The sequence below is a fragment of the Oncorhynchus kisutch genome, linkage group LG14, assembly GCF_002021735.2.
Source record: "Oncorhynchus kisutch isolate 150728-3 linkage group LG14, Okis_V2, whole genome shotgun sequence".
Taxonomy (NCBI): Eukaryota; Metazoa; Chordata; class Actinopteri; order Salmoniformes; family Salmonidae; genus Oncorhynchus; species Oncorhynchus kisutch.
In genome coordinates this window covers 33,865,252-33,926,199 of record NC_034187.2, presented here as the reverse complement: position 1 = coordinate 33,926,199, position 60,948 = coordinate 33,865,252, and the positions used below count along the sequence as shown (strand labels likewise).

At 41.9% G+C, this 60,948-nt stretch overlaps 2 long non-coding RNA genes across 4 annotated transcripts; both read right to left on the bottom strand.

Moving 5' to 3' along the window:
* Nucleotides 1-5,260: 5,260 nt before the first annotated feature.
* Nucleotides 5,261-12,197, bottom strand: LOC116353363 (uncharacterized). The gene is made up of 2 exons (XR_004202769.1): nucleotides 11,938-12,197; nucleotides 5,261-9,208 (listed from the first exon to the last, which is right to left on the bottom strand). It is a non-coding gene; the product is annotated as an uncharacterized LOC116353363 (long non-coding RNA).
* Nucleotides 12,198-19,157: 6,960 nt separating this feature from the next.
* On the bottom strand, nucleotides 19,158-34,989 carry LOC109903931 (uncharacterized). Of its 3 annotated transcripts, XR_004202767.1 has the most exons (6): nucleotides 34,884-34,979; nucleotides 33,933-34,059; nucleotides 33,809-33,865; nucleotides 28,993-29,103; nucleotides 22,262-23,366; nucleotides 19,158-19,814 (listed from the first exon to the last, which is right to left on the bottom strand). It is a non-coding gene; the product is annotated as an uncharacterized LOC109903931 (long non-coding RNA). The 3 variants fall into 3 exon arrangements; XR_004202766.1 differs by having other exon boundaries at nucleotides 33,933-34,989; XR_004202768.1 differs by lacking the exons at nucleotides 33,809-33,865; nucleotides 34,884-34,979 and having other exon boundaries at nucleotides 33,933-34,372.
* Between the last annotated feature and the right edge of the window lie 25,959 nt (nucleotides 34,990-60,948).

Genomic DNA, 60,948 nt, shown 5'->3' with positions numbered 1-60,948 from the left:
ATGTTGAAATAGTGAAACAGGTGGAATACTGAATCAAACGTGCCAAATTAAAGACTTTTTTGGGATATAAAGAAGATTTTATGGGATTGGGACCCTTGGGATTGCAAACAGAGGAAGATCTTCAAAGGTAAGGGATTTATTTTATCGCTATTTCTGATTTTTGTGACGCCTCTGCTGGTTTGGAAAAGGTTAATGCTGGTGTATGCGGGGCGCTGTCCTCAGAAAATCGCAAGGCATGCTTTCACCGTGAAGCCTTTTTTGAAATCTGACAACGCGGTTGGATTAAAAAGAAGTTAAGCTTTTAAATGATGTAAGACACTTGTATGTTCATGAATGTTTAATATTACAATTTTGTCATTTGAATTTGGCGTGCTCCAGCTTCACAGGATGTTGTCGATTTTGATGCCGGTAACGGGATCCGTGCGCTAAGAGGTTTAAGCACACAGCCAAGACAATGCAGGTGTGGCTTCGGGACAAGTCTATGAATGTCCTTGAGTAGCCCAGTCAAAGCCTGGACTTGAACCCTACAGAGCTTGAGAGGATCTGCAGAGAAGAATAGGAGAAACTTTCCAATACAGGTGTGCCAAGCTTGTAGCGCTATACCCAAGAATACTCAAGGCTGTAATTGCTGACAAAGGTGATTCAACAAAGTACTGAGGAAAGGACAAATACTTATTTGGATGTGATATCAGTTTTATTTTTATACATTTGCTGAAAATGTCTAAAAATTAGTTTTTGCTTTGTCATTCTGGAGGATTGTGTGTGGATTGATGAGGAAAAAGAATAAGGCTGTAACATCACAAAATGTGGAAAAAGTCAAGGGGTCTAAATACTTTCTAAATGCATTGTATAAGGTCCTTGGACGTTAAAGGAGTAGGCTTGCTTGCCTACGTTCCTTAATTGTACATTCCTGAAAGACATGAAAGAATGATTGATGTGTGTAGGTGATATGTAGGTGTCTCAGTGCTTCATAGCCCCGTGACAATGCCTTACATCTTAGGGACACATCAAGATTTCTGTTTGCTTATTTTTCAGCACAATAAACTGATTTATTGATTTTTATAATGAACAACCAAATATCGCTATATATCTTTATGAAGAACATGAATGAAAACAACCCAGCTCTATGAATACACTCCTTGGTTGAAGAACTCACGCTTTATCATAGAGATCCTATTAAATTACTAGAGGGGCTATGTCATAAACCCTCAAAGTTCCTTAATTCCATAATGGGAGAAAAAAATTGCAGCCATATTGGTCAGGGAGAAATCCAAAATCAATCTAATTGGAATGAAGGGAATGCAGAGCAAATAAATTGCCCACGCTTGAAGACGTCTACAGTATATGGGTCTGCTAATACAGGACTAGTAAAGGCCCAGTGCACTACTTTTGTGAAAATTGTATTTGAGTGTTTACCAACATTTGTAACTTAAGTCTGATAATTATCTGTACAAAGCAGTTAGTCTGATAATACAAAACAGTTAATCTGATAACACTTGTGGAATATAAAAATACTATATATGTTTTCCAGTTTCTTGAAATACTTTGCAAATGCAACTTATTTCTATGTGAAAACTGAAATGGTCTATTCATTCCTTTTCCATTTTAGTAGATGCTCTTGTCATTTTTTTTGTATCTGTGGGAATCAAAACCACAACCCTAGCATTGCCATACCAACTGAGCCACATCATCACAAACCACTTGATGTCTCAATGTACTCAATTACTGCATTGTGCATTGTTTTTCTTCACGGTGATGGAAAGTCTACAGGTACAAACCACAGCCTATGTACAATACAGCAACGTATATTTACATTATGTGGTTTGTACGGATGGTAAATTAATACTTCACAAAAGTGGTTGATTTCAATCTTATTTGATAAAACAATATATTTCATTTGATGGGGATGTTTTGTGTCTTTGCCCATAACTTTGCACCTTTTGGTGTAAATGTTTGAGGACAGGGTTTTGTTCTTTCTGGATCCCATTAGAATGGTGATCACAGAGAAAGGGACAGGGTTTTGTTCTTTCTGGATCCCATTAGAATGGTGATCACAGAGAAAGGGGCAGGGTTTTGTTCTTTCTGGATCCCATTAGAATGGTGATCACAGAGAAAGGGACAGGGTTTTGTTCTTTCTGGATTCCATTAGAATGGTGATCACAGAGAAAGGGACAGGGTTTTGTTCTTTCTGGATTCCCTTAGAATGGTGATCACAGAGAAAGGGACAGGGTTTTGTTCTTTCTGGATTCCATTAGAATGGTGATCACAGAGAAAGGGACAGGGTTTTGTTCTTTCTGGATCCCATTAGAATGGTGATCACAGAGAAAGGGACAGGGTTTTGTTCTTTCTGGATCCCATTAGAATAGTGATCACAGAGAAAGGGACAGGGTTTTGTTCTTTCTGGATTCCATTAGAATGGTGATCACAGAGAAAGGGACAGAGTTTTGTTCTTTCTGGATTCCATTAGAATGGTGATCACAGAGAAAGGGACAGGGTTTTGTTCTTTCTGGATCCCATTAGAATGGTGATCACAGAGAAAGGGACAGGGTTTTGTTCTTTCTGGATTCCCTTAGAATGGTGATCACAGAGAAAGGGACAGGGTTTTGTTCTTTCTGGATTCCATTAGAATGGTGATCACAGAGAAAGGGACAGGGTTTTGTTCTTTCTGGATCCCATTAGAATGGTGATCACAGAGAAAGGGACAGGGTTTTGTTCTTTCTGGATCCCATTAGAATAGTGATCACAGAGAAAGGGACAGGGTTTTGTTCTTTCTGGATTCCATTAGAATGGTGATCACAGAGAAAGGGACAGAGTTTTGTTCTTTCTGGATTCCATTAGAATGGTGATCACAGAGAAAGGGACAGGGTTTTGTTCTTTCTGGATCCCATTAGAATGGTGATCACAGAGAAAGGGACAGGGCAACAACTCTTACAATTCCAACTATTGAATCCTGCAAGATCCTGTTCTTAATTATACAAATACCTTTTTTTTGCCAAAGCACATTTTTGCCCGCGCTATAGGCGTTTCTATTGGTCTGCTAATACTAGTAAAGGCCCAGTGCACTACTGTTGCACTGGGGTTGCTGCACCCCATACTTCCCGCAGCTATGGGGTTGACTGCATTGTTTGAATGGAATGTTAGTAGATTGGCAGTTAATTAGGAAAATGTATGGGATCATTCCTCTAAAATGAGTGAATTCTTCACATTCATTATTTTAACACAATATCTTATCACAGCACTAGCAAACCATAGATGACCAACCTTTGTACCAGCAACAGACAGCCTGGTCTCATAGACTAGACATAACATAGTAAATGTAAATCCGGCACACTCAAATTAGTACGATGTGTTACGTTTTAATTGATTATTTTAAGGTTATTTTAAGATGTATTACATTACTTTTAAGAGTGATTATTTTATTGTGACTCTGGGCGTGAACCCAGAGTCTCTGGTGGCACAGCTGGCGCTGCAGTACAGCGCTCTTAACCACTGCGCCACCCGGGAGGCCAATGCTCTGGTCTTTAGAATGCACATGTTCACAAATTCACAAGAAAAGACAAGCAAAAGTTATATCATCACTGATTTAGTGTTGCATTACTGTTTATAGCAATATATGTTCATGTGAATGGGGATAATGTTTGAGTACAACTTTGCAAGGCTAGCCCAACTACCATTAGCTTTGTTGTGGGAGAGGGTCTCTATCAGGTGCAGACATTGAGTTTTTATTTTCTCATGGGTTTTCTGCACTGTCTTTTATCAGGCAAATGTACTTGTGTGTAGTCCAGACGGCAGCATGAACTTTTGTATTTGTATCCATTCCATGCAGGTATGTTGTGAAATGTGACGATTTTGTATTTCATGTTTAATGTGCCATTCATTAGCTGCCATTCATTTTGTTACTTGCCCGGGCATGTCAAAAATGGCGTTGTTGCTTCATTAGTATGCCTCAGGTATAATGGTACAATAGTACACTCTCTTCGAAATATTTAGCACTTATTAACAAATTATTGGTGTACAACATTTATAAAATGTCATGAGTCTTTTGAAAATATGAACATATACATTTTGTACAATGCATTTTTGTTGTTGATGCTTTTACTACGGAGGTCAGAGTGTGATGAGGAGAGGCAAATATAGTTGTATGGGAGTCCAGACTGCAGCATTAACTTTTGCCTTGTATTTGTATCCATTCCATGCAGTCATTAAAAGAGAGACAACCGGCAGAATTGTGTCTAGAGCCTTATCTTCCACCTACACCTTACCAGAAGCCAAAGCAGAAAGGTCACAGTTACTTATTAAGGCAAAAACCAAAGTAGGGTGGTTGGCCAATCGTATATGTTACGAATACTCAGGAAGCAGGTGCAGAAAGAGAGTTTATTAATGATGATGCAAGGCAGATGAACATAACAAGGATAGCGTACTGAACACGTTGAAATCTCATTATGGACAGCTTTCGCATTTGATCTAATTAGCAACTTTTCAACTACTTACTATTTTTTAGCTACATATACTTTGCAACTACTTAGCATGTTAGCTAATCTTTCCCCTAACCCCTTTAGATAACCCTTCCCATAACCTTGACCCTTCAACCTAACTCCAAAATGTACATATTGTGCAAATTCGTAACATATAATACGAATTATAATTCGTAACATATATCTTACGAAATGGGGTGATGGACATCCACAAATTAATACATACGAAACGTAACATAATCTACTAAATTGACCATCTGGGATTTGCGTACAGAATAATACTAAATGCTAAGAGACCAGGCTGCATAAGACGGTTCATGTCCATTCTAGTATTCTAATTCCTAATTGCACTTTATACACTCACACAAAGGGCACTTTTCCTCGCTAAATAGAATGAATGACGCAATATCTGACTGGTAAAACAGAGTTGAATCCATTTGGAATTTACTACAGTGTAAAAGCGAGAAGTGATGGTGTCTAGTTGGATGATGATAGTGAGTCGGATGGGGGATACATCAGCAATATGTGCTCTATGAACCACAGCTAACAGAGCTGATCTAGAGCTAATGCCTCTGGATGGTGTTTCATGCTTCAAGTCATTATGATACAGCCAAACAGCCTGAAGCCTCCACAGGAAACAAGTCTGGAATTGGGAATAGAAAGACCAATATCAATCGTTCTAACTATGCCTCTTGGGGTTCTGGGTACAGTATATGCTATTCTACACGCCGTTTCAATTACCATTATTATGTCTAAGTGATCAGACAAAACAATATAATACATTGGTCAATCATTTTGAAAAACGTTTTATTGACTTTCTACTGTACAGGTAGATATAACAGACAGATAACAGGTGTAGTGAAGGTCAACAATAGTCAACAGTAATAACTTAAAATAGTAGTGACACATTTGTAGAAACAAGATAAATTACAGAAGGAAAAAGTGCCCAAAGTGCAAAATTGCCAAATTTCTTTGTCCCAGAAATACCTTACAAGGTATAGGTATCGAATACATCATGTTCTATTTAGAGGGCAATAGGGGGTGACCTAACAGGAGGCATTAGAGTTTTGTGCTGTTTCGACATGTCATGTTTCTGTGTAAGATCATTAGCCAGTCCATTGACAAGTTGTTTATGAGTGTCGGTCTCAGCCGAGTTGAGGGGACTGCCGGTCGCTCTCTGACGCCAGCTTGGCCAATTAGAACATCTGCTGAGTGGATTAGGGCCATTTGTAGTGACCTACAATGCAGTGGCAGGGCTAGCACAGCTAATCTGGTCCTGCTAAAAACGTATATCTTGGCAGACTCCGGAAACTGGCTCGGCTGCTGTGGAAAAAGATTATGGGATCAGATTCTGCTGACCTCTACTGTACCTGCTCTCCTTAAAAATCACTCCTCTTTGTTTAAGGTCAAGAGTATTGATTTGACGTTTAGTGGCTTTACAATAGCTGGTGATTTTGAATGTATCATCTCCCATAATATGACCGCTTTGGTACCCAGCCTCTGTTCACAGTGGGAACCAGTCTCCTGTCTTCATTGGTCATCATCCCTAATACCAGATTAGAGCGATGTGCCAACTCCACCTGGTTAAATCCTACAGGAGGAAATTGGCTTAGTGATTAGGAGCTTCGTCATCCTGCTCTCTCTCTCTCTCTCTCTCTCTCTCTGTCTGTCTGTCTCTGCCAGCATCATTTTAACCATTAGACTATACGAACGTGACTATATGAACGTACCCAAACCAAAAACCGTGGATTACAGGCAATATCCTCACTGGGCTAAAGACTAGAGCTACCGCTGACAAGGAACAGGACACGGAAATGGACACATGACTTCCGACAAGACATCAAACGTACAAAAGGACAATATAGGAGGAAGGTAGAATCCTATTACACCGGCTCCGACACTCGTCGTATGTCGCAGGGCTTGTAGACGATAACGGATTACAAAGGAAAACCCAGCCGTTTCGAGGACTGTGTGATCTCGCTCTCTGAGGCCGATGTGAGGACAAACGTTTAAACAGGTTAAAAATCACAATCCCAACCAGTTTCAAGCTGACCACCCAGTCCTGTTACCAAGAGCTCCTAGGTAAACTGCCTAAATGACTATCGCCCTGTAGCACTCACATCTGTAATCATGAAGTGCTTTGAAAGGCTGGTCATGACACACATCAACACCATCATCCCAGACACTCTGGACCCACTCCAATTTGCATACCGCCCCAGCAGATCTACAGGTGATGCCATCTCAATTGCACTTCACAATGCCTTCTCACACCTGGACAAGAGCGGAAATAATTATGTGAAAATGCTGTTCATAGACTACAGTGTTCAGTACTATAGTCCCCTCCAAGCTCATTATCAAGCTAGGGACCCTGGAACTGAACCTCTCCATCGGCAACTGGATCCTGGACTTCCCAATGGGCCGGGCCCAGGTGGTGAGGCATAGTCCCGTACTCCCCACAACTGTGTGGCCACGCACGACTCCAACACCATCAAGTTTGCTAACGACACAACGGTGGTAAGACTGATCACCGATGGCGATGAGACAGCCTATAGGGAGTAGGTCAGAGACTTAGCAGTGTGGTGCCAGGACAACAACCTCTCCCTCAACGTCAGTAAGACCAAGGAGCTGATTGTGGACTATAGGAGAAAGAGGGGAGAGCATGCCCCCATCCACATCGACATGGCTGTAGTGGAGCGGGTCGCGAGTTTCAAGTTTCTTGGTCCACATCACTAAGGACTTAACATGGTCCACACACACCCACACAGTCGTGAAGAGGGCATTCCCACTCAGGAAGAGGAACAACAACAATCAGGACTGGCCTAATTACCGCTTGGTATGGCAAATACACCGCCTTCCACCGCAAAGCGGTACAGAGGGTGATGAGAACAGCTCAGTACATCACTGGGGCCGAGCTCCCTGCCATCCAGGACCTCTATATCAAGCAGTGTCAGAGGGAAGGTCTGAAAAATTGCCAAAGACTCCAGCCATACAAGCCATAAACTGTTCACTCTGCTACCATCCGGAAAACGGTACCAGAGCATTGGCTCAGACCAACAGGCTCCGGCTTCTACTCCAAAGCAATAAGACTGCTAAATAGTCAATTCATGGTCCTCAAACTTTCTGCACTGACTCTCTTGCACTGACCCTACGCACACCTAGACTATAGAAACAAGATACACACTGACTCACAACCACTACATTGAGATTCCCACAGAAAACACACACATTCACATACACTACATACACACACACACACATTACACACCCACGAACACACACACTTTAAACTCGTAATTTGCTGCTGCTACTCTGTTATTTATTTTGCTCTTATTATTATCTATTCTGTTGCCTGGTTACTTTACCCTGCCTTCATGTACATATCTACCTCAAATACCTCATGCCTCTGCACACTGATCTGGTACTTCCTGGATATACCGTAGTTCCATTCTTGTGTATTTTATTATATTCTTCTTCTGTTACTATTTTATCCTTATTTTTCTTTTGTATTATTATTTTTTAGACTCTGCATCGTTGGGAAGGGGTCATAAAGCAAGCCTTTCACGGTAAAGTCTACACCAATTGTATTCGGCGCATGTGACAAATAACATGTGATTCGATTTGAAAATAGGAACAGTAATCTAATGAGCAGTATTAATAAAGTGGCATTATTTACATGGCATTGCAGTCTGGATGTAGTCCTCAAGTGAGAAATCATATTGAGAGTATGGTCCATCCTATACAACCGGAAGAATCACTAGCTTGCTTCAGTGACTGTCTCTGAAAAATCGCCCAAAACACCCTTGGACATCCCTCATCACAGTGTACAATGTACCTCATTACATACAGTATCAATATGTAAGAGAATTGACACCCTCAGAGAGGACGACTGTAGTGCTATCGTTTGACAATGCAGTGAAATAATAACCGGTCTTTCACTCTGGTCCAGACCGGATCTGACAGTGCATGCCAAGCTATAGTGACGGATGGCACCTCCTGTTTCTTATTCATTGAAATCAATGAAAGTAGTTGGACGTGGATGAGCTTCCCCAGCCCTTATGGTTGGCAATCTGCCCGAGGGAGCGGGGGTTGCCAACCATCTGTACCAGGGGGCTGAGCCAAACATGGTGACAATTTACCAGCCTTCACAGGCACACAATATGTAGCTATTCAGATGGACGGCCACAGCTAAATCTTCCAAGCTACTATAGCAACAGGTTGAACTACTCATCGAATCAGTAATCTCAAATTCATAACCTGGTATAGCAGCTCATATACTGTATGCCAATGAAGAATTTTACACAGGTGAGGCTAGTAATCATTGGTTATCAGATTATTGATCACTAGGTTAGGGTTCAACTTCTGTTAACACTAAAGTGCTTGCACAGTGGAGCTAAAGCTCCACCATACCTGGGTAGAAAGATACTACATGCTGAGGGATTCATATTGATTGATTGTTGTTTTTAAGGCACTTTCTGCCCAGCAAATGACGGAGGCGGGATGTTCTGACAGACAGTGTGGCGTTGAGACAGGTCCATGAAGGATGGGGCTCTCCCCTTCACCGGGGTGCTCCCGACGTCCATCCAGGTCAGCACGCGAGCGGAGGGCCGGTGGTACAGTGCCAACTGCCTGGAGCTGTAGCCACACACCCCAATCCCCAAGGCCCCCAGGAACATGGCCAGACGGGGCATGGCCAGGTCCCCAGCCCTCTGGGTCTCACTTGCCACAGCCTGGGTCTGAGTGGGAGACAAAGCAACATGATGTGGTTACAGGGGAAAGCTTTCTTATTCATTAACAATTGACTTGGGAGATGGCATGGCATTGGCATCTATAGGATAACCAGAACAGGTTTTCAATACTGGCTCAATGCCAGTCCATTGAGACCACGACCAATATACTGAATGTACTGTGCATTGTGGCCATATAAGCCAGCTAAATGAAAATCACATATATATATAATGCAATTATTTTCTATACTGATAGATGGGGGAGATGTTGTGGGCTGCATTCGCTTCAACAGAACAAACATAATATAACCTCCCAGTCTCTTGCGACAGAAGTCTCAACTTTCCTCTGCGCCAATCGAGTCAGCCACAATTATGCCCCCATCACCCCCACCCAAGAAATTAAAAACCCACTTTCTCCCATTTTGACAAATTAACTCTGACAAAGGCTCTCTTGTGATACGGGCACATTTCCACGCAGGCCCCTAGACAACAATAAAGAGAAGAAGAAATAACAGGAACCTGAGCTCTGAGTCCCAGCCCCATTCCTGATGCTCTCTCACTGAGTTATTTGTAATCAGAATTCAACCAAACATGTCATGGATTTATCCTCACTAGATTGCGGTAAACAGCAGTAAATACGTCAAATAAAGCTTTGTGAGCTAAAACAAAAGACTTCCTCAAGTCTATAGCTGATAAGTAAAACAGAGAATATAGTTTTTTTTGATGGAAGTAGAAACGTAAACTGCACTGTGGTCTATTACACATTGCAAATTCACTGTGTTTTTTCCTCTGTCATTGCCTGCAGTCACTCTCAAATTTGAATGATTGCAAAGCCGCTGAACTTTCGAAGAAGGATCTAAACATAAAACTATTTGAGACAAACTGCCCTAATATAAGATGCAATGGATTAGTAATATATGATAACGTTAGGCTCAGTAAAGCAATCTATGGATAAGATGTAAACCTAGAGGCAGAGCCGAACCTGTCCACCCATCCACAACAACTACAGGCAATACAGCATACGTCAATACACCATCTCAAGTTCAATCCATTTCTTTACATCCCATGTACTCCCTAGAGACTCCGAAAGCCTCAGAATTCCAAGGACCAAGTCATCTATACTACAACATCAGCAGATATTGCCAGGCATTATGTTTGAAAGGTCCTCAATCAAAACAAGCCAGGCAAAGTCATGCCAAAAAAAGCAGAGCCCACTGCCTCATGCTATCCAGTGTCGAGGGCAGTTTCCACTGCCTCATGCTATCCAGTGTCGAGGGCAGTTTCCACTGCCTCATGCTATCCAATGTCGAGGGCAGTTTCCACTGCCTCATGCTATCCAGTGTCGAGGGCAGTTTCCACTGCCTCATGCTATCCAGTGTCGAGGGCAGTTTCCACTGCCTCATGCTATCCAGTGTCGATGGCAGTTTCCACTGCCTCATGCTGTCCAGTGTTGAGGGAAGTTTCCACTGCCTCATGCTATCCAATGTCGAGGGCAGTTTCCACTGCCTCATGCTATCCAGTGTTGAGGGCAGTTTCCACTGCCTCATGCTATCCAGTGTCGAGGGCAGTTTCCACTGCCTCATGCTATCCAGTGTCGAGGGCAGTTTCCACTGCCTCATGCTATCCAGTGTCGAGGGCAGTTTCCACTGCCTCATGCTATCCAGTGTCGAGGGCAGTTTCCACTGCCTCATGTTATCCAATGTTCGAGGGCAGTTTCCACTGCCTCATGCTATCCAATGTTCAAGGGCAATTTCCACTGCCTCATGCTATCCAATGTTCGAGGGCAGTTTCCACTGCCTCATGCTATCCAATGTTCGAGGGCAGTTTCCACTGCCTCATGCTACCCAATGTTCGAGGGCAGTTTCCACTGACTCATGCTATCCAATGTCGAGGGCAGTTTCCACTGACTCATGCTATCCAATGTCGAGGGCAGTTTCCACTGACTCAACCAAAGAGATAATCTGGACCTGAGGTTACAGGTTTTTTTTAAAATGAAACAAAAATCTAAGAAATGCATATAAAAAGATAACCCCAACCCATTCCCCCCACAGTCCCCATCCACCTGCCCGCCCGCATCCTCCCTCCCCACCCGGAAACATGCCTCCCACCCCACCTAGCCTCATTGTTTTTCGCAGCAGTGGTGCATGCCAGCATTCACTTTCTCTGATTGATATAGAGATTCAAGAGGCTATCGTTAAGTAACATGATAGTTGCAAAGCATTGAATATTTAAATTCATGCACTTCTAAATTGTGTAACTTTGCCCCAGTAGCATTTAACTGCAGGGCACACCCACATCATATGAAATAATGTGACTACCTGATTTAGGGGACACAGTGAACAGTTGGGAGTGGGGGCCAATTTCATCCTAAAAAGTTTCATTGGTGTTAAATACAGTCTGTGAACAAAATTAAAATGTATAAATTGATGGTTCGGATTACGGGATGTCAAGGTCATATTTTTTCCATATTCTGTTCCAGTTAAAGGGTTGTCAACCATACTTTTTTAATGGCTAGCTCAGAATATTAGCTTTCCAAAAGTCGTTTATATATTATAGAGATCAGCCCTTTCAGGAGCCCAGATCATTTATTTATAAATACCATCATTTGATGGTTCGGTAGCAGACAGTTTTAACAACACTTATTGCCTTAAAGTAAGGAATGCTACAGCAAAACATGCTGTCCTTTTGTATCATTTTATAAGATTTATCTAAAAAAGTACATTTCACTGGCAACTCACCTGTAGATATCGTATGTACCCAGGAGTTAATCTTGGGAGTCTAAAAAACATCTTGCTGCTGGTCTCCAGGGTTTCAACTGGTTGCTTAGAGACTGATAGTGAAAATACAGCTCTGCTGGGCAACTCCTCTCAAACGGTTTCCTCTCGGTCTTCCTAGACTCCCTCTCTTTCTCTCCGATGGGGAACCCTCTGTAAGAGAGAGGACTGGATCTGGATGAGTGGACCTGCTGTTGTCTACCTGGTGTGGGTCAGTGTCTGAAGCTTTTATATAGCCTCTTTATATAACCACTCAAACACAGTACAGTATAAGACACAGGTGGTGCATCTGACTGGATTATGGGAGTTGCTGGCACAAAGACAATGGCCTAGGAGTAAACACGTGGGGGAGACCATCAATGAGGAGACACAAGTCAATCGTTAGAGAGCCAGGTGAGATATGGGTCAAATTCCTTCGAGATCAAGCATGTAAACACAGCATACAGTTTCAAGTTTTACTAGTCGTATGTATGGGATACACCGTCCAACTAAATGCTGACTTGCAGGTTCCTTCTCGATGATGCAACAACAGTAAGAAATAAGAAAATATAAAAATAGGATCATAAAGTAAATGGCTCAGTAGAATAGAATAAACATTTTAGCATAAGTTTAATACAGGATAGTCCAATATTTACATGTGTTTTGGGATAGGGGGGATTGGGGAGCACGTGTTTAAACTGTGCAGTATTTAGCAATAATAATAAGAGTCTGGTAGCAGCAGTTGTGATGTTTGTGTAGCATGAATGTACTGTATATACTGTATGTGTATGTGTAGATGTGTGTATGTGTGTCACAGGATGCTGCTGTGGGGAGGACGGCAAATAATAATGGCAGGAACGGAGCAAAAGGAATAGCATCAAACACATGGAAACCGTTTGATGTATTTGATACCATTCCCCTGATTCTGCTCCAGCCGTTAAAACGAGCCAGTCCTCCCCAATTTAGGTCCCACCAACCTCCTGTGGTCTGTGAGGGTGTATGCATGAGTGCATGTGTTCTAAGGTGCGGAGAATCAGAGCAGATGGTCAGTCCAGTTCAAGTGTTCAGCAGTCTGATGTCTTGTACAGTACATACAAACTGTCTCTGAGCCTGTTGGTATCAGACCTCATGCTCCGATACCGTCTGCGTGACGGTCAGGGAGTAAACAGCTCATGGCGGGGGTGTGTGGAGTCCTTGATTATATTGCCTTCCTCATCCAGCATTTAAGTAGGTGTCCTGGATGGGTGGGAGCATACAGTATATACACTGAGTGTACAAAACATTAAGAACACATTCCCAATATTGAGTTCACCTGGTCAGTCTGTCATGGAAAGAGTAGGTGTTCTTAATGTGTAGCATACAGTATACTGTACAGCAGTAGTAATTTAAAAAATGACCCCAGTAAAAGTGAAAGTCACCCAGTAAAATACTACTCGTGTAAAAGTATTTGGTTTTAAATATACTTCAGTACCAAAAGTTAATGTAATTGCTAAAATATACTTAAGTATCATAATTTCAAATTCCTTATATTAAGCAAACCAGAAGTCATAATTGTATTTATGGATAGCCAGGGGCACACTCCAACACGCAGACATAATTTACAAACAAAGCATGTGTTTAGTGAGTCCACCAGATCAGATGCAGTAGGGTTGATATCTTGATAATTGTGTGAATTGTAAAAATGTTGTCCTGCTAATCATTCAAAATGTGACGTGTACTTTTGGGTGTCACGGAAAATGTATGGAATAAAAAGTATATTATTTTCTTTAGGAATGTAGTGAAGTACAGATACCCCCAGAAAACGTTTTACTGAGGAAGTTTAACCACTGAGTAATGATTTATGATCAAGCATACTAAATGGATGGACATTAGGACCCCAGTTGGTTAGCTACTCTCCCCTTCCCAATCTTAGAGTGATTGATAGGTGTGAGTTGAACCCTGCTTGTAACTTACAAAAAGTATTTAAGAGGGGGTACGATACCTATCCATGTCACATCACCCCGAAAGATGACAAGCTAACACTAACTGTTATCACAGCATAATGGCAATGTTGTGTTTGCCTCACCGTCCCCTCTGGCTAATGGCTCGAGAATGGGACTATAAGCATGAACCAGACACCACAAACCTGGTGGATCCTCCTATGAATAGGGGCCAGAAATGGTGGCCCTTGTGTTAATCGTTCACTACTGCTGTGGCAGGTAGATACTGATCCAGTCTGAGCTATTCCTGATCTCATAATGCCACTCAGTTCTAAATCAGCATCTGAGCACCGGAATGAAATCAATTCCTCTTAATCTAGTGTAAATTTACTATTGAATGCTGGGCAACCACAACCCAAACTAATTCCCTTCACCCGCTCTTCTCCGTCACACACGCTACTGCCAATTCTATTAGATTAGAATGCTCAGTGCTAAAGTCAGATGCTGTGATGTTAGTGGATAAGCTGTTGGCTCTGTGACAATAGGTGATTATCAACTCAATTTCACTCACCAACAGAATGTCTGTATCATTGTGTGTGTTTGTCCCTAAGGCCAGAGTTTTTCCATAGCATGAGATCTGATCAGCAACAATAGCCTGATGCTAGGGCTCAGAGTTCTCCTGTTCAGAAAAAACGTCACGTGCACCTTGACTTGATTAGTGAAGTAAATTGTCGCCAAGTTAGCTTGTTCAAGAGGTGTAGGTTCTGACCTTGTTTAAAGTGGATTGTGAATACTACACTGTACAGTAATTGGTAAGCTATCAAGTTGGTCCAAATGTCATATCAACAAACAAACAAACAACTAGGCCAATAATTGGGCCAGACTTGGCATTTCTGTCTCTGGTAATTTGGAAGGACGCTGTGTGATGCTACTCCCATTAGGTATCCATGCTATCATATGAAACAACTTTAACAGTAACTCAATAGTGGCATTATCATGCTTACTCATGGAAGGAATAATGATCCAACAGCCTGTCAATTTGAGGAAGTAATTAGGGTGCAATGTCATACTGTATATCATGTGGACAATACAAATAAATACAAAATATAAATCAAAACAAACATTTTAATACGCATACAGACATTCCCATGTACAGTGCCAGTAAAAAGTTTGGACACACGTACTCATTCAAGGGTTTTTCTTTATTTGTGCTATTTTCTACATTGTAGAATAATAGTGTAGACATGAACACTATGAAATAACACATGAACTTTGCGACCTTTTGCCACATTTCAGGCTTCAAACATAAAGATATAAAACTGTATTTTTTTGTGAAGAATCAACAACAAGTGGGACACAATCATGAAGTGGAACGACATTTATTGGATATTTCAAACTTTTTTAACAAATCAAAAACAGAAAAATTGGGCATGCAAAATGATTCAGCCCCCTTAAGTTAATACTTTGTAGCGCCACCTTTTGCTGCGATTACAGCTGTAAGTCGCTTGGGGTATGTCTCTATCCGTTTTGCACATCGAGAGACTGACATTTTTTCCCATTCCTCCTTGCAAAACAGCTCGAGCTCAGTGAGGTTGGATGGAGAGCATTTGTGAACAGCAGTTTTCAGTTCTTTCCACAGATTCTCGATTGGATTCAGGTCTGGACTTTGACTTGGCCATTCTAACACGTGGATATGTTTATTATTGAACCATTCCATTGTAGATTTTGCTTTATGTTTTGGATCATTGTCTTGTTGGAAGACAAATCTCCGTCCCAGTCTCAGGTCTTTTGCAGACTCCATCAGGTTCTCTTCCAGAATGGTCCTGTATTTGGCTCCATCCATCTTCCCATCAATTTTAACCATCTTCCCTGTCCCTGCTGAAGAAAAGCAGGCCCAAACCATGATGCTGCCACCACCATGTTTGACAGTGGGGATGGTATGTTCAGGGTGATGAGCTGTATTGCTTTTACGCCAAACATGACGTTTTGCATTGTTGCAAAAAGTTCAATTTTGGTTTCATCTGACCAGAGCACCTTCTTCCACATGTTTGGTGTGTCTCCCAGGTGGCTTGTGGCAAACTTTAAACAACACTTTTTATGGATATCTTTAAGAAATGGCTTTCTTCTTGCCACTCTTCCATAAAGGCCAGATTTGTGCAATATACGACTGATTGTTGTCCTATGGACAGAGTCTCCCACCTCAGCTGTAGATCTCTGCAGTTCATCCAGAGTGATCATGGGCCTCTTGGCTGCATCTCTGATCAGTCTTCTCCTTGTATGAGCTGAAAGTTTAGAGGGACGGCCAGATCTTGGTAGATTTGCAGTGGTCTGATACTCCTTCCATTTCAATATTATCGCTTGCACAGTGCTCCTTGGGATGTTTAAAGCTTGGGAAATCTTTTAGTATCCAAATCCGGCTTTAAACTTCTTCACAACAGTATCTCGGACCTGCCTGGTGTGTTCCTTGTTCTTCATGATGCTCTCTGCGCTTTTCACGGACCTCTGAGACTATCACAGTGCAGGTGCATTTATACGGAGACTTGATTACACACAGGTGGATTGTATTTATCATCATTAGTCATTTAGGTGAACATTGGATCATTCAGAGATCCTCACTGAACTTCTGGAGAGAGTTTGCTGCACTGAAAGTAAAGGGGCTGAATAATTTTGCACGCCCAATTTTTCAGTTTTTGATTTGTTAAAAAAGTTTGAGATATCCAATAAATGTCGTTCCACTTCATGATTGTGTCCCACTTGTTGTTGATTCTTCACAAAAAAATACATTTTTTATTCTTTATGTTTGAAGCCTGAAATGTGGCAAAAGGTCGCAAAAAGTTCAAGGGGGCCGAATACTTTCGCAAGGCACTGTATATTTTATATTTGATATTCTACAAAGTAGCCACCCTTTGCCTTGATGACAGCTTTGCACACTCTTGGCATTCTCTCAAACAACTTCAATAGGAATGCTTTTCTAACAGTCATGAAGGAGATCCCACATATGCTGAGCACTTGTTGGCTGTTTTTTCCTCACTCTGCGCTCCAACTCATCCCAAACCATCACAATTGGGTTGAGATCGGGTGATTGTGGAGGCCAGGTCATCTGATGCAGCACTCCATCACTCTCCTTCTTGGTCAAATAGTCCTTACACAGCCTGGAGATGTTTTGGGTCATTGTCTTGTTGAAAAACAAATAGTCCCATGAAGCGCAAACCAGATGGGATGGCGTATCGCTGTAGAATGTGGTGGCAGCCATGCTGGTTAAGTGTGCCTTGAATTGTAAATAAATCACGACAGTGTCATCAGCAAAGCATGCCCACACCATCACACCTCCTCCTCCATGCTTCACAGTGGGAACTACACACGCTGTCACGACTTCCGCCAAAGTCGGCTCCTCTCCTTGTTCGGGCGGCGTTCGGCGGTCGACGTCACCGGCTTTCTAGCCATCGCCGCTCCATTTTTCATGTATCCATTTGTTTTGTCTTGTTCCCTGCACACCTGGTTTTCATTCCCCAATCAATCCATATTCTTTGTGTAAGATTGTTTGTTTGTGTTACGTGTATTTGGCATTGTGGATATTGTTACGCGCATCACTTTTTGTCTATGTTCTGTGTTTGGGCACATTTTATGTTACTTTGTGCTGTCATTTTGGACCGGAATAACTACACTCTGCTCTACTGCACCTGACTTCGCCTCCAATACACACTCCTAACACATGCAGAGATCATCCGTTCACCTACTCTGCGTCTCACAAAGACACGGCGGTTGGAACCAAAAATCTCAAATTTGGAGTCAACAGACCAAAGGACAGATTTCCACTGGTCTAATGTCCATTGCTCATGTTTCTTGACCCAAGCAAGTCTCTTCTTATTATTGGTGTCCTTTAGTGGTGCTTTCTTTGTAGCAATTCAACCATAAAGGCCTGATTCGATAAGTGCGGTCTCCTCTGAATAGTTGATGTTGAGATGTGTCTGTTACTCTGTGAGGCATTAATTTGGGCTGCAATCTCAGGTGCAGTTAACTCTAATGAATGTATCCTCTGCAGCAGAGGTAACTCTGGGTCTTCATTTCCTGTGGTGGTCCTCATGAGAGCCATTTTCATCATAGCGCTTGATGGTTTTTGCGACTGCACTTATCACGTTCAGGTAAGACCCAAATGCAGACTGTGTTGAAGTATCAATGTTTATTACAGCAACAGGGGCAGGCAAACGACAGATTAAGGCAGGCAGGGGTCGATAATCCAGAGAAGTGGGGCAAAGTACAGGACGGCAGGCAAGCTCAGGGTCAGGTCAGGCAGAGGTCGGTAATCCTGAGTAGGGGCAAAGGTACGGGACAGCAGGCAGGCTCAGAATCAAGCAGAGTGGTCAGGCAGGCGGGTAGGTGGAGACAAGCACAAGGACAGGTGAAAAACAGATCAGGGCATGACAGCACATGAAGAAACTTTAAGTTCTTGACTGACCTTCATGTCTTAAAGTAATGATGGACTGTCGTTTCTCTTTGCTTATTTGAGCCGTTCTTGCCATAATATGGACTCGGTCTTTTACCAAATATATTCTGTATACCACCCCTACCTTGTCACAACCCAAATGATTGGCTCAAACACATTAAGGAAAGAAATTCTACAAATGATGAATGAAGCTCATATGAAGCTGGTTGATAGAATGCTAAGTGTGCAAAGCTGTCATCAAGGCAAAGGGTGGCTACTTTAAATCATCTGAAATATTTTGGACAACCAAATTGAAGCAAAAATGATTGATGAAATCAAAGTGTTTCAGCTGTATGGCGATTTGCGATTCATAACTTACATTTTACCGGTGTTACCAGTAATAGCAGTAGTAGCATGTTCAAGCATGCCACACACTCAAACCCACAAAGGCTGATGCTCCAGATACTCAACTAGTCTTAAGGCCAGTTTTATTGCTTCTTTAATCAGGACAACAGTTTTCAGCTGTGCTAACATAATTGCAAAAGGGTTTTCTAATGATCAATTAGCCTTTTCAAATGATAAACTTAGATTAGCTAACACAACATGCCATTGGAACACAGGAGTGATGGTTGCTGATAATGGGCCTCTGTACGGCTATGTAGATATTCCATTAAAAACTAAATCTGCCATTTCCAGCGACAATAGTCATTTATAACATTAACAATGTCTACACTGTATTTCTGATCAATTTGATGTTATTTTAATGGACAAAAAAAATGAATTTCTAAGTGACCCCAAACTTTTGAACGGTTGTATATATCAGAAATAATTATTTTGATCAGGAATAATGAAACTGTCACAAGTTATACTTTAGTGTGTTTCATTTCTCATGGTTATAACAACATTGTAACATCTGCATTCTTTTTAAGAAAAATAGTGTATGTTTTCACATGGAATAATATAACTCTAGAGCCCACACAGGTGCATAGGACAATGTGGTCAAGTAATGTTATTCCTTATCCACTTAATGTTTTCATTTATAATTATTAATTTTTTTTAAACACTTGCTCGCCTCACTTTTCTGTGTGGAAAATCCATTAAACGGTTAATTAATTTTGTCTGGTATCACTTCCTCGATTCGGCTCGTACCTGGCTCGAACTCGAGACCTCTGCTTTGCTAACACACATGGCCTCCCTCCTTGACAACATTCCAACGGTTTGAGCCACCCAAAAGGTACCGATTGGATGGCTCCATCCACGACATTTAAAGCTAGCTGTGGAGTGAGCTTACGGTATGTACTTAACTCCGTTTCATGGGCTCACAATTAATTAAGTCAGACATGTTTTCCGTCAGCAGTATTGTTAAAAACCCTGAACATCTAGGAAAGTCTAAGGTTGTGTTGTTGGTTGGCTCGACTAGGAAGGTTATGTTGTAGGTTGGCCTGTTTTCCATTCTCTCTGCATGGGCGGGATGTCTGTGATCCAGTACTGAAACAGGGACACAACTGCAGTGGCATCACCTGGAAAGAGAAGAGACAAACGTTACATTACAGTTGATTGCAATCAGGAATAGTGAGTGGTTAAACGTTAGTTAATGAGGTCATTACTGCTGTTCCATAGTGGTGAGGACAAGTAAACCTAACCTAGTTATCCTAGGCTAAATCCAGTATTGTACTGCCAGTGTACTCCTATCACCTACAGTACCTCACTGTTTCCTAACAGCTTCCCTTTCCCCCTGGGCTATGGCTTTTATCTGACTGTTCCGTTCAAGCAAAAATTAAAAGGAGATTCCATTCAACAGGTGCATGAAAGTCATTAAATAAAACTGTCAGCAGACGTCATCCCTGAACGAGAGGTGTTGGGTGAAACAGTGAAATATAAGCTGTGGGATATTCCTTAGCGCTGCCCCTTGGGTGAATTGATTCCTCCTCTCTCTCAGTTCTGAAAGGAAGCTCCAGTGAACTGTAAAAAGATGTGAAGGACTTTAAAACAGGCTAAACCAACAGCACACCGCAGGCTTACTGGGCTAAAGCATTGGTGGCCAGAAGCGGCTGGTTTTATTCCACTGGTGGCCAATTCCATTTGTGTTTAGCTCGATGAATACCCCACTTTGCATTTGCCACCTAAAACATTTATAGTACCCCATTGACATTCTGTTAAATGGAAATGTGCTTTTAGCAAAAAATAACAAGGGGGAATATTTTGCCGCTCCGACAGAATATGCAGGTGGGAATAGATTTGTTTTAACAGACTAAATGGTTATTAGACTTCTTTATTTCCCCTTCAAATGACTAATTAAGTTTCAGGGAAATACACAAAGCTTGCCCACATCTGGAGAGCAGGTGGAGGGACCAGCAAGAATACACTGTGTGGTTTGAGTCTATAGTGAGTCTATTGTTGGAACTGATCACTGGTTTGGACTGGAGCCTGTTTTCCTCCTCAGCGTTGCCTTAGCGACGAGAGTGGAAAGAGGAGCGTCACTATTGCCACCTGCTCAACTGTGCCCTGAATCCCCTGGACAGGACAGTCATATAACACTCCAGAATAGTACACTCTTCCCCAGGGACAGCCAAGTATCCACTGATCCTATTAGTCAATTAGGGCTGGGAATTGCCAGGGACCTCACGATACAATATTCTATATGTATTGCGATTCAATATGGCGATTTATTGCGATTTCATGTTCCAAACATATTGGTCTGCTGCAGAGAGAAGAGAGACCATGATCAGTCATGGAAATAAAAGTGTTGTAAACATGTTGGCTCAGGTACAGCCGACTAGCTCTAAGTAACGCAAAAAATCTATATAATATCATCCAAAAATAATATCGCAATATGTAACTATCGATTTTCCCTCCCATCACTATTAGTAGGGTGTCTAATCAAAAACGCATCTTTTGACCAATGGATAAAATAATATGTTAATTGTGTTGATGCCCCTCTATGAAAACACATGGTCCAAACCGCATGTCTCTATCATAATCTGTTCAAAAGTTATTGGCGTTGCTACCCTTGTAGGATGGCCAAAATTAGGGTGAATAATTCAATGGAGGCCAGAGGGAAAAAGTTGTCAAATATTTGGAAAATAGCATCGTGTCAGCTAGGCTGAATGCTGTGCGATAATTGAGGCAAACTGACAGGCTCACTGTTGAACTCGTCCCCTTTCTTCTCGAATCCAGAGGACATCAAAAATATTGAGGTAAGCTATATATCGATTTTGAGACATGACATGATATTTTAGTATACGCTTTTCATATTAAATTCGAAATTCCTGTTATTTTTCAAAGATTTCACAAAAACAAGCAGATCTCTGAAATGTCAATGGAGCACTGAGCGTACAGCAAGCTTTAAAAAAACACGTTATGTTAATTTAGCTTTTTGCGACTCGCGGAAACATCTTTGCAGACTACCACCACATGGAAAATCCTCAAAAGTCACTGCGAGAAAGCGTCGCCACTACTGTATGTAAACAGAGCTCGGTGCTTATTATCGGACGCATTCGGTTACGAAATCCGACTTTTTGAATATAATTTTCCACTGAACAATTCAGAACATGAAAAATCATATTTGTCTTGGTAAAATGTACTTTATAACACAAGTGAAATTTCATCACAAAAAGTGTGGGCAGAGTGGGTGGACAACATACTATTAGACAGATTTGACCCAAATACACACCTGAGGTCATCTCATTCACAATTTCTAGATCTGTACAAAGTGTGGTCTCCTGGCAGCTCCTGAGTGAAACTCCAGGTGAATGAATGGCAGGAGACGCTGATGATTTTCAAACGGGTTAGTGTTTGGATAGGTGAGAGCATGCATGTATAGGTAAGTGATAGTATGGACAGGTGTGGTCTGGTATTTACAGACAGGTGAGGGCTGATACTGACCGCTGAATGTATTCACGTGAATGGCGTGCTCAGACAAACACCGTTTAATCCAGGTGAGGTAAAACCAGATAAGACTACTCACCAGTAGACATGGTAGAGCTGTTCTGGAGCTCCTGCAGATCCTTTGGCATCCTTGCTGTGTCCTGTTGCTGCACCAGCGACTAGAGGCTGTGGAGCTGGGCCAAAACAGCAGGGGGGAATGTTCCATTGTACAGGCTGGTCAGAAGGCCCTCCACTACCAGATTAACCTGCTTGGTAGTGGAGTGAGTATACTATTACTCCACCAACCATTATAAACTCCGTTGCTGAATGGGCCTGTGTCTAATCACCTGGTCTTTCTCTAGACTGAGGTGCCTTTTAAGGAACAGGAGCATCTGGCCCCTTTAACTGAACTACTGTGGACATTTCCAGAGGTCTTCCTTCTTAGCCTTCCACAGTAATTCACCAACAGAGAAACCTTAATCCCTGGAACCAATGGGATTCTTTGGACTGACTGACTGTCGGTCTGTCTAGCCCTCCAGAGGCAAGTCATGGAGGGATTATGACAGACCAGATGACTGAGCCTGTCCATTACATTTGAGAATGATGAAGTAAACCCAAACACCTCAATGCACCTCTACACCTCGATTCTTAAATCTCTCAAGGTCCTCAAGTTGTTATAGGCTAGTTATTAATGAGCTGTGCTTTCACTTTCAATGTGCGTGTGCTCTGCACAGTGCTGTTCAAATTATTTATTTTCTGCCAATCCCGAAAGTGATAAAATGAACTATGCTTCAGCACTTTTGGCCAGCTCTTAGGAAGACTGAAGCACAGCCTAGGCTATATGTGACCGTATCTGGGTTGATTAGCAGCCCTGGTATGTCACACTCACAATCAGACACATAGATCTTGTGTGGTCCTGAGGAAGATTATCACTTCAGCTGCTCTTCTCTTCCTCCCCCCCTCGAGCCGCAGCACGCGGCACCAGACCCAGAGACAAGAGCTTCTGTTTATGACGTTGCTTCCTCCTCTTCTTGATGAGCCACACTCCTTCCTCCATGGAGGTCCCCAGGGTTGGATCCTGTAACCTGGCCCGCTCCGTCCACCACTGTCCCACCTCCTGGAGCTATAGTTCCCATTTCTCCTTCTTCTTCCTCCATCGTCTTCTTCTACCTCTTCATCTTTGTTGGACTCATGAGTGTTCTCAACTGAAGGGAACAATAAAAAAGTGAGAGCTTTTTAACGTTCATGACTTTCACAAACTAGTGTCTAATCCCTTAAAGCTGGAATCCGCAATTGTAAAACTGCCACGTCCTTTTGTGAAATTAGAACAACAAAGTCACTGCAAACAACGAACACAGTTTTTTCCCCTCGGACATCATTGCATGCAGCTGCAGTGCAATTTGTTTCACTACCATGCAATACGCTCCCCAGCGCTGCTTCGCCAAAAAAAACAACGGCTATGGCACTGTTTCCCCATATTGCGGAATCCAATGCAGAATTTTTAGATCAATACCTATCTTACTGTAATAGTTTTCCATTTAAATTGACAAAAAAATAATAATCTAGCAAAAAACGATTTCTCAAGCAGAATTTAACTAGGACTGTCTGGGAGTGGTCTGAGTTGGGAGGGGAAAACTGAAAACTAGCAGTCTGGAACTCTTTGTTATTGGTCTATTAACAAATGTACCGCATGGTGAGGTCAGCAGGCAAGCAGAAACTCACGTCCATGCAAACCTGCTGATTAGAAGGTCCTGTGTAGATTGCATTTTAAACCAGCAACTATCAGAAAACAACATTGATTTGGCGGCAGGTAGCCTAGAGGTTAGAGCGTTGGACTAGTAACCGAAAGGTTTCAAGATCGAATCCCCAGGCCGACAAGGTAAAAATCTGTTGTTCTGCCACTGAATAAGGCAGTTAACCCACTGTTCCTAGCCTGTAATTGAAAATAAGAATTTGTTCTTAAGTGACCTGCCTAGTTAAATGAAGGTAAATAAAATGTCACATTGTTACCATGTTAGTTTCATCAGCTGTTGTACAATATGATACAAGAAAAACATTTTGACTGCCCTGGGCCTTTAAGGCAAGAATCCCATTTGGCTGTAGTAGTGATCCCTGTGATCCAAATTCATCAAAAGTACCCATTTCATCGCACTTGGAATGAGCCACCTTCTACACCATGTCTACCCGGCCTTTAACACAAGACTTTGTTTATTTTGTAACAGATCAAGCTAATTCAGCAAGCATATTCAGCCAAGCTGCACCCCTTGGATGACCCTGCCTATAGACCTCTCTGTAGCCGTGGGGCTGGATTGATGCTCCAGGATGGGTGGATATCCACTGTCCAGGATCACAGAGCACAAATCTGACCGAATCGCCTGTGGTAAAGATGGGGCCTTCCCACACACAGCAGAGAGTGGAGGTTTTTCCCTAGGGTAACTGGTGGGTAGAGAGGCTGTCTGGAAAACGGCAACTCAACCACAGTCTACAGACTCCAGCACCACTACTACAGAGCGTAAATGCACACACTGTTAGGTGGGCGGCACACACACACACTCTTTCTCTAGGCTTTCAGCAGAATGTTGATAGCTTAGCGGTCCGAAGGGGAAGCAGCTACCATATGGGCAGCTGTGCAGAGACAGAGAAAGTGGCATTTTAACCATCTTAAAAAACATTTGATTTATTTATCCATTTTCAGCTGTGAAAGAAACTGCGCAAATAGCAAGCTGGTAAACTATTATTCACGGCATTTACATAAAACTATTCATAAAAACCATGTACAGTGCATTCGGAAAGTATTCAAACCCCTTGGCTTTTTCCACATTTTGTTACGTTACAGCCTTTCTAAAATTGACAAAAAAATGTTTTCCATCAATCTACACACTATACCCCATAATGACAAAGTTAAAACAGGTTTTTAGAAATGTTGACTAATTTATAAAAATAAAAAAAATACAGAAATAGCTTATTTACATAAGTATTTAGACCCTTTGCGATGAGACTTGAAATTGATCTCAGGTGCATCCTGTTTTCATTGATCATCGTTGAGCTGTTTCTACAACTTTATTGTAGTCCACCTGTGGTAAATTAAATTGCGTGGACATGATTTGGAAAGGTACACACCTGTCTATATAAGCTCCCACAGTTGACCGTCCATGTTAGAGAAAAAAAACAAGCCATGAGGTCGAAGGAATTGTCCGTAGAGCTCCGAGACAGGATTGTGTCGAGACACAGATCTGTGTAAGGGTACCAAAACATTTCTGAACCATTGAAGGTCCCCAAGAACACAGTGACCTCCATCATTCTTAAATGGAAGACGTTTGTAACCCCCAAGACTCTTCCTAGAGCTGGCCGCCCAGCCAAACTGAGCAATCGGGGGAGAAGGGCCTTGGTCAGGGAGGTGACCAAGAGTTCCTCTGTGAAGATTTGAGAACCTTCCAGAAGGACAACCATCTCTGCATCACTTCGCCAATCAGGCCATTACGGTAGAGTGGCGGGACAGAAGCCATTCCTCATTAAAAAGCACGACAGCCCGCTTGGAGTTTGTCAAAAGACATAAAAAGACTCTCAGATCATGAGAAACAAGATTCTCTGGTCTAATGAAACCAAGATTGAACTCTGGCCTGAATGCCAAACGTCATGTCTGGGAGAAACCTGGCACCATCCCTACGGTGAAGCATGGTGGTGGCAGCAAACTGGGAGTTTAGTCAAGATTGTGGGAAAGGTGAACGGAGCAATGTACAGAGAGATCCTTGATGAAAACTTGCTCCAGAGCACTCAGGACCTCAGACTGGGGCAAAGATTCACCTTCCAACAGGACAACGACCCTAAGCACACAGCCAAGACAACACATCTTGGAGTGGCTTCGGGACAAGTCTCTGAATGTCCTTGAGTGGCCTAGCCAGAGCCCGGACTTGATCCCGATCGAACATCTCTGGAAAGACTTGAAAATAGCTGTGTAGTGAATCTGACAGAGCTTGAGAGGATCTGCAGAGAAGTATGGGAGAAACTCCCAAAATACAGGTGTGCCAAGCTTGTAGCGTCATACCCAAGAAGACTCAAGGCTGTAATCGCTGCCAAAGGTGCTTCAACAAAGTACTGAGTAAAGGGTCTGAATACCTACCTGTTTTTGCTTTGTCACTTTGTCATTATGGGGTATTGTGTTTTAAATACATTTTTGAATAAGGCTGTAATGTAACAAAATGTGGAAAAAGTCAAGGGGTCTGAATACTTTCTGAATGCACTGTAGGAAGCGATTTGCTGTTGGAGGTAATATGTAAATTATGCGGCAGATATGGGGCTAAGATAACATGGGCTCGATAATAGACGCTTAATGCAGCAAGGTCCAGGTCAATCAATCGTGGTTCAAAGACACAGGCTGTCCTGTAGAATGAAGACGGACGTGTGGTACATTCACACGCACGCATAGTATTAGTCATGAAAAAAAATTGTCTGTTTTAAAAGGGAAACAGGTGAACTGCAGTCATCTAAGGAATGTGAGTCACACTGCTCCCTCTAGTGGTCAGGTAGGCTAAGTCTATTAGTGATCCAGAAACAACATTGTAATGTTGACAGGAGGGATGAATAGTAAGGTCATCCAAGGCCTCTCTGATGAGTACATCTAAACCACTGATAAGATATCCTTCTTGGCTGAGTTGGTCCCTCACTTTACACATTTTGACAGTCTACGAACTCCAAGGCCTTGTGGGAGTTTGAAGGAATTAGGCTTTTGGAAACAAATTCCCTGTGACATGCATAGACACACAGGCCTAAAAGTACTCACCAACTAGCGGGCTCTGGGCAGCCCAAATACAATGCAGTAGAGTTGCTATTAACTAGGCAAATAGCAGTAGACATTGCTCTTAGTGTCAGATTATTCAGTCACTTGAGTATTGCTGAGCTTCTCCCCATGCCTCTTTACTTGTTTTTGGTGTGTATACTGTTCATTGAGATTTTCCCATAAGTGGGCCTTTTCAAATATGCAATATACATGATGATTTCATTCCTTGCTTAGATGTTAATTTAAAAAATGGAGAAGAACTGCATCATGCATATACGCCCAGCTGCTCTACATGGAAGTACTTTAAGCCATTATTCAAAATAGACATCTGCCACGGTAAATGTTAAGACTTTGAAGAAAAAAATAAAATAAATACAGATATTCATGACTGAGTTTGTCATGCTCTTTGCTTTCTCCATGGTAACAACAAATATTTAAAGCGGTAGGCATACCGTACCTGCAAGCGTAATGTAGCACAGAGCCACAGACACAAACATCCACTCAAAACCACTCTACTACTCCATGTGTACTGCTACAAGATTAGGCCTATCCTGTGCTAACCTCTACTACTTCTAAAATAGTGCTGCTTGTCAGAAAAATGGAATGGCCAAGCATTAAAGGTGCAATACGAAGAAATCGCTCCGCCATTTTCTGGTTACAAAAGTGTGAATAGTTCGCCAAATTTCAGTTGGTGACAAAACAAGCAATAGTGTAGAGAATCATTGTACCATCTAAACTGCTGTGAAATATATTTTCAATAAACAACAATATTGTGTTTTCAGCTTGTGTACAAAACCGAAAGACGCAAGAACAAAACTTAACGGGAAGCATAGAAATAGCGCACATAGAACCGATCTACCGGTTCTTAGACTTGCTTTTAATGAGAATGATAGATCTATAACTCACATTTCTATGTGAATTTGGACAGGCTTTAAGAGAAAGTATTAATAGGCCTAAATTGCTGACTCGGCCTAAACCATTGTAACGGGCAAATATAGCTCAATTGAGTATGCCTTGATGTCATAAATTCTTGAGCTGCTAGAAAAACATGTCTTCCACTTAATTAACACAATTGCTGCAGAGAGCTGGTAAAGTGTAAATACTAGTACAACCCATTCAGTGTACAAATTAAGCTGTTGCCTTAGGCTATTCTCTAATGGCAATACTCATCTCATCAGTTTCAGCCAGGTAGCCCAAACCCCCTACCCCTCCAGCAGGCAGACGGTGAGTGAAATGGACTTGGGGGTAGGACGGCTTAAAGCAGCTTGTTCATTCAGCTGTTTCGTGATGCCAGGGAAACCTCCACTAAACACATCTACTGTACTTGGTTACATCTCAGTCTACTGACCACATATCAAAAAATATATACGTTCTTTGGTAAATCAATGTCAACTGTTGAGCCAAAATGGTTTAATTGAGTGCCCACATAAGCCATTTACACTGAGATAATCAACCCATATCTGTAATGACAACCATAACATTTGACCTTGAGAACACACTGAGCAACAGCATCAACCATTTGATTTAACTAGGCAAGTCATTTAAGAACAAATTCTTATTTACAATGACGGCTTAGCCCAGCCAAACCCTAACCCGGACGATGCTGGGCCAATTTTGCGCTGCCCTATGGGACTCCCAATCACAGCCGGTTGCGATACAGCCTGGAATCGAACCAGGATCTGTAGTGAGGCCTCTACCAGGATCTGTAGTGAGGCCTCTAGCACTGAGATGCAGTGCCTTAGACCACTGCGCCACTCGGGAGCCCCAAACTGGCTGGTCTAATCCATGTGGCACAGAGATTGAAAAGATCCCATCTCAATGCATGGGGTACACTCTGCATAACCATCTAACAACTAAGATCATGGTTAAAACTATTTGTTCCTGCTTTTTCCCCACAACTGGACAGGAAAAGACAATCAAGGAGAGTGATAGTAACACTGAGCACTGAGCCGAACCGGGGAACCAGGGAGAGGCCTCGATGGTAAATCCCTTGCTTTACGGCGCATCTCTTTCCCCACAGACAGTCCATAAATGTAAGATTATAGCCCTCTTACCAAATCCACAGTATTTATGCATGCTGGCTGAAGGCGTGACAGATCCCTCTGCACTCGTCTTGTAATGTGCACTCGTCTGCCTGGCTGGGGATAGTGTTATCCCTCTATCTCCTGCGACACAGAGCAAATGAGAAAGAAAGAACATTAGCTATACTGTAAGTACTGGCAGTTGGTTTGGAGGTGTTTGTAGCTATATCATTTCCAGAGTGTGAAACCAACTTAGTTGGGAGTAATAAAAAGCAGGTGATGTCTCACTTTGCTCAACTCCGGAAACAATATTTATTTCAAATCAAATTTTATTAGTTACATGTGCCGAATATTTGTTACATGTGCCGAATACAACAGGTGTAGACCTTACAGCGCAAGGCCTACTTACAAGCCCTTTAACCAACAATGCATTTTTAACAAAAGTACGTGTTAAGTAAAAAAATAAGTAAAAAACAAGAAACCAACAGTTACAAATAATTAAAGAGCAGTAAAATAACAATAGCGAGGCTATAAACTTGGGGTACCGGTACAGAGTCAATGTACAGAGGCACTGGTTAGTCGAGGTGATTGAGGTAATATGTACATACATGTAGGTAGAGTTAAAGTGACTATACATACGTAATACACAGAGAAAAGCAGCAGCATAAAAGAGTGTGGGGGGGGGGCGATGCATATAGTCTGGGTAGCCATTTGATTAGCTGTTCAGGAGTCTTATGGCTTGGGCGTCGAAGCTGTTGAGAAGCCTTTTGGACCTAGACCTGGCGCTCCGGTACTGCTTGATGTGCGGTTGCAGAGAGAACAGTCTACAGTTGAAAGTGTAGTTTACATACACTTAGGTTGGAGTCATTAAAACTCGTTTTTCAACCACTCCACAAATTTCTTGTTAACAAACTATAGTTTTGGCAAGTTGGTTAGGACATCTACAATGTGCATGACACAAGTAAGTTTTGTTTACAAAAAGATTATTTCACTTATAATTCCTGTATCATAATTCCAGTGGGTCAGAAGTTTACATACACTAAGTTGACTGTGCCTTTAAACAGCTTGGAAAATTCCAGAAAATGATGTCATGGCTCTTGTAATGATCTTTGTCTTCATCGGATAAGGAGTAGGAAGGATCGGACCAAAATGCAGCGTGTTAAGTGTCCATGATTATTTATTATAACAGAACACGAAAATACAAAATAACAAAGTGAATGTAAGAAATGAAAATCAAACAGTCCTGAAAGGTGAAAACACAAAACAGGAAACAACTACCCACAAACACCAGGTGGGAAAAGCCTACCTAAGTATGGTTCTCAATCAGAGACAACGATAGACAGCTGCCTCTGATTGGAAACCATACCAGGCCAAACACATAGAAAAGAAAACATAGAAAAACAACAGAATGCCCACCCCAACTCACGCCCCGACCAAACCAAAATAGAGACATAAAAAAGGAACCAAGGTCAGGGCGTGACAGCTCTAGAAGCTTCTGACAGGCTAATTGACATAATTTGAGTCAATTGGAGGTGTACCTTTGGATGTATGTCAAGACCGACCTTCAAACTCATTGCCTCTTTGCTTGACATCATGGGAAAATCAAAAGAAATCAGCCAAGACCTCAGAAAAACAATTGTAGACCTCCACAAGTCTGGTTCATCCTTAGGAGCAATTTCCAAACGCCTGAAGGTACCATGTTTATCTGTACAAACAATAGTATGCAAGTATAAACACCATGGGACAACGCAGCCGTCATACCACTCAGGAAGGAGACGCGCTCTGTCTCCTAAAGATGAACGTACTTCGGTGCGAAAAGTGCAAATCAATCCCAGAACAACAGCAAAGGACCTTGTGAAGATGCTGGAGGAAACAGATACAAAAGTATCTATATCCACAGTAAAAACAAGTCCTACATCGTCATAACCTGAAAGGCCGCTCAGCAAGGAAGAAGCCACTGCTCCAAAACCGCCATAAAAAAGCCATACTACGGTTTGAAACTGCACATTTTTTATATTTTTTATTTTACCTTTATTTAACTAGGCAAGTCAGTTAAGAACAAATTCTTATTTTCAATGACGGCCTAGGAACAGTGGGTTAACCTGTTAACCTTGCCTGTTCTGGGGCAGAACGACAGATTTGTAACTTATCAGCTCGGGGGGTTTGAACTGGCAACCTTCCAGTTACTAGTCCAACGCTCTAACCACTAGGCTACCCTGCCACCACATGGGGACAAAGATCATACTTTTTGGAGAAATGTCCACTGGTCTGAAACAGAACTGTTTGGCCATAATGACCATCGTTATATTTGGAGGAAAAAGGGGGAGGCTTGCACGCCGAAGAACACCATCCCAACCGTGAAGCACGGGGGTGGCAGCATCATGTTGTGGGAGTGCTTTGCTGCAGGAGGGACTGGTGCACTTCACAAAATAGATGGCACCATGAGAAAGGAAAATTATGTGGATATATTGAAGCAACATCTCAAGACATCAGTCAGGAAGTTATAGCTTGGTAGCAAATGGATCTTCCAAATGGACAATGACCCCAAGCATACTTGCAAAATGGAATAAGGACAACAAAGTCAAGGTATTGGAGTGGCCATTGCAAAGCCCTGATCTCAATCCTATAGAAAATTTGTGGGCAGAACTGAACAAGTGTGTGCGAGCAAGGAGGCCTACAAACCTGATTCAGTTACACCAGCTCTGTCAGGAGGAATGGGCCAAAATTCACACAACTTATTGTGGGAAGCTTGTGGAAGGCTACCCGAAACATTTGACCCAAGTTAAACAATTTAAAGGCAATGCTACCAAATACTAATTGAGTGTATGTAAACTTCTGACCCACTGGGAATGTTATGAAAGAACTAGGAGAGCCACCTCTGGATGAGCGTTTTCCTGTTTGCTTATGGCCGTATACAGCTCATTGAGTGCGGTCTTAGTGCCAGCATCGGTTTGTGGTGGTAAATAGACAGCTACGAAGAATATAGATGAAAACTCTTGGTATAGATGAAAACCCTTTAGCTCAGTGCGGATGTTGCCTGTAATCCATTAATGCACTTATTGATGAAGCCAGTGACTGTTGTGGTGTACTTCTCAATGCCATCGGAAGAATCCCGGAACATATTCCATTCTGTGCTAGCAACACAGTCCTGTAGCTTAGCATCTGCTTCATCTGACCACTTTTTTATTGACCAAGTCATTGGTGCTTCCTGCTTTAGTTTTTGCTGGTAAGCAGGAATCAGGAGGATAGAATTATGGTCAGATTTGCCAAATGGAGGGCGAGGGAGAGCTTTGTATGCATCTCTGTGTGTGGAATAATGGTGGTCTAGAGTGTTTTCCCCTCTGTTTGCACATTTAACATGATGGCAGAAATGAGGTAAAACTGGTTTAAGTTTCCCCGGCCACTAGGGACACCACCTCTGGATGAGCGTTTTCCTGTTTGCTTATGGCCGTATACAGCTCATTGAGTGCGGTCTTAGTGCCAGCATCAGTTTGTGGTGGTAAATAGACAGCTACGAAGAATATAGATGAAAACTATCTTGGTAAATAGTGTGGTCTACAGCTTATCTTGAGATACTCTATCACAGGCGAGCAAAACCTTGAGACATCCTTAGATATTATGCACCAGCTGTTGTTTACAAATATACATAGACCGCCACCCCTTGTCTTACCAGAGGCTACTGTTCTATCCTGCCGATATGGTGTATAACCCGCCAGCTGTATGTTATTCATGTCGTCATTCAGCCACAACTCGGTGAAACATAACATTTTACAGTTTTTAACCTTTTTGGGATAGGGGGCAGCATTTTCACTTTTGGATGAATAGCGTGCCCAGAGTGAACTGCCTCCTACTCTATCCCAGATGCTAATATATGCATATAATTATTAGTATTGGATAGAAAACACTCTGAAGTTTCTAAAACTGTTTGAATGATGTCTGTGTGTATAACAGAACTCATATGGCAGGCGAAAACCTAAGGAAAATCCAACCAGGAAGTGGGACATCTGAGGTTTGTAGTTTTGACCTACCGAATACACAATTGATATGGATAAAGTTGCACTTCCTACGGCTTCCACTAGATATCAACCGTCTTTAGAAACTTGAATGAGGATTCTACTATAAAGGAGGGGCTCATGAGACCTGTTTGAGTCAGTGGTCTGGCAGAGTGCCTTGGTCTCATGACGCGCGAGTGCCTTGGTCTCATGACGCGCGCTCCCGACAGAATTCCCGAAGGAATTCTCCGGTTGGAACATAATTGATGTTTTATGTTAAAAACATCCTAAAGATTGATTCCATATATCGTTTGAATTGTTTCTAAAGGACTGGAACGGAACTTTTTGAGTTTTTGTCTGGACGAAGTGCCTGCGCCTCATGAAGATGGATTACTGTGCTGAACACGCTAAGAACAAGTGGCTATTTGGACATAAATGATGGACTTTATGGAACAAATCAGTCATTTATTGTCGAACTGTGATTCCTGCGAGTGCCTTCTGATGAAGATAAAGGTTAGTGATTAATTTATCTATATTTCTGCGTTTTGTGGCTCCTATCTTCGTCTGGAAAAATGGCTGTTTTTTTTACTTGGCTATGCCCTAACATAATCATATGTTGTGCTTTCGCTGTAAAGCATTTTGGAAATCGGACACGATGGGTAGATTAACAACAGATTTATCTTTCATTTGCTGTATTGGACTAAAAGACGTGCTGCCTTTTCGCCAGCGGAACCCCTGCCCTAGAAAGGTTAATGTCCCGTTGGTAGGATATACGTGCTTGTAGTTCGTCTATTTTATTTTCCAACGATTGTACGTTGGCTAACAGGACCGATGGTAAAGGCAAATTACCCACTCACCGCCAGATTCTTACAAGGCACCCCGACCACCGCACTCGATATCGCCTTCTCTTTCTCCTGCGAATGACAGAGATAAGAATAATTTGAGAATAACTTGTATATTGTAATATGAAACTCTACTTACCAGTGATAGTGCCGTCCTCCTCTAGGCCTACTTTTGTTTCACAGAGGTCTCAAGGGGTGGAGAGCTGGATTCTTTCACAGGCCTGGTAGGTAAGGTACAGCATCTTGAAGAACCTTAGACTGGAATACTGAAACAAAGTTAACTAACATTCTTAAAGGTGCTTCACATATTTTTTTGCATAGTAATGTCTAAATATGTCAAATATACCTGGCGCTAATAGTGGAATGATAGTGTTTCACAACATTACTTAACTGCCACTGTTGTGATTGGCTAAGATATTTGCCTATTGATTTCTCCCTTCAGGGGCGGCTTCTGTTGTAAAAAGTATATATATAATCTTATGTGTAGCATCTTTTAACTTTTATTTTACTTTGCTGTCCATGTCAAGTACAAGCCATAGGCTTCAAATAAAAATGTAGTTAATGGACAAATGGGGGGGGGGGGGGGGAATCATCACAACAGCAGCTAATAGATGTATACATCTATGAATGTATTGCAAAAACACCGGTCACACAATTGACAGGGCAGGATGCCACTTGCGTTTGACACAGTGAGATGCGCGAAGTGAGTAGCAGCCTTGCTAGCAGGATAGCTAGCTAGTACAAACTTGTAAAACCAGCTAATGTTAGCTAACGTTACGTCTGGCGTTAGAAGCGAAATGGACTTACCTTGTTTCCTATGTGCCATATCACTAGAATTAACTCGAATGCACCATTAAACAAACCTGTGATGAACGCTAAAGCTATCAGCTAGATAGCTCGTTAGCATAGCCATCTACCCTGCTAGTGAGTGTTTTGCAGCTTTTAAGAACTTCTGGAATGACACTCCATCATTGCATTGACGAAGCATGCCCCGTTACCACTGAAATCATTTAGCCAAATATCATTTTGTGTGTGTGTGTGAGTGTGCACAGCGGTGAAAGAAAAAAAACAAGCAAGCTGGAGCACAGACCTCACATCCATACGAGAATGGAACCAAAGACTGTATGGTTTAGAAACTGATAGAAGTTCAACTGCCTGCATCAGTCCCCCTGCCAGACAGTGGCTCCCTATATCCTGATCAACAGCTCCCCCTCTGGTCGCATCCAGTAAAACTCCATTGACATGCGCAAACTAAGCCAGATGTGAAGAACGGTTTGAAAGCAGCGCATGGAAACCGCGATGTGAATATCAAATAGGTAGGTACCAATGGCTCAGCATCAGGACCAGAGTGAGCCTAGTTTGGAATGGGCGCACCCTCTAAACTTCGCTGGAAACCTCAGCATGTGAACGGGATTTGAGGAGGAATTACCTACTGTAGAATGTCAGCCCTGAAGAAGGTAACACCATTTTTGATAATCTACCCCTCATGTCATAGTTATACCCTATTCGAAAAGTCTAAAGGGGTCGGATTAGCAACGTTGGCAGCACATGGATTTCAGTGTGTTTGAATAGTCAGTGATTTTAGCATAGTGATAGATTAAGTGTTCAGTTTGGAAATGGGTGCGTCTCAGCATCTTACTTCCAAATACATTTTTTTCTGTATGGCTGATCAGTCTTATGTAATATCCACTGTTTAAGAATTTTGATAGATGATTTTGGTAGGAAAGCTCATTCATTACTTTTTAGTTACCTGCAATTATTAATTCCCCCCCTGCATCTTTCCTAGAAAGATTATCATTGGAATGATTTTGCACTGTGGTGCACCTGACATGCTTTTGTACACAAACACACCACTGTTCTCTCTGGCTGCTACTGCATACATGCACAACTTTGCCCCGGAGGAGAAGAGTGAGAGATGGGAACTTTCTAGGCAAAAAAAAATATTTTTTTTGTGAGATGTAAACCTCTGAAATGGAAGAAATGTATCTTTCACAGAGCATCTCATCTCACACACTTCTGTGTGTAGCCGGCAGACATGCAATGTGCTGCTGCTATCTGTCTGTGTGGACTATGTTCAGTGGAAGCAGTGGTGGTGGTTAGTAGTGGGTACCGCTTGCCTTTTGCATGCTTTGAAGGGAGAGCTCGGTTCAGCTAGGGAAGGGAGGCAGGCAGCCGTGTTTGAATAGTCACTTTCTCTGTCTGTGAGGAGCTGGGAGGAAACCTGGGTAAACATGTTATGTAATGATCGGGTGTTGAGGACACTGTGAGAGAAGCCAAGTATTCAACAAGACTATCTGGGACAATAATAATCAACTAGTACACTGTGCATTTATTTATTTGTGGCCAAAGAGCAATAGCAGCAAGACTAGATGTATTCCCATGAAGGATGCATAGAATCTGTGAATTAGGTTACATCACTTGGGCTGCGGCTGGCATACTGGAAATGCATACAGTATGATGTGCTATTGTCAGGTATGATGATGAGTCAAAGGCCACAGTAGTTAGGATTCACAATTTGCAGATGCAATGATTGATGCCAAACAAAAATGCTGTTATTGTGTGCAAAATTGGGTTTTTGAACACCACGGGAAGAAATGCTGTAAAATTCCTGGGACACATTGGCACAGTACAATCAATTATCTGGTTGCACAGAGACCACATATAGGCTAGTGGTTGACTGAGTTCCCACTGGGCTCAGATGGCAGTTCAACGTCTAGTTTTGATTTACATTGGTTGAGTTGTCAACTTATGTGAATTCAATGTGAAAGGAACAAAACATGTCTGGATCATTCGATTTAGTTTAAAATTTGGATGAAAAAAACATGTAATTCCCTTATGTTGATGACCTTTTGCATATCAGTTTACCACATTGATTCAACAACATCATATTGAATTATTTTTGTTGAACTGATGTGGAAACAACATTGATTCAACCAGTTTTTTCCCGGTAGGTTGTAAATATTCCACAAACATCATAGGTGTTTTTATTTAACTAGGCAAGTCAGTTATGAACTGCCTTGTTCAGGGGTAGACCAACAGATTTTGGATTAAATCTAGCAACCTTTAGGTTACTGGCCCAACACTCTAACCACTAGGCTACCTGCCACCCCCTAAAAAGGTGAACATTGTCATTTGCATGTAATCTCTCCTAAAAGCTGAATGGCTGGCACATTGCGATCCCTCAAACCTCATATTTCCTAAACAGTTCAAATACGCTAAACCTTGCCTCTTCAATAATACAAAGAGATTGTCCGTATTTTTAGCCCATAGTTCCCAACGCATCTTTCTTCAATGACAACCAGCTGCACGGCAGAAACTTTGTGGTAGATTCCTGTGTGTTTCTCTCTGGACGAGGAAGAGAGAGGATCGCTACAGTTGCAACATGGAAACTGCATGTCTTACCATGTGGAAGCAAGCTGAGGGCATGTCAATTGCAAGGTGTTCTGTGTTCATTTATTATGCATGCATGTGTGAGAGATAGTGTTTTGGCAAAGCCCTGTCGTGACAGCCAGGAGGAAAGCAGTGTGTAATGAAATGAAGTGAATGGAAGAAGGGGGCAGACCTGGCGTCAAATGAGCAGGGAGTTATCAAGATTGGCAACTATAAATGATTAGTATGTGTTTGTGTGGTATTGTACGTGTGTGTGTGCGTTCGTGTGTGTGTCAGGGCTGGGCTCAATTCAGAATTGAATTGAGAATTCCTCATGAATTCCAATGAAATGATTGCATTTTAATTGAATTTTAATATAAGTAGTTAACAGGATACAGAATTGCAATTCGAATTTGCATGAAAGGAAATAGAATTGATATCAGTGAAATTCAATGAAATGTAAATGTCTCTTCTAATCTATATTAGGTGTAGTCTATACAAAGATTCATCTTGTACATTAAACATAATGTCATTATATACAGAAAGTATTCAGACTCCTTGACCTTTCCAACATTTTGTTGAATTACAACCTTATTCTAAAATGTATAACTTTTTTTAACTCCTCAATCTACACACAATACCCCATTATGAAAAAGCGAAAACAGGTTTTTAGAAATGTTTGCAAATTTATAAAATATTACAAACAGAAATACATATTTACATAAGTATTCAGACCCTTTGCTATGAGACTCGAAATGGAGTTCAGGTGCATCCTGCGTCCACTGATCATTCTTGAGATTGGACATGATTTGGAAAGGCACACATGTCTATATAAGGTCCCACAGTTGACAGTGCATGTTAGAGCAAAAACCAAGTCATGAGGTCGAAGGAATTGTGCGTAGAGCTCCGACACAGAATTGTTTCGAGGCACAGATCTGAGGAAGTGTACCAAAAAAATGTCTGTAACATTGAAGGTTCCTAAGAACACAGTGACCTCCATCATTTTTAAATGGAAGAAGTTTAGAACCACCGTGACTCTTCATAGAGCTGGCCGCCCGGCCAAACTGATAGCCACTCTGACCTTCCAGAAGGACAATCATCTCTCCAGCACTCCACCAATCAGGCCTTTATGGTAGAGTGGCCAGACGGAAGCCACTCCTCAGTAAAAGGCAGTAAGCTTGGAGTTTGTCAAAAGGCACCTAAAGGACTCTCAGACCACGAGAAACATTATTTAACACTTTGGCCTGAAGGCGTCACGTCTGGAGGAAACCTGGCACCATCCCTACGGTGAAGCATGGTGGTGGCAGCATCATGTTGTGGGGATGTTTTCAGTGGCAGGGACTGGGAGACTAGTCAGGATCGAGTGAAAGATAAACAGAGCAAAGTACAGAGAGATCCTTGAAAAAATTAAAACCTGACCCAGAGCACTAAGGTCCTCAAACTGGGACGAAGGTTCACCTTCCAACAGGACAACGACCCAACGACCCAGCCAAGACAACGCAGGGGTGGCTTCGGGACAAGTCTCTGAATGTCCTTGAATGGCCCAGCCAGATCCCTGACTTGAAAATAGCTGTGCAGTGACGGTCCGCATCCAACATGACAGAGCTTGAGAGGATCTGCAGAAAACAATGGGAGAAACTCCCCAAATCAGGTGTAACAAGCTTGTAGTGTCATACCCAAGAAGACTCAAGGTAGTAAGCGCTGCCAAATGTGCTTCAACAAAGTACCGAGTAAAGGGTCTGGATACTTATGTAATATTTGGGTTTTCTTTGTTACAAATTCTAAAAACCTGTTTTTGTGTGTAGATTGATGAAAGAAAAAACGATTTAATCAATTTTAGAACAATGCTGTAATGTAACAAAAATTGAGAAAATGTCAAGGGGTCTGAACATTTTCCAGTTGCACTGTATAACAATTTGTATCCAGGACAAAACGGGATTCTGTACAGGCTAACTTCTTTTCAGTTCTTTTTGTCAATTAGGTTAGTATTGTGGTGTAACTACAATGTGGTTGATCCATCCTCAGTTTGCTCCTATCACAGCCATTAAGCTCTGTAACTGTTTTAAAGTCACCATTGGCCTTATGGTGAAATTCCTTCCTCTCTTCCAACTGAGTTAGGATGGACCCCTGTATCTTTCTAGCGACTGGGTGTATTGATACACCATCCAAAGTATAATTAATTTCACCATGCTCAACGGGATATTCAATGTCTGCTTTTTTTATTTTTTTACCCATCTCCCAATAGTTTCCCTTTTTCACGAGGCATTTGCAAACCACCCTGCTTTGTGGTTGAATCGGTGTTTGAAATTCACTGCTCAACTGAATTACGTACAATTGTATGTGTAGTGTACAGACATGAAGTAGTCATTAAAAAAATCATGTTATACACTATTACTGCACACAGAGTGAGTCCATGCAACTTATTATGTGTCTTGTTAAGCAAATGTTTACTCCTGAACTTGTTTTAGGCTTGCCATAACAAAGGGGTTTAAAACTTATCGACTCGAGACATTTCAGCTTATTCATTTTTAATTCATTTGTAAACATTTCAAAAAACATAATTCCACTTTGACATAATGGGGTATTGTGTGTAGGCCAGTGACACAAAAATATACATTTGAATCATTTTTAAATTCAGGTTTTAACACAACAAAATGTGAAAAAAAGTAAAGAAGTGTGAATTCTTTCTGAAGGCACTGTATATCAAAATGAACCCAGTTGAATGAAGACACATTTATAGGATTTTGTTGTATTACAACTGCAAATGAGACCATATGCACGTGCCTATACTGCTTGAACTCCAATATACCTTAAGTATAATTATGAATGTGGTTTTATTTGGAAATGACTCATTTTGTTTGGACATGCTCAGGTTGACTTTTTCATGGAATCGCCCAGGCACAGACTTAATGGGCCCAGTCAGTGTGAGTTAAATTTTATTAAGTTACTGTAAAAACACAGAGTTCTGGCTTCTTTAGTCAACAAACAGTAGGCTAATTGTTTAAATGGGTCTTAATTGGTAATTATTCTCCCTTTGGTATCACTTCTCCTGCTCGGGTTTGCTCTGATTTCAGCAGTTGAAGAACTTAACCACTATTTTGTACAGTACTGTATAGGGCTGCACAATTAATTGAATTGACATCGAAATATTAACATGTGCAATATCCATATCGCAAGAGATTCATAGCGCATGCAATATTTTGAAACGCATCTCCTCACTGTTAGATTCACCAGAAGGGTAAAATAAAGTCAACTGATTGTTCCAAACAAGAACAATGCTTCTTTTCACTTAGCTTCTTACCATAAGTCGTTACATTTCTATGATTCCAACAGTTCGCCCAAGTGTTTTGATCTAGGCAATATCTTATGTCAAATCGCAATAGCAAAATTTGGTAGTATGGTTAATGTTTGGCCATATCATGCAGCCCTAGTACAGTACAGTTGTTCAGCTATAGGTCTAGTAGTCTATCTTGTCTGTGGGTGTAGTTTGCTGGTGCAAATCGTGAATGTGAAAGTGCAGTTTTCTTGAACAAACTGTCACCTCCTGTGCTCTGCAGTGCACTTCTCTGCTTTGAAAGTTAAGCAGAGGGAGAGATTATCAGTCATACAGACGTGAGAAAAACACTCTACTGTGTGAACTTAATGGAGGGGTGATGATATTAGAGGCTGAGATGTTCTCATTTACAGCAAGCACCTGGGGAATAGTTACAGGGGAGAGGAGATGAATGACCCATTGGAAGCTGAAGATGATTAGGTGGCCATGATGGTGTGAGGGCCAGATTGGGTATTTAGCCAGGAAACCAGGGTTAACACGCCTACTCTTACGATAAGTGCCATGGGATCTTTAGTGACCACAGGGAGTCACGACACCCGTTTAACATCCCATCCGAAAGACACCACCCTCCACAGGGCAATGTCCCCAATCACTGCCTTGAGATATTTTATCTAGGACCGGAAGAAAGAGTGCCTCCTACTAGCCCTCCAACACCACTTCCAGAAGCATTTGGTCTTCCTTCCAGGAACTGACCAGGACCAACCCTACTTAGCTTCAGAGGCAAGCTGGCAGTGGGATGCAGGATGGTATACTGCTGGCAAATTTTTATGAATGCCATAGGTAGTGGATTTGGAAACAAAAAACATAACATGTCATTCTGGAAAGTGGCTGCTTTACCTGATTTATTGTCATATTGTGTAGCGATAATGTGTTAATCTTTACAAACTGTCTTTCTACAGTTTGTTTTATGAGAGAGCCTACCATGTTCAAATCCTCTTCCTGAAGTATAACCTAGACTTCATCTCATTTTAACCTTCATTCAGAAATTCTCTCTCTCTCGCTCTCTTTTCTTCCCTGATATGAACTGTTGGCACTGCCTCGGTCTGTCCCCCCTTCTATCTAACATGAGTGTGAGACACTGTAGCCAAACTCTTCATCCTGCTGTGCACCACAAGTACTGTATAACTGGTCACCTGTACCATGCTATGTCTATGGGATGTATCGACCTCTCCTCAACCCCACCGCTCACTCCACTGATATGGAGGGCTGCCTGCAGATGGACATCCTGTAGTGATTTCACCTCCAGAAGTTAAAAACATATTTTATATCTCCATGTGCAGATATATGCAGTGAAGTATGCAGTGAAGTGCAGTGCTCTCAAACTCTAAATGAACATGGTTCTACGTGAAAGAATGCACGGTATACTGCCAGCGAGCGATGCACTGTAAATCTTTACGAAGCGGTTTTGGTGGGTATTTTGGTGTGAACCTTTATGGGTGATGCAAACACGGCGGCATAGGTGTTGTAAAATACAGTATCTTCGCTTTAGAGTGCATGAGTACACTTGTTCTGAAACTGAAAGCATCTACATGTGAAGTGGAGGCAGTCTACTTGGTGTAGTACAGAACTTTCCTGCCATGCAGGACATTTTAAACCTGGAGTACATTTGAGGTTTAAAAAGGCTCCTGAAGTTTGTAATTTACACTTTGAAATCTCTGACTTGATTTTCCCTTACAAATGTTTTTTACCAACCCCTACACAAATGTCCGTTAATTATAATCCATAATTCACATTTCCTGTTGCTGCAGGATTATTATCGCGCTGTAGCAAACTAGCTCAAATTAAGATCCTACCTACATCAATAGGTGGCTTATAGTGCTTTCCCCTTTTAGGTACCTTTCAGCCAGTTCACTGCTTGTAATACGATCATTACGCGGTAAGCTGTTCCTCAGCAGACTAAGCTGACGTTTATTAAGTCTCTAACTTCCTCAGGGGATTCTGATTAAACATAGCACTTATCTAACATTTCATCTACACACAAGTGATCTTGATAGCTTGACTGAGCATAGGGGACCAAATAGGGGAGAGTAGCAAACACTTTGAAATGCATGGAATCTACTCCACTTCTCAGCTGCAGGAAGAGTTGCACCCCAGCCACCCACCCGTAGTTTGTGCCAAGATATCCCATTATACACTGTTTTTTCCCATAATTAACTGTGTGTGTGTGTGTGTGTTATGTGTGAATGCATGCATGCGTGAGTGAGGCTGGATTTGACACTGTCAGTGGATCTGAGTCTCTGCTGGGACAAGAGGCATTTCTGTTGACTACACTCCTCTTGATAAACTGTGTTGCATCTCCCCAGCCCTGCATGCAGTGCAGAGGCGTTAAATGAAACTGGGACAGTGTGTGCATCCAACCCTGTCTTGTATTCAGGGGAGTTTTCAACTTTCTTCAGCTTACTAGAGTCAATGTCCGTGCCGCACGGAATTCTAATTACCACACACCAAAGAAATCCCCATCAAAACCTGTTTTTTTTTAAGCGACACTAAGAAAAAAGGGTTCCAAAAGGGCTCTTTAGCTGTCTTTAGCTGTTTAACCTTTTTGGTTCCAGGTAGAACCATTTTTCGTTCTAGGTAGAACACTTTTTGGTTTCAGGTAGAACTATTTGGGATTCTATGTAGAACCCTCTGTGGAAAGGGTGTTACATGGAACCCAAGAGAGTTCCACCTGGAATCAAAGGGGTCTGCCTGGAACCAAAAAAGGTTATTCAAGGGGTTTTCCTTCTTGATAGTATCTTGTGTGGAGATGTCTATTTTTTTGCATGGGCTGCTGAGATGCAGTGGAGATGTATTCCTGTTAGTGGTCTTGGGTGGAAAACAACCCAAGACTTTTATAACATTTACATGTATGCTCCTCTGTTATCTATGACTGGGAGAGTTCATGCTGAAGCTGCTGTATCCGTTTCCTACTGAGGGACAATCAGTGTTCTGCTGATTTCTATTCAGCAGTCATATCCACTGGCATGGTCAAACGGTACTTTTGCTTTCTGCTCCCCAAATAGCCATTCAGAGAGTAGGCAATCAGTTCCTTTTATATGAGATGCCATCAGTAAAAAAAAAAAAAATCGAAACGATAGTGTATGACTTTTCTGGTCTGTATTGGCTTTTTTTCCCCTTTCGTTTTGCATCTCTCGCCTTCTCACTTGTACTTTCCTGAGTGTGTGATTGTTATTGTGTGAAATTACCACTGGCCAATCTCTCTTTTCATTGGCAGTCTACATTTGATGCTTGTATTTCTATTGAGAGCAATCGTATTCAGTTAAGACATGATTGTGAAATTAACAGTCAGTGGTCGAAAGAAGTACTTATTAGTCATACGCGAGTAAAATAAAAAATACCTTCATCGAAAATGACTCACGGAAAAGTTAAGGTTACGCAGCAAATACTATTACTGAACAAAAATATAAATGCAACATGTAAAGTGTTGGTCTCATGTTTCATGAGCTGAAATAAAAGATCCCAGAAATTCTCCACACGCACAACAAGCTTATTTCTCTCAAATTATGTGTACAAATGTGTTTACATCCCTGTTAGTGAGCATTTCTCATTTGCCAAGATAATCCATCCACCTGAAAGATGTGGCATATAAAGAAGCTGATTAAACAGACTGATCATTACACAGGTGCAACTTGTGCTGGGGACAATAAAAGGCCACTCTAACATGTGCAGTTTTGTTACACAACACAATGTCACAGGTGTCTCAAGTTTTGAGGGAGTGTGCAATTGGCATGCTGACTGCAGGAATGTCCATCAGAGCTGTTGCCAGAAAATGTAATGTTAAGTTCCCTACTATAAGCCACCTCAAACAGTGTTTTAGAGAATTTGGCAGTATGTCCAACTGGCCTCACAACTGCAGACCACGTGTAACCACGCCAGCCCAGGACGGTTACGGTGGACGTATTACCGCCACACCGGCAGTCACAAGTCATGCCGGCAGTCAAATTCCACGTGCCCGTTTAGTCACGGTAATTAGGCTTCTCCAAGCCATGATGATACTAATTGTCATTAGTAGCCTATCAAACTTGCTAACTGCCTGGTACTCAGCACTCTATTGTCTCTCTAATCACTCTGACATCAATGCAAATGTCATCAAAAATCTAAACTAACACTTCATGAGAGCCCATGACCTCATGTTGAGCAACATTTCTATAGGCAATGAAATTGCGTGAGAAAACAGAGTGATGGTCTCTTTTAAAAATAGGAGGATCCCATCAGCTTGCTATAGGCTATTTCTACTATATTTATTTCTCAACACTACTAACATTACTTTACAACAGGAGTATAGCCTACCTGGCTGGCATGAAAATGAACCAATGGAAAAGCGTCCTCCATTCTCTATTTAAGATGACATGTATATTTTTTCCCCTTCCCCTGTTTCGATACAGGTACTTGATAATGGTCCATTCTAAATCAAAACAAATTTCACACATATATGATTCAGTATATGTAAAGACTAGATTAAATCAAGAATAGTCAGATGGGTGTCGATATTAGCCTATCAACTTGTGAATTATATATTATCAATTGTGAATGATGTCCCGCTTGTGTTCAGTAAGGCAAGGTACAGTGCATTCGGAAAGTATTCAGAACCCTTGACTTTGTTACACTACAGCCTTATTCTAAAATGTATTAAATAGTTTTTCTCCCTTATCAAACTACACACAATACCCCATAATGACAAACTGAAAACTGGTGTAAAATTTGGGGGGCAAATGTAAAAATATATTTTTTTGCATAAGTATTCAAGCCCTTCACTCAGTACATTCTTGAAGCACCTTTGGCAGCGATTACAGCCTCGAGTCTTCTTGGGTATGACTCTACAAGATTGGCACACCTGTATTTGGGGAGTTTCTGCCATTCTTCTCTGCAGATCCTCTCAAGGTCTGTCAGGTTGGATGCGGACCGTCACTGCCTGGCTATTTTCAGGTCTTTCCAGAGATGTTGGATCGGGTTCAAGTCTGGGCTCTGGCTGGGCCATTTAAGGACATTCAGAGACTTTGGCTTGTCACCAAAAACACTCAAACTTTTACAGATGCACAATCAAGAGCATCCTGTCGGGCTGTATCACCGCCTGGTACGGCAACTGCTCTGCCCACAACCGTAAGGCTCTCCAGAGGGTAGGGAGGCCTGCAATACGCATCACCGGGGGCAAACTACCTGCCCCCCAGGACACCTACACCACCCAATGTCACAGGAAGGCCAAAAAGATCATCAAGGACAACAACCACCCGAGCCACTGCCTGTTCACCCCGCTATCATCCAGAAGGCGAGGTCAGTACAGGTGCATCAAAGCTGGGACTGAGAGACTGAAAAACAGCTTACTGCATACTCCTGGACGCGCTCCTCCACCTCAATCGCCGGGGTATCCTCTCCTGCTGACTCCATAGTGTGGTCAGAGGTTCTGTAATGGGGTGCGTGCTGGTGGCAGGGAAGTCAGGCGCAGGAGAATGAACTTGGTCAAAATGGAGCTGTTTAATAAACATTCAAAAAACCTCCTAAAACCAAAGTATACAAATATAACATAATAGGGTGCAAAAACCCGTCGCACACCAGAACAAATAACACACCTACATACAACAAACAATCTCTGACAAGGACATGAGGGACAACAGAGGGTTAAATACACAACATGTAATGAATGGGATTGGAAGCAGGTGTGTAGGAAGACAAGACAAAAACAATGGATCAATGAAAAATGGATCAATGATGGCAAGAAGGTCGGTGACGTCGACCGCCGAACACCTCCCAAACAAGGAGAGGGACCGACTTCGGCGGAAGTCGTGACAGTCGGAACTAGAAGCACAAGCATTTCGCTACACTCGCATTAACATCTGCTAACCATGTGTATGTGACAAATACAATTTGATTTGATCTATTTGATTTGAACAGTAGTTCAGGTGCTACAAAACTAGGGCCTGTAGGACCTGCCTTGTTGGTAGTGTTGTTAAAAAGGCAGATCATGGCTTTATTATGGACAGACTTCTCCCCATTTTAGCTACTGTTGTATTAACATGTTTTGACAATGACAGTTTACAATCCAGGGTTACTCCAAGCAGTTTAGTCACCTCTACTTGCTCCATTTCCACATGATTTATTACAATATTTAAGTTGAGGTTTAGGGTTTAGTGAATGATTTGTCCCACGTACAATGCTTTTAGTTTTTTAAATATTTTATTTATTCCTTCCCACCTATTCTGAAACTAACTGCAGCTCTTTCTTAAGTGTTGCAGTGATAAGGGTTTGCAGTGATTTCCCTCGCTGTAGTAGCTGACGTGTAGTGTTTTGTCATCCACATACATTGTGAGGACAAACGATGGGCGACGAGGAGCAAGTACAGGGAGTGAATATTTAATAAATAAACGTAATGAAAGAAAACAAGGACAGCGTCAGGACAAGGGGAACAAAACAACATTAATACAGACACAGGGAAGAGACTGAGGAAGCCCCATGTGCACACTCCCTTAAATCATATCCTTTCTATTGTATTCAGCTATGTTCAATTGTATTATTCATACTATAAAATAATATAAAATAATGCCATGGAATTCTAAATACATCTTGTCTGGTAAATGAACTAGTGTAGTCCACAACCATGTGGCATAGCCAGATCATGGCCTAACATAAGGAGAACTCAGAGTATGGTGGCGCCACCCCATGGTGGCGGTGGGGTTATGGTATGGGCAGGCATAAGTTATGGACAACAAACACAATTGCATTTTATCGATGGCAATTTGAATGCACAGAGGTTCCATGACGAGATCCTGAAGCCCACTGTCGTGCCATTCTTCCACCGACATGACCTCATGTTTCTGCATGATAATGCACAGCCCCATTTTGCAAGGGTCTGTAAACAATTCCTGGAAGCTGAATTTGTCCCAGTTCTTCCATGGCCTGCATGCTCACCTGACATGTCACCCATTGAGCATGTTTGAGATGCTGTCCTATATGTCGATACAGAGCGTGTTCCAGTTCACGCACAGCCACTGAAGAGGAGTGGGACAACATTCCACAGGCCACAATCAACAGCCTGATCAACTATGCAAAGGAGATCGAGCTGCATGAGGCAAATGGTGGTCAAACCAGATACTGACCGGTTTTCTGATCCACGTCCCTACTTTTTTTTTAAAGATAGCTGTGACTAACAGATGTATATCTGTATTCCCAGTCATGTGAAATCCATAGATTAGAGCCTAATGGATTTATTTCAATGAACTGATGTTCTTATATGAACTGTAACTCAGTCAAATCTTTGAAATTGTTGCATGTTGCGTTTCTATTTTTGTTCAGTGTACTACAGTAAAAGTCTAAAAGTATCTGGTTTAAAATGTTCTTAAGTACAGTGGTGGAAAAATGACTCAATTGTCATACTTGAGTAAAAGTAAATGCTGTACATCAAATTCCTTCATTTATCAAACCAGATGGCACAATTTTCTTGTCTTTTATTTTATTATAAGGACAGCCAGTGGCACACTCAGACATCATTTACAAACGCAGTATTTGTGTTTGGGGAGTCCACCAGATCAGAGGCAGTAGAGATGACAATGCCATATATTGATAGGTGCTTGAATCGGACCATATTCTGCCTGTCCTGCCTGAGCATTCGAGATGTAAAGAGTGCTTTTGGGTGTCAGGGAAAATGAATGGAAGTTTAAAAAATGACATATTTTCTTTAGGAATGTAGTGGAGTAAAAGTAAAAGTTGCACATTCATCATCATGATATTTTTCTCTCTCTTCTGAGAAAAGCCCCCCTCCTGTGATCTGCTGGCTTTGCATGGAAACACAGGACATGGCTGTGTTGTGCATTCTCTTTGGCTGCAGAGACAGATAAGGGAAGAAGGACAGGAGGCATCCAGAATGCAAATAATGAGATACACTCTAATTCTTTTGTATTTCATCTGCAGCCCCGAATAGTAATTAAGCAAAAAATATAACATTGAATAATATTGGCAGTAGCACAGAGGATTTGAAAGCACTTATGCTAAATGGTACCTTTTAATAGCACATTGGCACAGTGGATTAAGACTGTTCATTCACAAGATCTGTCCTTTAGTCCAGATGGTAATGTGGTAAACTCTCATTTACAATCTTGTTTCATGCATGCCTATTCATTTGTTTTATAGAAACTGTGGACCTCCACAAAACAACATGTAATTATTTGCTAACCAGAGCCATAGTCTGTGCCAATAAGCTCCTTGTTCCCTGTTAAAATTGGACCTGAAGCTAAAAATAAATTTGCACATACAGAACTAAAATAACAGATCAGCTGTGACTGTGCTTTTTCATTAGTTTCACCTTCTATTCATCCCCCAACTGGAATGTTCCACTATCACATCCATTTGAATGAGTCGACATCAAACACATCCTAAAGCTGATTCTTGACATGTTATTCCCAGTTGTCCCATTTATAGTATTGTACTATTTGTGTTTCTTGTAAATCTGCCTTGTTAAAGCAGAACAACATAAATCCTCTCTCTGGTACGCAGCCCAAGATGAGCTTAAAGACAAATGGATGCCTAACATGTTTATATGAAATTAGACAATATGCTTTCAGGCCCAACAATCCCTTTAAAGTGAAAATGAGAAAGAAAGACTCCTCTTTCTGGGTGTGACTCCTCTTTTCGTGGTATCCAATTGTTAGTAGTTACTATCTTGTCTCATCGCTACAACTCCCGTACGGGCTCGGGAGAGACGAAGGTCATGCGCCCTCCGAAACACAACCCAACCAAGCTGCACTGCTTCTTAACACAGCGCGCATCCAACCCGGAAGCCAGCAGCACCAATGTGTTGGAGGAAACACCGTGCGCCTGGTGACCTGGTTAGCGTGCACTGTGCCCCGCCCGCCACAGGAGTCGCTAGTGTGCGATGAGACAAGTATATCCCTACCGGCCAAACCCACCCTAACCCGGACGACGCTAGGCCAATTGTGCATCGCCCCATGGACCTCCCGGTCGCAGCCGGCTGCGACAGAGCCTGGGCTCGAATCCAAAGTCTCTGGTGGCACAGCTAGCACTGCGATGCGCCACCCGGGAGGCCTGGTGTGAAACATTTATGATCATCCTGACAGTTTGTCTCTCCCCCTCCTAATGCAATGTCTGCCAGCCCAGCCAGCCAGCACCATGCACCGTCCCCTTAACTTAGCCCATTATGCTGAGTTTGATCCATGCAGGCCAAACTGTTTATCATTCACTTTTGTGGAGCCTCTCATTCGGTTTCAATGCTCCTCTCTTGCTCCTTATCCACCTAACCACTCCACGGCAAGGCTTAGGTCATCCTTTAAATGCCTGGCGGAGAAACAGCCAATAACATGAGCTGCTAATTGATGAATGGAGCCGACAGGCTGAGAGGAGGAGGTGAGGATGATTTGTGGCGTTTATGAAGCAGAGGTGACAGGATAAAGACTACCTGTTCAGTGTTTCCCCAATATGCATTTAGCAGCGGCGCAATGCCGTTGCTAGATTGTGGCCGCCACTGAAAACAAAACAAAACAAACAAGATATACAGTACCAGTCAAAAGTTTTGATGAAGACATCAAAACTATGACATAACACATATGGAATCATGTAGTAACCAAAAAAGTGTTAAAAATCTAATTATATTTTATATTTGAGATTCTTCAAAGTAGCCACCCTTTGCCTTGATGACAGCTTTGCACACTCTTGGCATTGTCTCAATCAGCTTAATGAGGAATGCTTTTCCAACAGTCTTGAAGGAGTTCCCATATATGCTGAGCACTTGTTGGCTGCTTTTCCTTCACTCTGTGGTCCAACTCATCTCAAACCATCTCAATTGGGTTAAGGTCGGGTGATTGTGGAGGCCGTGTCATCTGATGCAGCACTCCATCACCCTCCTTCTTGGTTAAATAGCCCTTACACAGCCTGGAGGTGTGTTTTGGGTCATTGTCCTGTTGAAAAACAAATGATAGTCCCACTAAGCTCAAACCAGATGGGACGGCATATTGCTGCAGAATGCTGTGGTAGCTGTGCTAGTTAAGTGTGCCTTGAATTCTAAATTAATCACTGACAATGTCACCAGCAAAGCACCATCTCACCCCCTCCTCTATGTTTCGCGGTGGGAGGTTTGAACCAAAAATCGCACATTTGGACTCATCAGACCAATGGACAGATTTCCACCGGTCTAATGTCCATTGCTTGTGTTTCTTGGCCCAAGTAAGTCCCTTTTTCTTAATTGTGTCCTTTAGTAGTTTGTTTGCAGCAATTCAACCATGAAGGCCTGATTCACGCAGTCTCAAGGCAAAGGGTGGCTACTTTGAAGAATCTCAAATATAAAATATATTTTGATTTGTTTAACACATTTTTGGTTAATACGTGATTCCATATCTGTTATTTTATAACAGTTTTGACATGTTCACTATTATCTCTACAATGTAGAGAATCGTAAAATATAAAGACAAACCTTGGACTGAGTAGGCGTGTCCAAACTTTTGACTGGTACTGTACAGTGAGGGAAAAAAGTATTTGATCCCCTGCTGATTTTGTACGTTTGCCCACTGACAAAGAAATGATTATAATGGTAGGTTTATTTGAACAGTGAGAGGCAGAATAACAACAACAAAAAATCCAGAAAAACGCATGTCAAAAATGTTATAAATAGATTTTAATTTTAATGAGGGAAATAATTATTTGACCCCCTCTTAATCAAAGATTTCTGGCTCCCAGGTGTCTTTTATACAGGTAACGAGCTGAGATTATACTTTTTTCCCTCACTGTATATATTTAGTCTATAATGTAGAAGTATAGATGTATGCCCCAGGAAGACCCCATCCACCGCCGCCCCCATCTCCCTCTAGACTCCTCTCATTAGAGAGGATAGGAACTTGATATGTTTCAGTTTTAATTAAGATATGCTTATCCAATACCTAGTAGCAGGACTTGATATAACTCTGGTAGATTGAGGTGTTTGAAGTTACAAAGAAGAGCAAATATAGGGAATATTATTGCCTCCCTTCCCACTGTTCTTCCCATGGGTGAATGGGAGAGCGCCGAGAGGTCGTTATTATGAAAGTAATTTTGATGACAATAAACCTGTCAATCAGTAGTCATAAACAGACACCTGCTGTTTGCTGTGACACCTGCTCTACCCTAATCGCTCATGGACAGACTAGGTCAACCAAATGAGCAAGATTTTAGTTCTGAGACTAGCTCTACCCAATTCCTGCCTCTAGTTTTGTGTTCTTTTCAGTGAAAATGCTACATAAGAAGATTTAGCTTTAGACTATGAAAATAGTTTACATTTGCTGGTGCTGAGGGAAATCATTTCACTATGCTGTGTTTAGATCATATATTTCATTTTAATATATGAGATAGAGGTGAAATCGATTAGCAGGCATTGAATAGGCTACAGTGTGTTATTGTTCATTATATCATACGAATAATGTAAGTAGTACAGTAAGTGCTTGTTCTATTTTATGTTCCATAGCTTCCTGTCAAACTGTTGATGCAGCAGAAAATGCTTCTAAGTCAGGCTTCTTCAATCTTGTAGTGAACACATCAGATTAAATTATCAGATGGTCTTAATTTCCTCCATTTGACTGCTAGATACTTGTTATCCTATCACATTCTCCTCTCCACACCACCAAATTCACCACTGCCAATGTTTTAGATAAAAGACTCTCAGAATTACATGGTCCACCCACACACACATCTGTATCTGGACCACAATTTCACAGCTTACTGCATAATTAAAATGCTTCATAACAGATCCATTTAAATAAACATGAGGATCATTCTCAGCCCATACAAATGGGGTGAGAAATTGTTGCCTATTGCTGTAATTGTAGGCCATAGAGTGTGGCTGAATGCTCTCCCAGGACTAATTGCCATCCATTCTGCTGTGACACAACTGTTCTTTGTTTTTTATCCCTCTCTCTCTCTCCCTACACAGGTGCTGCCAAGCATCCTGCAGAAGCATTGCTGTATCTTACCTGACACGAACACAGGTAAAAGCAGGTGCCCCAGCCAAACACATTCAGAGCAGAGGCAGATTGGGGCGTGGGACAGGGGGAGATGCACTGTCTGTCAGCCAGCCCGCCAGCAAGGGGTGAGGGGGGTTCATATCTGTCTGCATGGTCCCTGGAGTATCACAGGATTCTATCTGACAGATGTTGACATACTGTCAGACCTGCTGTTTCTGTCTCATCTCAGCTGGGAGTGGAAATATATGCTGATGGGTGTAGTCAGTGCTACTGCAGAAGGCATCTGCTTATTTGAAACTGCAACAGGTATTTGAAGTGTTGTTCAGTTTGGGGTTAGGATGGGTGGTGATTTATATAAGCAAATGATTTAATATTGTTGCTGCTCTGAATGTTAACTACTGTATTACTGGCAGTCTCCTGTGTGAAGGTCCTGAGTGTGTTGCCTTGCCTCGACCAGTTTCAAGGCTACTGTAACATTGCCCTGCGCATGACGGGCTTCTTCACATCATTGTTGCAGGTGTGAAGCGGTGGCTGATGAAATTGAAGAGCAGGGAGATATACTCAGATACCTGGTCGGGGCTCTTCCCCAGTTTACAGGGTTTGTGACATTTTCTCTCTATCCTCCTGCACTAGGCTAGCGCAGGGCCCCATTATTACCTTGCATGAGGGCTCCAGAAACCATTCATTTCACAAAGCAATGCCGCGGTAGAGTTGTTGCGACACACCCATGTCTATTGCTTACTCATCTTTCAAGTACTATAGGGAGGACATGGTCACTCTGGATTGGATCATTGAGAAAACATGATGATGAAGATGTATGAGTAAGAGATTTCATTGTGCTCATCAATCAAAATGAGTTATTGAATGCTTTTGTGCTGTAGGTTTATTATAGTGCATGTCCTTAAAAAGTGCTAGTGCATTTAGTGTTAGTAAATGTTTTTTTCAAGCTGGCATTAGTTACTGTGTCTTCTTATTGATGAGGTCATATTATAATGCTCTTGTTGTTTTGGCAGTTTGCAATGATAAGCACCCAAGGATGGCAGTTAGCCTGGTTGGTAGGCGCGTTGGGCCAGAAACCGAAAGGTTGCTGGATCGAATCCCTGAGCTGACAGAATCCCAGAATCCCATCCTTGAGGAAAGATGAAAGCAGAATAGAGCTACAGTAGTTAAAAGTCTGATTGAAAATATCTGTTATTAGTCTAATGCTTGATGGAGGAGTATAGTATATACTATATCTGTAAGTCCTTAGTGAAACAAATGAGTATCTCTATTCTATTCTATTGACAGTGTGCATATTCTAATCTGTGTGCAGCAATCTCAATAGGGAAATGCATACTCTCTTATACTGGTATTTGTTGAAGCAGGTGACAATATGGAACTATGAATATGGAGGAATGTGTCTGACGTCCAGGGTGCTGTTCAGAGAGTAGTTATGGCAGAGTGGATATTTATCTAAACAATCCCTTATGAATATGGATGTCTTCCCTCTCCCTGGGACTAAAACACAGTAGCTGATTAGGAGAGAAGAGTTAGCTTTCAGTCCCCCTGTCTCAGACCTTACAATTTAAATTATGTGTGTGTGTGTGTGTGTGTGTGTGTGTGTGTGTGTGTGTGTGTGTGTGTGTGTGTGTGTGTGTGTGTGTGTGTGTGTGCGTGCGTGCGTGCAGAAGCGCCTCTAGTGTTTTGGGGGTGAGATTTGGTTGCCCCTCCCACTTCGCGGGCAAAACATTTCAGTGACCCCCTTCTTGGCAGAGGAGGAAGAAAATCAGTTTTTAAGCTAATCCCCTACAGTTCAACAGATTTTGCCATGATTTATGTCATGTTCATATGATATCAGAGTAAGAGTGACTAACAAAATCAGTCGTGGACCCCTGGAGGTCAGGGCCTTTGGTGATGATTGCTGCAAGGTTTAGATAGCCGGCTAGACTACTTTGCCTAGCAATACATACAAAAATGGTAGATGACATGGGTTTATAGAGTGACTGGCATAACAATTGGAAAACTGCTGATGCACTACTTTAAAAAAATGTTGCACCTTGTTTCTACTATTCTACTCTTCTATCTCTCAACAGTAAGTTCAGTCCCTGACTGAGTTCCAATTTGTAATCGGTGGCGCCCTAGCAACCGGGGGTATAGGCAGAGGCACGCAGGCGCGTGAGTGTGTGGGCATGCGTGGGTATGCGTATGTGTGGGCATGCGTGTGTGTGGGCGTGCGTATGTGTGGGCAGGTGTGCACATGTTGATTGTTTCTTTTTAATGCACATACCTGTGTCACGAATTGCAGAAGAACTTCAGTTTCTCGTCTGCATGTTTCTCACAGTAGATGCCCACTTCTGACTCTTCTTGTCTTCTTGTCACCAAACCGAAGATGGCAGAATTATCCACTAGCTTAGCCACACCAGAGTGCGGTACTTTGATCACCTGTCTGCATGAGGGGCACGGCAGCGCCCCCTTACTGGTGTGACTGTCTATCTCTCCCAGACAGATGAGACAGAAGGTTTCCCCACAGTGCAGCAGCTTGGGCCGACGCCGGGCCTTATTGTAGCGCTTAGTACACACAGGACAGGTAGACAGCCAGTCAATGGAGTGGAAGGAGGGTGAGCTCATAGTGAATCAGTCAGATAGTACTCCAGCTCTCTCTGTTAGAAGAGATTCTCTCAAGCATATAGATCCTATTAAATTACTAGATGGGCTATGTCATAAACCCTCAAAGTTCCATAATCGAGCGAAAATGGCAGCCATCTTGATCCGGAAGTAATCCAAAACCAGTCTAATTGGAATGAATGGCAGTAGAGGCATAGGTGATGAATTTCCTGCTTTTACTTATGCAGGAAAATAAAAGTATAAACTGGGTGGTTTGAGCCCTGAATGCTGATTGGCTGAAAGCCGTGGTATTTCAGACCGTATACCATGGGTATGACAAAAAGTATTTTTACTGTTTTAATTACGTTGGCAAACCAGTTTATAATTGCCTGCTGGGCTGATGAGACAGTGGATTGCGCAGTCAGATGGAACAGAGTAAATAGGCATTTTAACGTCATAGATTTAGCCGGTGGTAACTTGTGGAATAGACACTGGCTGGAATGCGATTTTAATCATTCAGCATTCAGGATAAGTTTCACCCATTGTATAATTAAGCAATAAGGCATGAGGCAGTGTGGTACATTGTTCAATATACCATGGCTAAGGGCTGTTCTTTTCACGACGCAAAGCGGAGTGCCTGCATACAGCTGTTAGCTGTGGTATATTGGCCATACCCCACACACCCTCATGCCTTATTGCTTAATTATAAACTGGGTGGTTCAAGCGCTGAATGCTGATTGGCTGAAAGCTGTGGTATATCAGACCGTATACCATGGGTATGACAAAAAATGTTTTACTTCTCTAATTACGTTGGTAACCAGTTTATAATAGCAATAAGGCACCTCAGAGGTTTTTGGTATATGGCCAATATACCATGGCTAAGGGCTGTATCCAGGCACTCCGCGTCGTGCGTTATAAAACGGATGGGTCTAATCCTGAATGCTGATTGGTTAAAACTCTTAGAACTACCCATCCCGGATCCGGGAGAATTGTCATCAACTACACTAATTAGCATAGCGTAACTGTCAAAAAATATTACTCGAAAATATTCATATTCATGAAATCACAAGTGAAATATAGTGAAACACAGCTTAGCCTTTTGTTAATCACTCTGTCATCTCAGATTTTGATCGATAGCCTAGCATAGCATTATGTCCAGCTAGCAGCAGGAAGCTTGGTCACGAAAATCAGAAAAGTAATCAAATTAAATCGTTTACCTTTGATGAGCTTCGGATGTTTTCACTCACGAGACTCCCAGTTAGACAGCAAATGTTCCTTTTGTTCCATAAAGATAATTTTTATAGCCGAAATACCTCCGTTTCTTGTCCACGTTTTGTTGAGAAATCCACCGGAAATTGCGGTCATGACAACGCCGAAAAAAACTCCAAATTAGATCCATAATATCGACAGAAACATGGCAAACGTTTTTTATAATCAATCCTCAGGGTGTTTTTCAAATATCTATTCGATAATATATCAACCGGGACAATTGGCTTTTCAGTAGGAGCGAGAGGAAATATGGCCGCCTTTGTCTATTACGCACAAATCACTCTGAGAGCCACCACCTGACCACTGACGCAATTTTGTCGTTCACGCTCATTTTTCAAAATAAAAGCCTGAAACCATGTCTAGTGGCTGTAGACACATTAGGGAAGCCATAGAAAAAGGAATCTGGTTGATATCCCGTTCAATGGGCAATAGGGATGCATAGGAACACAGGGGTTTCAAAATAAGAGTCACTTCCTGATTGGATTTTTCTCAGGCTTTCGCCTGCAATATCAGTTCTGTTATACTCACTGACAATATTTTTACAGTTGGAAACTTTAGAGTGTTTTCTATCCTAAGCTGTCAATTATATGCATATTCTAGCATCTGGTCCTGAGAAATAGCCTGTTTACTTTGGGAACGTTATTTTTCCAAAAATGAAAATAGTGCCCTAGTTTCAAGAGGTTAAAACCGCATTCCAGGCGCTGTCTATTCCACAAGTTACCACCTGCTAAATCTATAACGGTGAAATGCCTATTTACTCTGTTCCATCTGACTGCGCAAACCACTGTATTGGCTGCCTGTCACAGTCGCACTATGCCTGCTAACAGTTGCATCTGACAATGATCACTGTGCCTCTAAGAGTGTAATGTTAATGTTTTTCGACTAATCATCTCTTGTATTTATCTCAACTCGTACATTATTTCCTCTTGCTTCCAGCCTATCATTTAGTTTGGTACAGCGGGAGTTAATATAAGCCTCGCTGTCAGCCTGTCGACCTTGGAAACAATGTTTCCCTTTTGAATTTCTATCTCTGTACCATACATAGGAACTGAACAGTGCCCAGACCAGACCAGACATTTTTTTTCTGAGCTAGGCAAAATCATGCATCAACATCATTATCACTGCTAAACAGAAAAAAAGCTCAAACAAACAAAAATGCAGCTAGTGTACTGTCATTCCAGGTAAAAAATTTTTTATGTGATGGAGTTAGCTGAAGTTAGCTAGCCAGCAAGTGACAAGAACGTTATCCAGCCTGATTAGCAACCATTTTGTTTAGAATGTACGCTTAGCATAGCACTATGCAAAAATAATGAAAGACTGGCTTGCATCGAATTCATACAGTAAGTAATTCATACAATTTCAGAATGAAAATTTCAGAATTACTTATCAAAATAAATATGTCATTAATTGTTATTTTAATATGTTGGCAACAGTTTTATAAAAGCAATAAAGGCAAGTGTCAAACAACGCCATTTACCTGTGACTGTATTCATGATACAGTGTCTTATTGTTTAATTGTGGAATGGAAATATAGTCAACCTAATATATTGAAATATAATTATAAATACAGTTTAAATAGGTTTTATAAAAATGTTCTCTGAATAAATAGCCTCAAAGATATACAGTGAGCAAAAAAGTATTTAGTCAGCAACCAATTGTGCAAGTCCTCCCACTTAAAAAGATGAGAGAGGCCTGTAATTTTCATCATAGGTACACTTCAACTTTGACAGACAAAATGAGGGAAAAAATCCAGAAAATCACATTGTAGGATTTTTTATGAATTTATTTGCAAATTATGGTGGAAAATAAGTATTTGGTCAATAACAAAAGTTTATCTCAATACTTTGTTATATACCCTTTGTTGGCAATGACATAGGTCAAACGTTTTCTGTAAGTCTTCACAAGGTTTTCACACACTGTTGCTGGTATTTTGGCCCATTCCTCCATGCAGATCTCCTCTAGAGCAGTGATGTTTTGGGGCTGTTGCTGGGCAACACGGACTTTCAAATCCCTCCAAAGATTTTCTATGGGGTTGAGATCTGGAGACTGGCTAGGCCACTCCAGGACCTTGAAATGCTTCTTACGAAGCCACTCCTTCGTTGCCCGGGCGGTGTGTTTGGGATCATTGTCATGCTGAAAGACCCAGCCACGTTTCATCTTCAATGCCTTTGCTGATGGAAGGAGGTTTTCACTCAAAATCTCACGATACATGGCCCCACTCATTCTTTCCTTTACACGGATCAGTCGTCCTGGTCCTTTTGCAGAAAAACAGCCCCAAAGCATGATGTTTCCACCCCCATGCTTCACAGTAGGTATGGTGTTCTTTGGATGCAACTCAGCATTCTTTGTCCTCCAAACACGACGAGTTGAGTTTTTACCAAAAAGTTATATTTTGGTTTCATCTGACCATATGACATTCTCCCCATCATCTTCTGGATCATCACAAATGCTCTCTAGCAAACTTTAGGCGGGCCTGGACACGTCTGGCACTGCAGGATTTGAGTCCCTGGCGCCGTAGTGTGTTACTGATGGTAGACTTTGTTACTTTGGTCCCAGCTCTCTGCAGGTCATTCAGTAGGTCCCCCTGTGTGGTTCTGGGATTTTTGCTCACCGTTCTTGTGATCATTTTGACCCCACGGGGTGAGATCTTTTGTGGAACCCCAGATCGAGGGAGATTATCAGTGGTCTTGTATGTCTTCCATTTCCTAATCATTGCTCCCACAGTTGATTTCTTCAAACCAAGCTGCTTACCTATTACAGATTCAGTCTTCCCAGCCTGGTGCAGGTCTACAATTTTGTTTCTGGTGTCCTTTGACAGTTCTTTGGTCTTAGCCATAGTGGAGTTTGGAGTGTGACTGTTTGAGGTTGTGGACAGGTGTCTTTTATACTGATAACAAGTTCAAACAGGTGCCATTAATACAGGTAAGGAGTGGAGGACAGAGGAGCCTCTTAAATAACAAGTTACAGGTCTGTGAGAGCCAGAAATCTTGCTTGTTTGTAGGTGACCAAATACTTATTTTCCACCATAATTTGCAAATAAATTCATAAAAAATCCTACAATGTGATTTTCTGGATTTTTTTTGTCTGTCATAGTTGAAGTGTACCTATGATGAAAATTACAGGCCTCTCTCATCTTTTTAAGTGGGAGAACTTGCACAATTGGTTGCTGACTAAATACTTTTTTGCCCCACTGTATGTAAACAGACCATACATGTCTCAGATTGTGTTTACTTGGAAAGCTGTGAATGCTATTACATGATACAATATCAGTACTTGTTGCATTTGGCATGGGTCCCCAGATCCTCAAAAAGTTATACAGCTGCACCACCTGACCGGTTGCATCACCGCCTGGTATGGCAACTGCTCAGCATCCGACCGTAAAGCGCTACAGAGGATAGTGAGTACAGCCCAGTGCATTACTGGGACCAAGCTTCCTGCCATCCAGGACATATATCCTAGGCGGTGTCAGAGGAAGGCCGGAAAAATTCACCCAAGTCATAGACTGTTCTCTGTGCTACCGCACGGCAAGCGGTACCGGAGCGCCAAGTCTTGGTCCAAAAGGCTCCTTAACAGCTTCTACCCCCACTCCATAAGAACAATGAATCAAATGGCCACCAGGACTATTTACATTGACCCCCCCCCCTCCTTTGTTTTTACAGTGCTGCTATTTGCTGTTTATTATCTTTGCATAGTCATTTTACCCCTACCCTACATATACAGATTACCTTGACTAACCTGTTCGTCCGTACATTGACTTGGTACCAGAACCCTCTGTATATAGCCTCGTTATTGTTATTTTATTGTGTTACTTTTTTACTCTAGTTTATTTAGTAAATATTTTCTTAGCTCTATTTCTTGAACGCATTGTTGGTTAAGGGCTTGTAAGAAGCATTTCACATTAAGGTCTACTCCTGTTTTAATCGGCGCTTGTGACAAATACAATTTGATTTGATTTACAACTTGTCTAAGTCCTATCATCAACTGATTTGAGACTGTGGGTGTATTTGTAAATGGCCTCCAGTGTGTCAGAGTGCACTCTGGCCATTCGTAAATTCAGAGAGTTGTCAGATTGTCTGCTTGAAAAATTAAGCATGTTTTGCTCTTGGAGCGTTCAGAGCGCATACTGTACCTCAAGCTAACTGGCTAAAGTTGGCTAGCTTGCTAGCTACTACAAATCAAATTCAATTGTATTAGTCACATGCACCGAATACAACAGGTGAAATGCTTACTTACGAGCCCCTAACTGACAGTGCAGTTTAAAAAAATACGTATAAGGATAAGAGATACTACCTCACCGGTTAGTTGAGGTAGTATGTACATGTAGGTAGAGTTAATTAAAGTGAATATGCATATATGACAACAGAGAGTGGCAGTAGTGTGGAGAAGGGGGGGGGCAATGTGAATAGTCTGGGTAGCCATTTGACTAGATGTTCAGTCTTATGGGTTGGGAGTAGAAGCTGTTTAGAAGCCTCCTGGACCTAGACTTGGCACTCCGGTACCGCCTGCCGTGTGGTAGCAGAGAACAGTCTATGACTAGGGTGGCTGGAGTCTTTGACAATTTTCAGGGCCTTCCTCTGACACCGCCTGGTATAGAGGTCCTGGATAGCGGGAAGCTTGGCCCCAGTGATGTACTGGGTCATCCGCACTACCCTCTGCAGTGACTTGCG